A 72,089-nucleotide genomic window follows, 5' to 3' on the forward strand; every position below is an offset into this window, starting at 1 on the left:
CCTCCATTATTTCATGTCAGGAAACACTCCTGGCAGATTGGGGGAATAATGTGAGTGCCGAGAACTGAACCCGGTCAGCCCTAAGCAAGGCAAGAGCCTCTCCTGCTGTGCCATCTTGAGGGCTTCAGCCTCCACTATTTTAAAATTAACTTCTAAAACTTCTAAATTAACTTCTGTAACTTCTAAAAACAAAAACACTTGTGCATGTAATATTGATAATTCGTTGCTTAAATTTCATTTGAGACTATTATAATAAATGCATGATAACTGAAGAATTACTGAAAAGATTCTGTATATGAAGATAACATTATATAGACTATGTGAAAGGGAACACTGCATTTCTATTGTAATTCAGGAACTATATGTAGAAACTGTTTAAAAATTGTTAAATTTTTATTAAATCATCGTGAAATAAAGTTATAAAGTTCTCCATGACTGGGTTTCAGTCATAAAATGTTCCAATACCTATCCCTTCACCAGTGTAGAAACTGTTTTTTTAAATTTAATCATTGTTTTGTTATTTGAGACACACTGGTGGTACCTAGGCTGGTGTGTGTATGAGTGTGTGTGTGTGTGTGCACATGCGTGCATAATGTGTGTATATGTGGCGTGTATCTCTAGGGGCCTTGGGGGGCCATGGGGTATTGGGGATCAAACCCAACCTTCCTGTTTGCAAGCCTGTGTCTAGTCTTTGACCTATTTCTTGGGCAGTAACTATTTTTTCTTTTTGTCCATTTTTTCCCCCCACAGCCAGCAGTGCTCAAGCCATACTCCTGGCTCTGTGGTCTGGAATCACTCTTAGAAGTGCTGGGAGACCAAATGGGGTGCCAGGAATTGACCAAGGGTCAGTCAGATGTAAGGAAAGAGCCTTAATCCCTGTACTGTCTCTCTATTCACTCCCCCAGTCTGTAACTATTTTAATATACAATATACAATGGTACATTAACTATATAACTATAAAGCTAAACTACTGTACTATTTATATGACATCTGATTTAGGCCTCATAATTTCCCTTTCTCCTATTTTAGCAGATGACGATAAACTCAGAAATGCTAAGTTAAATAGGGGACACAAAGAAATGAGCACAACTGAAATTTGCACCCACTGTCTCTATTTTTAAGACTCACTTTGAACAAAACAAAAGTTTAATTTTGGACACATTGATTTTTCTGGACGCTTATGCTCTGAATCATCCTTGCCTGAGTACTTTCAGTATTCTTTTAAGAAGGACAATATTATTTTTATTTTAGCTTTTAGGCAACACCCAGTGATGCCCAGGGTTTACTCCTGGCTCTGTACCCAGGGATTACTCCTGGCAGTACTTAGGAGACCAGACTGGATGCTGGGGATTGAATCCAGGTCAGCTGTGTGAAAGGCAAGCACTCTACCCACTGTAATCCTGGCTCTGCACTTAAGGATCACTCCTGGCAGTGCTTGGAGGAACCATATAGGATGCTGTGGACCGAACCCAGGTCATCTGTGTGCAAGGCAAGCGCTCTACCCATTGTACTATCTCTCTGGCCCAGAGGTCAAAATTATTATTGCAAATGCAACTACCTTCTCAAAAGTCACTTTCCATAAACATAGAAAAACTGCCCCAAGTTACCATGTGCCCTGGCTGACTGGCTGGAGAGAATTAACATCCTGAATTGTTAAGATGAACACTATTTCAAGCAGCCTTTAGGTTCCAGGGATATACGGCCTAGGAAGACAGGGAGGGAAAAAAATGGTGAGGGGCTAGAGCAGTGCAACCTAGCTATCTGCCACCTACAGAGAAGGAATGGTTTGATTACAACTTGAATCTTGTCTGCATTGATTGCCCATAATCAGTGGGTGAGTGTCCCAGATTGCATGGTGACAATTTAGGATTTAAAACCATTAAGACCATTAAAACAGTACATTTGTCATTTGATTCTTGATTACGCAGGTCTGGATTATCCTTGGTGTTTTATTCCAAGTTGTCATGAAACATAACGGAATAAAAGGGGCTTTCAGAATGAAAACTCACATAAACTCAGATTATGTCAAGTGCAAATTTGATGGATGCCCTGTCTCCAGTCCCCCAGCCTCCTTCCCCCATAAAGATGCTACGCTTACCTTCACTGGAAGGCTTAAGATGTGACAATCGCAACAAATCCTTGTGAGACCAGCCATTTCTCTGTTTATACTTCGTAACTGCCAGAGCCAGGGCCATGCCTCCCTTCTCGTTGTACCAGTCTGCAATGGCCTTCCGGAGGGCACGGCCCCACATGCCGCATTTCATGCTTTCCTTCAGATCTTTCTTAAACTGAATGAAAGTGAAAAGATGTGTCGGAATGCGACACACTTCAGACACAGCTTTGAACGCAGCCTGCTTCGTGCTCCTGTCAGAACACTGGGAGCAGATGGCCAGTGCAAAGAGCATCGGCTCTTGCTTTGCGGTTCTACCGTCTTGACTAAATGACTTGATTTCTTGGATCACTTCACACCCTCTGCCATCTTCAATCAGCCGAATTAAAGCCTCGGCATTCTGGAGGCCCAGCTTCTGCTCTTTGATATAGTAAGTTCCACCTTCAGAACCGAAACATAAGAACCGGTGCAGTCGGTTCATATCGGTGACTTGCCATACGAAGCCATCTTCAGAGTTGGCGACCTGCTTCTCATTCAACGGCTGTAGCTGATGTACTGATTCCTCCATTTTTCTGTCTTTCAGGAAACCTACCAAAACACCAAAGTGGTATCAGAGCTAGGCAGATATAGCACATTATTGTTTTGTTAATACATTCTTAATCCATGCTGTTTGAAATCAACACATGTTTTTTGATTTGGGGGTTACCCCCCAGCAGTGCTCAGGAGTCATTATGTGGGTACCACACGGTGACCACCTCAAAGTGTGCTGAGCTCTTCCTCAGGCCTGGATGTGCTTTTTAAAAAATATTTCTCAATCAAAATTTAGAAATTGAGCTTCCATATGACCCAGCAATACCACTGCTGGGACTATAGCCCAAGAGTGCAAAAAAGCACAGTAGAAATGACATCTGCACATGTATGTTCACTGCAGCACTGTTCACAATAGCCAGAATCTGGAAACAACCTGAGTGCCTGAGAACAGATGACTAGTTAAAGAAACTTTGGTACATCTACACAATGGAATACTATGCTGCTGCTAAGAAAGATGAAGTCATGAAATTTACTTATAAGTGGATGGTCATGGAGAGTGTCATGGTAAGTGAAATGAGTCAGAAAGAGAGGAACAGACACAGAATGACTGTACTCATTTGTGGAATACAACATGAGACTGACATCCAAGGACAGTAAACATAAGGGCCAGGAATACTGCCCCATGGTTTGCAGCCTGTCTCATGAGCTGGGGGAGAAGGCAGCCGGAAAAGAGAAGGGATCACCAAGTCAATGATGGTTGAAGGAATTGTTTGTGATGGGAGATGTGGGGGGCTGGAGCGAATGTGGGCTGAAAGTAGATAAAGGACCAAACATGAGTCTTTCAGTATCTATATTGCAAACTATAATGCCCAAAAGTAGAGAGAAAATATGGGGGAAATTGCCATAGAGGGAGAAGGACAGTTGGGAACGGTGGTGGGTGGTATACTGGGGACACTGGTGGTGGAAAATGAGCTCTGGTGGAGGGATGGGTGTTTGATCATTGTATGGCTGAAACTCAAACATGAAAGCTTTGTAACTATATCATGGTGATTCAATAAAAATAAATAAATATATGATTTATGATCATTAAAAAAATCTCCTAAGCTTAGTAAGAGGTATGTAGTCAGAAGCACTAGTCACATCTTTTAGGAATAGCTGCTTTAGAGACTAAAAAAAGCAGGGCAGCAATGGGGTCCTGAGGTCCAGAAAGAGAAGAAGAAAGAGGATCAGGAAAAGCAGCAATAATGTAAAAAAAGATCTTTTTCCTAAATAACTGGAGACATTTGTGGTTGGGCATCCACCATCTGTTCTTTTCTTTCCCCTTCTTTATGATCTTCTTCTGGGTAATAATATCCTCCAGGGAAGACCAGGTGTTTCCCAAGCCCCAAGGGCCTACTCTGCATTCCTCAAAGTTGGTGAACCTCAAACTCGGTGCCAATCAAAATTACTTGAAGTGATTTAGAGTAAAATTAATGGAAGTATTATTTAATATAAAGAATGGTGTGTCCCACCCAATGCTTCTAAAGTTTCTTTCCTAATTCATGGCTTCCTTTATTTATTTTTGGTTTTGGGGGCCCCATCCATCAATGCTCAAGGCTTTGTCCTGGCTCAGTACTCAGTAGTCACTCCTCTGGGGCTCAGGGGACCATATGGATGCTGGGGATGGAACCCAGGTTGGCTCTGTGTGCAAGGCTCTGGCCCCCAAGGAGGCCTTTTAAAAGGCCATTTTAGAAGGGTCAAAATTAAAAACTATCAATGATGTACTGGCCAGACAGTTCAGGAGGTAAGGTGTTTTGCCTTGCATGCTATTGACTTTGGTTCAATCCCCAGCACTGCTTCTCCCTCCCACCCAGCCCAGCCAATGGTCACTTCTGGGCAGGACCAGCCCTTAAGCATCATCAGGTGTGGTCTCCCCACTCGACTCCCCACCAAGGAAACACCTAGAATGCGACTGTGGGCAGTAAGCAGCAGAACTTCAAAGAATGAATAGCTAGGAATGTTGAATGCTTGGAGATGAAGTACACTGAGCCTGTTAAGACGCCCATGAGATTTAGCCAACAGGAAGGAGGTGGAAAGGCCTCTACGGTGGCGAGGCTCACAGAGGGGCTGGATCACAGTGAGGTCAGAAGCCAAGAGACTGCCAGCACTTACGGGCCCTCATAGACCAACAACTCTTTCAGAGCAGTGACGTTTTAGAAAGTATGAGGGTGGGACTGAAGGAAACCAATAAGCACTTGCATGCTGAGGCTGAAATATCTCGGAACGGTGGACACCATCAGGAAGGGGGAGAACTGAGAGAATGAGACTCCTGATGAGGCACAGAATGAGTTCTCAAGCACTGAGGGCGAGTCCAGCTGCCTTTACCCAACCATCCGAGGCTGAGGGTGGAGAAATGGAGGAGATTCCTTTCGGGGGAGGATAGCAGGCAAGGGAATGACGTGTGGCTGGGTCTCTGGAAAGCTCATGGTGCCGGGGAACGGGCATGGAAGAACCGAGAGCACTCACAAACGTGGGGCTCGGGCGGGGAAGATAGTGATTCCAAAGGGGCCGGGACGATGAGTGCCAACACTCCTGAGCATGATCTGGCAGTGCAGGCCGAGCATGGGGCTGCTCCCAGGAGTCATCGCATCCTTGTGGACCTTGTGCAGCTGAGGCGGAAACTCCTGGGGCAACTAAGGGCGCTTCTTTGATTTCTTCTTGTCCCTGTTTCACGGGGGCTTCAATCCAGAACACTTTGAAAAGTCTAAGTGGCGCCTCAATATTTATGCTTTAAGTAAATGCTCAGTAAAAGACAATGTCAAATGTGGCCTCTACACTGCATCTGCCTCTCCAGTTTTGGAAGAGCGTGTTTCAGTGGGGTTATTTGCTAGATTGATGATACCAAAATTGCATTTGATATCAGACTGTTCCACAAGGTCCAAATGTAAAATTTAAAGGCTTCAGTCCAAACCTCACAATCACATCCCCCTGGAACTCTATTGTTCTTGGGAGCAGGATTAACAGCATTCATTTTGGCTTCTTGGGTCACACCTGGTGATGCTCAGGGGTTACGCCTGGATCTGTACTGAGGAACTGGTGCTCGGGGAACCAGATGGGATGCCAAGGGTCGAATTCAGGCCAGCCACATGCAAGGCAAATGCCCTTCCTGCTGTACTATCACTCGGCCCCAATGTAATCCTTGAGAGCAGGAAACAGGCTCAAATGTAATCTTTTTGCTTTCCCTAGAACACCAATTTCAGGAAATCAGCAACACATACTTAAGAAGAAACTAAGAATGAAGGTTGATTTTTGGAATCATTTGTTGCTGGTTCTTCTTTCCTGTAACATTTGTTATGAAAATAAGCTCCAAAACATGCAATTAAAATGTAACTTCAACCTTTAAGGTTAATTCTGTGGTTAGAAAAATTGTATTATATGTGGATAATGGAAGTATTTGTGTGTGTGTGTGGGGGGGGGGCACACCTAGCGATGCTCAGGCCTTACTCCTGGCTCTGCACTCAGGGATCACTCCTGGTGGTGCCTGGAGGACCATATGGGATGCCAAGGATTGATCTGTTGGCTGTATGCAAGACAAATGCCTTGCCTGCTGTACGATTTCTCCAGTCCTAGAAATAAAATGAAGCGTGACAAATGTACAGAGAAAGTAATGAGCACTAGTAAAAAATGTCAGCTACACTGAGGTGTGATTTGAGGTCTAGTCCTGAAGTTTTGGAGTACTGTAAATGTGGATGAGGGGATGATGGGACTAGAGCTCACGGCTGCATACAGGAGACCCAGAGGAAGAAGAAGATAAGACTGAGTCTGGTCACCTGGTGGGCAATTAGCCATCCATGCCCAGTGAGACCCCATATACATACAGACCCAGACACCAAAGATCTGGGGTGCTTCTTAGCTGGTGAATGATCTCACAGAGCTGGAAGGAGGCTGTGCTGGGACCCTGGAGTGTAGGATAACACTGGTTTGTCCTTTCTGCCTTGCTGCAGGGAGCTTAGGCTTACTGAGTTATTCCCATCACAGTGCTCCCCTTCCTGTGTTTATTCGTAACTTCTTTCTTTGTGCTCTGTCGAATTGTAAATATTGTTTTTCTCTTCTCCTTAAGTACTTTGCATAGTTAATTTAGAACAATGTCCTTTTTGTATGGACACAAGAAGACTGTTAAAATGACATGCTTTTGTAACTTGGGAATTAATTGACTCCAGATAATATTTACCTCCGGGGCATCTATTCTCTTGACCTAAGCCTCAGTTGCCCTTACTTCCTAGTACCCCCAAAGCAGGGAAGGACTGGAAGGACCCAGGGCAAGCTGTGAGCTATGTGCTACCCTGGCATTGAAATGGGCCTGGCTAAACTACTATAATGCTTAACTATAAGTTAAGAGCTTGGTCATGGACAAATGCTGTCATGATCCAAAAAGCAGTAACTAGATTCGGACCTTGCTAGGGTTAGGAATGATTAATACCTGAGCACTGTAGTCTGAGTCTGTGGCAAAATGTTCCCAAGAGAGCTGCCCTACAACTCAAAGTATCTCTTACTGTGTCCATACAAAATAACTAATGTTAAGAAGTAGAATTAAGATGTTAAGTTATTGGACTAAGGAGAAGAGGAACACCCCTGAGCCTGATGGGCAGTGAGGAAGGGCTTTCTACCTGACTGCCCCAAGTGTGAGGTTGTTGGAGAGATGAAAGACAAAGCAGGGCAGCAAGATGGAGTGGAGAGAGACTAGCAAGGGGGGCAGAGAAGAACGTATGGGAAGAATGCAGGGGAAGAATGCAGGAGCAGGCACATGGAGAGAGAGCCCAGGCTGTGATATGGAGCACAGAGAGATGAGCAGGAGAGACAGGAGATGGGAGTGAGGGGCAGTGTGAGACTAGAAGGGGAGGCTAAGAGAGACTGGCACAGGCACGTGGAGAGAATGGAATAAATGGCAACTGATCACCAACTGGCCTGGGCCTTGTCTCTTCCTTCATCTTTGACATGGCAGCCCCAGCTGGGGGAGCAGCCCGAGTGCACCCAACTCGGGCCGGGTGGGGTGTGGGAGAGCCGCAGGGCCTTCCCTAGCTGCCCGGAGATTATACTGGAGGGGGAGTCCTTCCTCCGGACCCACCCTGGGGGCCTACTGTCTCATTAGCAGCTTCCAGCCTGGTGTGCCTTAAGTGATGTGTCCCTGCAGAGAGTGACCTAAGGCTGGGAGGAAGTGGGGTGGTGGGGGTCCCTCGTGTCTGGAGTTGGGTCTGAAAGTGAGCAGGGCAGGCGGTTGGGTGAGGTGCCTGGGCAGTCAGTTTCAGGAAGCCGTAAACCCCAGAACCATGTCACTAGAGAAGATGGAATGTGGAAAGACGCCATCCTGCTGACAACTGAGCAGGAGGCCAGGCTCCCCTGAAGCTGATTAACTCAGAGCAAAGCCCCTTTTCTCTGGACAACACCTTGGCGAGGCAAAGGCTCTTACCACACAGGAGCCCCGGCTAAGACCCTCCCTGAGCATCTGGGGTGCCCTCTCTAGAGTGGCCCGCAGGCCTCCTGGGGTACCTACTCTTGCTTCCAGGTTTCCCTCTCTCTGGAGACGGTCCCATTCTCTCTTGAAGTCCCACCCCTCAGAAAAACCTCTTCATTACTGACTGCCTTCTCCGGAAGTTCTTTCTGGTGACACCAGATGAGACTCTGCACCCAGACGAAGCTGGGGCTGACTTTCTGCCAGGTGAAGGGCACCCCTTGCCTCAGATGCAGAGGCTCTAGCCCTCTGCCCTCGGAGAGCCAATGCCCACTCAGGAAATGATGCACCCACGGGAGCCAGAGCATCAGCATCACAAGTGTCATCACAATCTAAAACTTGTGCTTCAAAGGATAGCACAAGTCAAGATGTGTCACAGATTGGGAGAAAAACTGCAAAATCATCCATCGGAATGAGGAACCTATATCTACACTGAATCTAGAACTCGTAAGTCTATATCAAAATAATAGATTGCTCGAGTAAAGTAAAGGCCCTCCCGTTGATCATCGATTTGCTCGAGTGGGCCCAGTAACGTCTCCATTAGAGACTTTGTTGTTACTGTGTTTGGCATATCAAATACGTCACGGGGACAAAATAATAGATAAGCAATTAAAAAGACAGACACATATCCAATCAACTTATAGAAAGGTACTGATCATCATTAATCCTCAGGGAAATTAAAAAATGATGAAAAAGGGGCCCGGGGAAGACAGCACAATGGGAGAGGCATTTGTCTTGAACACAGCCAACAGGGGCTTGATCCCTGGCACCCCTGGTGCCCCAAGCACCACCAGAAATGACCTGAGAACAAAAAGAGAACAAAGCGAGGAGTAAGCACCAAGTACCACCAGGTGTGTGTCCTTTCCACCCCCAGAAACAAAAACAAAAAGTTGATGAGACATCAATTCATATTCACCAGGATGGAAATAATCAAAATGACAATCAGTGATAGCAAACCAGTAGGGCTTTTGCCTTGCATGCAGCCAACATGGCCGACCCGAGTTCGATTCCTCCGCCCCTCTCGGAGAGCCCGGCAAGCTACCGAGAGTATCTCACCCGCATGGCAAAGCCTGGCAAGCTACCCGTGATGTATTCGATATGCCAAACACAGTAACAACAAAGTCTCCAAAGGAGACGTTACTGGGCCCGCTCGAGAAAATCGATGAACAATGGGAGGACAGTGACAGTGACAGTGACAATCAGTGATCCCTGAGAGCAAAGTAAGGAGTGTAAGCACCAAGTACCGCCAGCCAGGTGTGTGCGCCCCCACCCCCCCACCAAAAAAAAATCAAGGAACAAAAAGTTAATGAGACCCTAAGTGCTGGTGAGGAACTGGAGAAATCAGAACCCTCATATACTGCTAAAGGGAAATAGATTTCGGGTTGAATGGCAGCTCTCCAATCTTTTAAGGAACTGTCAGACTGCTTTCCCACATGGTAAGGAATTTCCTTCTGGGTGATGAAAATGTTCTGAAACCAGTGGCGATAATACTCTAAAATATACTAAAAAACCACTGAATAGTGAACATCATGATTTGGGAATTCCACACTAAAAGTCCGCTCTTATAACATGAGACTAAGAAACTGGCAGTGGGTTGCAGGGCTGCTTGCAGGGCTGAGTGCAGATCCTGCATATGGGGGCCCACACGAGGTCCAGGGCATCACTGGGTGTGGTCTCCCAAGACCATAATAGCAAAAATAATGGCTAAATAAAGATGTATTTGGAAAGTTATTTAATAATGTTGTATAACTTTACAGTAAAAAAAAAATTTCTTTTGGCTTTGGGGCCACAACCAGCAGTACTCAGAGAATACTCCAGGCTCTGCTCAGGCATCATCCCAAACATGCTTAGGGGACCATATACGTTGCTTGGGATCAAACCAGAACGATTTGCATAAAGAAAGCCTCTTCATAGCTGTACTATCTCTCCACCCAATTCTACATTTTTGGGGAGTTTGTTTTTAGGTCACACCTAGAGATGCTAAAAATTAATCCTAACTCTGAACTTGGGGATGATTCCTGGTCGGTTTGGGGGCCGATATGGGAGATGCTAGGGATTGAACTTGGGTCAGCCAGGTACAAGACAATTACCCTATTCATTGTGCTCTCTGCCCCCATGACAATTTTACATTTTAATGCAATGTCAAATTTTAATGCAAAATTATCTTTAGAATTCAGTTGCTTTAGAAAGCAATCTAACATATGCACAAAAATAGGACCTTAATTTCTTTTCCCTAATGCCACTGATTTCACTCCATAAAGCTTAAACTTCATTGCTAAACTCCATAGCATCTGAGCTCAGAGTCTGGTTAGCATTTAATTTACCCCTAAATAATTAAGCACTCTCAATCCAGATTAGGAACAAAAAAAAGATAGTTAATTCTTCTTTGGTTTTCTCTGACCTTGTGAGTGCTCTCAATATACTCTAAAGAATACAGATAAAGTTGTATTGAATTTACATAATAAAACTTTGAGAAAGAAACATTACTATATTAAAAGTATGGCCACAATTTGAGATTGACTGTGGACATCTTATACATTGATCACTTTCCTCTTAATTTTGAGTGTAAAATCAGCAAACACTAGCAATGCACAATTTCTTTTTTTCAAATTTCTTTTATAGCTGTTCATTATGATTTATTACACTCAATATTCCAATGCCAATCCTACCACCATTCACTTTCCAACCACCATTATTTCCAATTTTCCCACCTGCTGCCCAATCCTGCCCCAACAGAAGACCCTAAATAATTTATCTTGTATTGCCTGTTGTAAATAATTCGCTAAAGATGATCAAAAAAAATTTCCTTAGAAGTGTGTGAAGATTGTTGTATCTCACCCTGAAGCCATTAAGGTCTTGTATAAGAGACTACTAACATGGCTGGTTAAACCTTGTGTGTTAATATTTTAATGGAAATTGGTTGCCTTCTACTTTACATCCCATCTAATGGCATCACACAATCTGTAACAACACTTCTTTCAGAAAAATCAGAACACTTTTTAAAATCTTTTTCTTTTAAATGAAGCAATAGTTTTATTTAAAGAAATTTACTCAGAGAAATGTGAGAGGGTAGAGAGATATACATGTTTGGAAGAGAGAGGAGGGAGGATAGAGAGGGAGTAAGAGAGGGGAGAGAATGAGAGAGGGAGGGAGAGAAAGACATGGAGGGGGAGAGAGTGAGAGAGAGTGAGAGGGAGGGACAGAGAGGGAGGGAAAGACATGGAGGGGGAGAGAGGGAGAGAGAGTGAGAGAAGAGTGAGAGGGAGGGAGAGAGGAAGATGGGGGAGAGCGAGATAGAGATAGAGAGATAGAGAGAGAGAGAAAGAGAAATCCACATACAGTATCTTCTACAATACTGAAACCCTGTTTCAGCCTCTTGTGCCCTTCTTGAAATGTTTGCCTCTCAGTAGCTGGCAGTCTCCTCACAGTCCCCAGTGAAAAATGCAACCTTGTATCTCAAGAGGTCAAGAAGTATGCAGCCTGTTCTTTCTTAAGTAAACTCAAAGCTGATTTACATCTGTGTGCAACACAGTGTAAAACAAACAATACCGGAAAAACGGGCTGAAAACTCAAGTAACTTTCAGACTGGTGAGAGACCAGGAGAGCTATCTAGTGTGATGCAATAAAAGTGATGAACTGTGGCAAACATGTGTCAGCCTGCAGTGCCCTGAAGCCCTGCCTCTGCCTGGCTGCCACGAGGATGGCCCTGGTGGTGCCAGATCTCCTTTTGCTCCAACATCGCTGAAATCTGGATTTCTGCCCCCAGCAAACATCCTGGGTGAAATGTTAGCATCACTGAAATCAATGCTGAACTCCTGGGCCTCACTTTTTCCATCTGAGTATACCAGACAGGGCGGTCAAGTTTCTATTTTTGTTTGAATCCAACACTTCAATACCAATTTTGGCTTCCACCCCTTAACACGGTGAGGCTTGTTTTCCTACAAAAGCCGCTCTGGCTGTGTGGTTCTGCACTCAGTCACTTAGGGTGGGGTTTTGGGGTTTTGGGCTTTGACTTCACCTGGTTCCGCGCACAATAAATACTCTCCAACCCCCAGGCTCAGAGCGCCTGCCTGAAAAAGTGGCAAAGAGGATCCAGTGTTTTATATTTACTCAAAGCGGTTTTCTTGGGATGCCCAGGGTCCTTCTCTGAACTCGGGGCTTTCCCAGGCAATGCAAAAGCATACTCTTAAAGGCTCTCATCTGCAATTCTGGTTCTGCAGAGCCTGTCCAAACGAGGGCAATTTTGTTATTTAGTCAAGAGCCTCTATTTTCTTTTTTTTGGGGTGGGGGGTAGGGGATTAGGAGTAAGGCAGGGGAGGTTTACCACATCATTTCACCTTACAACCACTGAAAAGGTGAAAGTCGAGTACACAGTATGGTCTTTTACCACCCTGCCTTTCCTTTCTATAGGGACAAAAGGGGATTAGGCAGGATGACGTTAGGAATATGGCTCGGAAGGGGGGAGGAGGAATTAGTGGTCTGGACTGTCACCAAGGTGGCCTTAGGCGGTGCCTAAATAGCCTGGATGACCGAACAACCCAGATGACCCGATCGAATACAACAATCTCAACATTCCACTTTTCATTTAAACATCCCATTTTACATTTAAACTCAACGTAAAATGCCCCCCCCTTTCATTTAAAAAAAAAAGGCATAAAAAGGCAAAACTTTCTGCCTTTCTCTGGACCCCTGCTTCAGGAGAACCCTCCCCATCATCTGGGAGCGCCCCTGCCTCCCTTTCCCTTCCCTTCCATCAAACGTCCAGCCGAGCGCGGGTCCGCTGCTGGAAGCCGAGAACCTGGGCGCCCGCGGCAGCATCCCCGGACCCCGGGGACTCTCTGCCGCTAGTTGTCCCGGTTCCTTGGACGTGTTCCCGCCAGGGAGTCGGTGGTGGCCCCCTCCCCCCATCCCCTCGGCGGGGAGGAAGAGCAGGAAGAGCAGGAGGAGCAGGAGCAGGAGGAGGAGGGCTGCAGGCCCTGTGGATGCCGGCCAGCGGGCAGCGGTCCGCGACGCGGCAGGGCCCAGGCTCCGGGGGGGCCGGGCCCCGGGCCAGCGGGGAGATCCCCGCGGTGATGCTGCTTTCGCAGCCCGGCCAGGCCCAGGCCAGCCCGGCCGGGTTCGAGAGATGGTTCGCTCGGCTCCCCGGCCGCGGGCAAGCGGAAGGGGCGGGGGGGGGGGGACCCCGCGCGTCTACAGGACCGCTCCCACCGCACAAAGGACCGCCCGCCCGCTCGCGCTGCGCCAGACCTGTAGCTCGGCGGCCGATGCCCCGGAACAGCCGTGCGCAACGCCGGGGAGGCGACGACGAAGCGGCGGGGGCGGCGGCGGCGGCGGCGGCGGCTGCTGCTGCGACTCCACCACCCGGGCCTGGCCTCCAGGTCGGGTTCCCAGGACCGCGCCCCGCCCCTTCGGCCCGAGCCCCGCCCCCGCGCCGGCCTCGCTAGGGGCCCGGATGTGGCGCCGCCCCGCCCCTCGCGGTCCCTCCCGAATGCGCTCCGGGTCGCGCGCGCGGCCCAGGAAGAGTTTCGCCGTCTCCCGGGCGGCTAGAGCGTCCGCCCGTGCTCTGTCGCGCTGCAGGTGACGGCGCCCGGAGGCTGTCGGGAAGTAGGCGGGGTGACGTGGGCTTGACGAGCTCCGCGGCGGGTTTGCTCAGCTCGGTGGCCGGCGGCAGCTGCTGCGGGGGGCGGCCGCGGCGCCGGGGGCTGCGGGGCGCTTTGTGGCCGGGGCCATGTCGGGCAATGCTGGGGAGTGGTGCCTCATGGAAAGCGACCCCGGGGTCTTCACCGAGCTCATTAAAGGATTCGGTGAGCGCCCAGGGTCCCCGTCCTGCGCCGGGGGTCACGGGAGGAGGCCGGGGCTGGCCGAGCAGGGGGTCGCGGCAGCGCCCCCATCCGTCGCGCGCCTCGCGACCGTGGAAGGGAGGCGGCTCCGGGCATCTGGAGCCGGGGAGGGGGCCGCGTCGCGTCCCGCCCCTCCGCAGCCCGGGCGGGCACGTTCCGCTTCCAGCACGAGGGCAGGGGTCCTGTCCGCACCCCAGGGCGCGGCGCCTCGGCCTGGCGTCTCTCCCCCCGCCCCCGGCTCCCCGCCGTCCCCTTTCCCACCGCCACTTGGACGCCGAGGCCGGGGAGCCCCAGTGCGGGCGCGCCTGCTGCAGGGTGCGGTGACTTCGGGTCCGGGGACCCGCGATGCTGGCGGTGCGGTGCAGGACCCAGGCCGCTGGGGCCGCTGTGCGGGGCTGCCCCGCGCGCACCTGCGGGAGACCCCCCGGGCGCCCCTGCCCGGCTCGCGGCACGGCGCCGGGGGCGCGTGTCCCGAAGAGCGCGGGGGCCACATGCGCGCCTGGTGCTCGCGCGCCCTCCGGCCGGCCGGCCGCCGCATTCATTTGCTGTTTTCCCCCCTCACTTAGCCACGTCTTTGACTTTGGATCTCTTCCGAGCCCGTGTATTTTGTTTTTCTAGCCAGGTGTGACGTTTCCTAAAGTATTAACGAGCTCTGGCTGTGGTGCGGTAACTGGCGCTCGGGCTCAGTGGATGGGCGCAGTCGCTCCCGTCTTCCCGTGGCCCACTGTCGGGAGTAGCGTGGCGCAAGCAGCCACGCCTGTACCTTTGGCACGTTTTGGTCGGAAGCTGGGGTTTTTTTTTTTTTTTTTGATGCGAATAAACCACATTTTCTAAGGAACCGACAGGCGACAGAGCACAGTATGGTCTGTACGATTGCAGATACGGGCAAGGGAACGATTGCAGTTCGGAAGAGCCTGGGCAAAGTGTGTATAATAAGTAATGGGAAAGCGCCCTGACGGGCCTGGGACAAGGCTTCGCGGGTTGGAGCGCCCCCTTTTCAAGTTGGGTGCCCGGGTTCATTTCCCCAGTGACCGTATTGGACCTGAGTTCCAAGTTGAGAGCGAGTAGCCCCGAACACCGCTGATACTGGCGCCCAAATTGAAAAATACTTTTAAAAAATTACTTAGAGAACAAGGGGGAAAGTGACTAAAACAATGTAATACATTGGTATTTTGATAAACAGATTAGATTGTTACTTTGTATAGTTTGGGTGGTTACGTTGTCACTGTCACAGTCCTCCCGTTGTTCCTCGATTCGTTAGGTAGTCACTGGTTAAAAAAGTTAAAGGTGTCTGGGTGTTGACATGACACGTCCATAATTTCAAAAGTTTTTGTTTCGTCATTGTACAGACTGGATGGGAAAGGAATGGGGGCAATTAAAAGTCATAAAATGAAGGCTGAGGTGATTGGCTTCATCTTTTAAGAATAATGGGTTGGAGAGGAGAGGAGTAAAGAAATAATTTTGCTATGTTTAAAACCGCAGAACCGTTGACTGAATGTAGAAGCTCCATGCTTTCAACTTGCCTGCCAGGTGGTGTGCAAGAGAAGGGCAGGCGTGATGAGCAAGCAAATGGGAGTGGGAGATGGCTGCAGCCTTTCACGAAACTTTCACCTTCCAAACCTCAACTATTACGATATATAAATTTAAGAACTATAGATTACACCAGCCGAATTTAAAGTGTTTCCATTTCATTTGGGCAGAAAAGTTGGCTTTCAAAATGATTAAAAGTTATTCTTGAGAGTGATGTATGAATGCACCGTTTGCACCACCCTCCTGTGAAGAAGCAACAGCTGTTAGTGGATTAGCTCCAGTAGCAGAACTTTGTGAATAGATAAATGGTGGCAGTTGTCTGTTAGCATCCTTCAAAGAGACAGTTTAATCATGTCATCTTTCTTTCTTTCTTTCTTTCTTTCTTTCTTTCTTTCTTTCTTTCTTTCTACATCCACTGTGTGAGTTAAAAAGCCCTTGGAAGATCATTCTTTTAAAAAATGAAAAATTTTTGCAGCTAGGGCGATAGTACATTTAAGGCTCTTGCCTTGCATGACCCCAAACATCCCCAGGATGGCCTCTGGTCCTGGAAACACCAGAAGTAACCACTAAGTGTGGTCCAAGCCATCCCTCCCCTACCACCAAACTGAAATATCTTATTGACGTATGTATGCTGTTGTAAATTTTTTCTGAAAGTGGAAACCACCAATGCAGCAAAAATAGAAATTTTCATGAAATGTAACACCTTGGTAAAGCAGAGTTTTTATTAAATTAAGAATCTGATGGAGAGCTGGAGAGATCACTACCCTTTGCATGGAAGAAGTCTGGGTTCCACTCTCAAAGCTGAGTTATCTCCTGAGCACCACCACAAGTTACTCACACACGGATCTGGGGGTAGCCTTTGAGCACCTTTGGGTATTGTCTCCCAAACAATAACAACAAAAAAATAGATGGAGTTGACCTACATACTTTTTTTGTTATTTTGGTAAATATTTACTACATAAAGCACCAAAACAAATTGTGATAGTCTGATAATAAAATTGAAGCTATTGGGCCAGAGAGATAATTCTGGGGTTAAGACACTTTCTTTGCTTGATGCCAACCTAAGCAGTGAATCCTGAGCACCTGGAGGTGTGGCCCTCCATCCCCCTCACCCCCAAATTAAAGCTGTAAACTTATGTTTTCTATCAAGATGGAGTAATTAATGGGAACTAGATTTAATTTTCCTGTAACAGTGTACCCGGCTTCCTCTTTCAAAGAGATAGGAAAAAGGAGGGCAAGTGAAATAAAAGCAATGTTAATAGAGGAAAGGAAATGATAAAAAAATCAGAATCAAATTACTGAGAGGGAAAAGAGAATAATGAAATCAAACCATTGAGTTTTGGTTTCCCCAAAAATCAGTAAAATGGACAAACCTCTAGTCAACCTGATGAGAGAAAAAGAGATGACAACATATCACTAGTATCAGGAATAGACTATTGCTATAAACTCTACAAATGTTAAAAGGATCATGATCACAATCATCCTGTTATTCGTCAATTTCCTCGAGCAGGCACCAGTAAAGTCTCCTTCGCCCTAGCCCTGAGATTTTTAAAAGTTCATATTCAAGGCTCTTTCAGGGTTAGGAGAATGAGACCCATCATTGTTACTGGTATTTGGCATATTGGGTACACCACGGGGAGTTTGCCAGACTCTGCCGTGTGGGCAGGTTACATTCGGTAGACTGCCAGGTTGTCCAAAGTAAGAATGAGAAAATAAGATGTCGCTTCTGGGAGTTGGGTTTTATAGTCTCTGTTAAAAGGATAATGAATGAAGGAATATTCTAAACAACTTAATTTTCGTATGTACCCCTTTCCTGTAATGACAGAACCAAAGACATTATAGGAAAGGAAAGTTACAGACCTATAGCCATCATCAGCATAGATTTAAAAACAACAAAATTTTAGCAAATCCATTAATGTACTACAAGGACACAGCATCATGACTGAGTGGGGTTTAGTGTAGGAATTAAAGGACTGATTTAATATTCAAGAATCAATGTAATTAACCATATAACACTAAGCAAATAGTTGCATTAAAGATATTAAGATATTGAAAGTATTTGATAAAAGCCAACACATGGTAAGAACTGTAAAATGTTAGACTTTACCCTACTCGCCAGCCAGCACGTTAGCCTAACCCTGTGTTTCAGCTTCTGACAGACAGCTTGGTATTACTCATGGTAGGATAAGCATGAAGATACATGTTCACACTCGGTTTCCGGAAGGCCATGCCCAGGGGAGTGGCTGTGCAGGAAGGTGGGTGCTACACAGTTTGTGTGAGTCTGAGGGAGCTCTGAGCCCAGGAAATCCCAGTCTTACGAAAGGGCTGCTGAGAACCTGCTCATCTTCCACTCTGGGGAGACCATTTTTTTTTTTAAATCTAAATAAGTGTTTCCTCTGCCCCAGAGGGAAACTACCTCTTTATATTCTGTGTATCCTTAAAAAGTGAGACCAGAGCAGATCTGGCCCATCCTCTCAGAAGACAAGCAGATATAGGAGAAATTCACAGGACACTGTCTCCCAGCAAAACCCACTCTCTCTTTCTACGCTGGCAATTACTTGGGTTAATCTGATCTGACAGCAAGACTGGGGTGAGACCTATTCAATATCTTAACATTGATCGTGCAGTGGGTAGAGCGCTTTTCTTATACATAGCTTACCCGGGTTAGATAAATCCCCTGCACCTCATTTGGTTCCCTGAGCCTCCTGAATGATTTCTGAGTACAAAGTCAAGAGTAAGCCTGAGTACCACCCTGTGTGTGAACTTGATGTTTTCATAAAAGTAGCTTCACACTTACTACATTTTCCCCACCAACTTAATGTATGTAAATGCCCTGCAGCTTGTTCTAGTTCTTCTCTACTATGAACAGTATGATAACTTCTTGTATATATTTATATATATATGTATATATATATAAAAAATATCATGGGCCCTAAGTAGATATTTGTTGGACAGCATAAATTGAGGGATGCTATGATATGAATGACCATACTCACATATAGTTGACTTAACCTTTGACTTTGTATCTGTTCCAAAGACTACTATAACTCTCACTTGAAAATAGTTTGAAGTCTTAGAAGATAGCCAGACTTTATCTTTATCTAAATAAAACCACATGAGGGATTTATTTATTTATTTATATCGAATCACTGTGAGCTACAGTTATAAAACTTTCATGTTTGAGTTTCAGTCATGCAATGATTGAACACTCATCCCTCCACCAGTGCACATTCTCCACCACCAATGTTCCCAGTATCCCTTGCACCCCTCCTTTCCCACCCCTCCTCCTGCCTCTATGGCAGATAATTTTCCTCTTTCTCTCTACTTATGGACATTATGGTTTGCAGTACGGATAATGAGAGGTCATCATCTTTGGTCCTTTATCTACTTTCAGCACACATCTCCCATCCCGAGTTATCCCTCCAGTCATCATTGACTTAGTGATCCCTTCTCTATCCCAGCTGCCTTCTCCCCCAGCTCATGAGGCAGGCTTCCAACTTTGAAGCAATTCTCCTGGCCCTTTTCTCTACTGTCTTTGGGTGGTAGTCTCGTATTATGATATTTTTTATTTCACAAATGAGTGCAGTCATTCTGTGTCTGTATATGAGGGTTTTAATTTGGTCTCTGACATATACAGGCTGTAGTGAATTTAAGCAATCTACTTAGTATCTCAAAATCCTCTTTTGTAAAATGTTGGCCTTATAGGGAGTAGAGAGAAGGCTTCTAAGGCACTTTTTACATAAAACACGTCTATATTAATTAGCTGGTTTTTGTGCTTTGCTGATAAAACTAACATTCAGTGAATGCTTAGGTTTGAGAAGCTCTGTATTAACGTCTTCTGCATGGTCTCATTTGTTCCTCACACCAAGCTCCCTTAGTGCAAGGAACAGAGAGGTTAAATGGACAAGGAGATTGGGAATGGAATAGCCTGCCATTCAGGCCTGCCCAGGCAGTTTGGAGCCTAACATGTCAAGCAGGTCACCATTACTCTTTTTTGGTGGAGAGGGGAGTCTGGGGGTCCGGCGTTGCTCAGGGCTGGTTCCTGGCTCTGTGTTTAGGGATCATTCCTGGCAGGGCTCGGGACCCTATGAAATGCCAGGGATTGAACCTAACCTGCTAATGCAAGGCAAATATCCACCCTGCTGTAATATCGCTGGGCTCCAAGGTCACCATTACTTTTGTGTGCATTACTAGAGTCAGGTTGTCACCATTGTTACCATTAATTGTTTTGTTTAACATCTCTGTCCTCCTACCACTAAATGTCAACCCCTCTCTCAACTCCAGGGGGCAACAGTGGCAATAAGAATGTCTTCAGCTGCTGAGAAATGCTCCTTTTCGGAGCAGAGTCTCCCTGGGGAAGAAGACTTTGGGGAGGAGAGTTGAAGAGGGTTGAAAATACAGAATTGGAATTTAGGAAAAGGCCACAGACAGCACCGTGAAAATGTTTAATTTGGGCTTTTTAAGGGCTGAAGAAAAGAATGAGGGTCACGGGCAGAGAGGGGGAGATAGCAGGTGGGTAAAGAGTAGGTGAAGAAAGAGTAGGACCGAGAAGGAGCACTCGTAGGGTGGTGTCTGCGAGGCTTTACAGCTGAAAATGTGGTCGCTATGGAATGATGAGGAAGGTGGAAAGGCAGTAATAGAATTTGGCGGTCTGCTTTGCTAGGTGCTTGGTTTTTGTTTTTTTTTTTCTCTCCCCTCTTGGTTACGTCTGGTAGTGCTCAGGGTTCACTCCTGGCACTGTGCTCGGTCTGGGCTATGCAAGGGAGGCGCCTGCCCACTGTATTGTCTCTCTGGCCCTGAAGTTTGCCAGTTTTACCTCTTAATTTGTCATAAATTAGTGCCCCAAATGTGCATTTCTTTTAGGTGATTATTTAATGTGGAAGGAAAAACAGTTCTATCAATTTCTGAAGAATTAATATTTCTTTTCAGGCTGCCGTGGAGCCCAAGTAGAAGAAATCTGGAGTTTAGAGCCTGAGAATTTTGAAAAACTAAAGTAAGTATAATTTTAGGGGTATGAAAATAATATCTACAGTTGAGCAAACTTGTGTGTGTCTATTTTCCTTGGATTGCTCTAAGACCGAATACATTGTCTCCAAGAAGTGTTTGCCACTCCTGTGAGCTAGTATACTTATTCCAAGTCTAGCCCAGAACCTGAGATTCACAGATAGGTCACTTTCAAGGAATCTAAAACTGTCTGCTAATTCTCTCTCCCCAAAGTATTCCTTGAGGGAGCTGGGCTCGAGGCCAAAGTGTGAGGGAGGTTGCTCCGTAGAGAGTGCTGGTTCTTTCATGCTTGATCCCCAAGACCTTGCACGTGAGATGCTGGAAGACTCCAGGTCATCTGTGCTACAGGGCCTCATCTGGCTGCAGGCCTCATTTGGTTGCAGGGTCCCCTTCACGGCAGGGGCACCAAGCCCTGACCTCTACCCAAGTGCCCAGGTTTGTCATCTGTTCTCAGAGAAGGATGATGCAAAAACAGTTTCTCAAAGAATTACGGGAGGGAAGAGGGATCAAGGGTTTCTCCCAAGAGTGGAGAGAGGCCTGTAAAGTTAGGACAGGGATTACGTGCCCCAGAGCCTGAGGGATAGCACTGGAGGCAAAGGCCCTTGCCTTCATCCTCACCACTGCTTAGACCCCTGAGCACTGCCAGGAGTGATCCTCGAGCACTGCTAGGTGTGGCCCCAAAACAAACAAACAAGTTATCTAGGTCATGTGGAGTGCATAAAGAAGAAAGAAGAGTGTACCCCAAGCGTGATGCGGTGACCCCATGTTCCAGCCTGCCAGTCATCACTCCAGCCTCTCTATGTTGGTTCTCAGTGGGCCCTGTCTTATGGTTTTATTTTTGTTTTTTTTTCTCTTTTGTGTGTGTGTGTGTGTGTGTGTGTGTGTGGTTTAAAGTTTGAACTGGTGTCCTCACTGTAGACTTGGGGGCTGACAACAGGAACTCCTTTTTACATCATATCTTGGTTTTATGACTCTCTGAAATTCATCTGAGCACCCCCCCAATTAATTGCCTGCTTCATGTGTATAGATTTATTTTGCAGTATTCTCTTATAGATCAATATTATTAGAACATGGAAACATGAATGAGGTCAGTGTATATGATTAACATATCCATATAATTATGCACATTTATGTTACTTCAGAACTTGTCTACCCATGATCACATGGTTGCTTAGAGAGATGGCAGTTCAAGTTCTAAAAGTAGCTATCTGGAAGTACTGCCCCCTTTCCCATTCTTCACCCTTAATCACTTGTGTCTGTTCTGCCCTTCAGTTTCTTTACCCCTAAGCACTGACCGTTCATTTTCAAGTGAAGGACTAGAGGAGTGTTCTTTAGTTGGTAGAGCTTTTGGATTCTGGGATTTGGATAGGAATAGGCTTTAAAAGGGAAAATGGGGACTACAGGGTTTGGGTGGTGGTTTCGAATATTTAGTAGTAAGATGGGCTGGAGTGATAGCACAGCGGGTAGGGCGTTCGCCTTACAAGCGGCCAACATGGCCGACCCGAGTTCGATTCCTCCGTCCCTCTCGGAGAGCCCGGCAAGCTACCGAGAGTATTCGATATGCCAGACACAGTAACAACAAAGTCTCCAATGGAGACGTTACTGGGTCCGCTCGAGCAAATCGACGATCAACGGGAGGGCCTTTCTTACCTTACCTAGTAGTAAGAAGGTAGTTTCCTTCCTGCTTTTCCCACAGAAAGTGCAACCACTAGATGGAGTAAGAGGTCAGTTTCTAAAAGTGTGAGCAGGGAAATTTAATAAAAGATCTCATTAAACGGTTTACAAAGATTGTGTGTGTGTGTGTGTGTGTGTATTTGTGTTTTAAAAGACAAGAAAGAAAGAAAAAAAAGACTAGAAAGAAACCAAAAGTGGTGATTTAGTATGACACAGATGCATGTTCCTTTGGAAAGTAGATGACATCATTCACTTCTATTGTTCATGAATTCAGTAATTATATGAAGGTGCTTTTATAGTTCATAATAATATACACTACCAGCCATTTATCACTAAACACCGATGTGAACTTTATATATATTGGAATTCAATCCAGGGCTAATTCCTTTTTATGGTTTTGAAGCATCCTCTTTTCTATTTGTAAATGACTGATAAAAGGTAGAAATGAATAATCTACAGCTTGGAAACTAAGCCACTTATTTATTTAACTGAAGTAATTTTAAATTTTATTAACTTTCTCTTTGCCAGTGTCCTAGTGGCTTAATACCAATAGAAATACTGTTTAAATTTCCCAAGTTTAATTTTATTTGCATTGTATTTGTAAAGTCGCTGGTTAAGAATTGATATACGTACAGTATGTGAAAAGTGAAGTGAGGCTCTGTGGCACTGACTTGTATTTTATTTTGTAGGCCAGTTCATGGATTGATTTTTCTTTTCAAGTGGCAGCCGGGAGAGGAACCAGCAGGCTCTGTGGTTCAGGACTCCAGACTTGACACGATATTTTTTGCCAAGCAGGTATGGTCCTTGGGTGCCCCGAATCTTGAGAGTGATTCCTTTTAACAATGAATTCTTTTCTGCTTTGTGTCTTTGTAGTAAAACCTCAAATACCACCACCTGCTTTGTGTTCTTCATTTTTTTTTCTTTCAGGTTTTCAGTGCAGTGATTTATAGTACACTACTGTTAGTGCAAAGGTTTCATGCATAGGGTGTTCCAGCCCCACACCTGCACCAAGAATGACCTCTTCCGTTCACCATTTTCCCAGGGGTCCTCCCGAACTCCACCCCCATTTATAGTCCTTAAAACTATTGAGTTCCCCAAAGATCTTTTCCCATTTGAATTGTATCTATCAGCATTTGTTATATTAGACAGTAAACTGAGCCATCTAAAAATATTTACAATAGATTTAAAAACTAACTATAAATCTGGGGACAGAGTGATAATACCATGGATAGGACGTTTGCCTTGCATATGACCGACTCAGGTTTGATCCCTGCTATCCCTTATGATCCCTGAGCACCACCAGGAATGATTCCTGAGTGCAGAGCCAAGGCTAACCCCTGATCATGACCAGTTGTGCCCGCCCACAGGACATTTTGGTGGGGATAGGGTGTTAGGGACGAAACCCAGGGACTCGTACATGTGAAGCTGGGGTTTCATCCTTGGCACTAGAAAAAGGAAATAAAAGTAATTAAAAAAAATGAATACCTTTGAGGGGCTGGAGAGATAGCACAGCGGGTAGGGCGTTTGCTTCGCATGCAGCCAAGCCGGGTTCAATTCCCAGCATCCCATATGGTCCCCTGAGCACCAACAGGAGTGATTCCTGAGTGCAGAGCCAGGAGTAATCCCTGTGCATAGCCAGGTGTGACCCAAAAAGCACTTCACTTAATCACTTAACTTCCCATTAGTCATCGATTTGCTCGAGCGGGCGCCAGTAACGTCTCCATTTGTCCCTGTTGCGTGCTAGTGTAGCCCAATGACATCTGTTCGCTCTGGGAACATGAAGAGCCTCAAACCGATCCTTCATGATCTTGACAAAGAAGTCTGACCATCTGGTAGGTGGGCGGCCACGCGGTCTGGATCCCGTGGAATCCAGTCAGTAACAGCTCTAGTCCAGCAGTCGTCTTTAAATCTCATTACGTGACCAGCCCATCTGATTTTTGACAACTTGATAAACGAGACAGCATCCCTGATTCATGATCGTCGACGGAGATCGAAACTCCGGATTCGTTCTCTCATTTGAGTGAAACATGATACTCCAAGCATAGCTCTTTCAATTCCTCTTTGGGAGACCCAAATAGCATTCTCATCCTGTTTGCATAGGGCCCAGGTCTCTGAGGCGTATGTTAATGCAGGAAGAACAGTGAAATCAAAGAGATGTGCCCAGAGCTAAAGGGTCTTCGTCCTCTTAGCTATTTCTTCGACGTTCTTGAAGGCGTTCCAAGCTGCTCTCTTCCTCCTGCACAGCTCAGGTGCCAGGTCATTTGTCATGTTGACTTCTCGACCTAGGTACACATAGCTGTTGCATTCAGAGATAGGCGTTCCGTTGAGAGCGAATGGCGCATCAGGAACAAGGCTGTTTCTCATAAACATTGTCTTTGTAAGATTCAGCTGTAGTCCTACCTTTCCACACTCACGGTCAAAGTCGGCCAGCATTTGTGCCGCTTGGCTGATGTTTGGTGTTATTAAAACAATGTCATCAGCAAAGCGGAGGTGGTGTAATTGCCGACCATCTATCTTCACTCCCATTTCTTCCCATTCCAGTCGTCGCATGATGTTCTCGAGGGTGGCACTGAAGAGTTTTGGTGAAATGGTATCACCCTGCCGAACCCCTCTCTTGACATCAACGATCACTTCTTTGTAGAATGATGAGATCTTGGTAGTGAATCCGCAATACAGCTCACGAAGGATCTTGATGTATTGGACTTGAATGCCCTGATTGGCTAGGGCTTCAATGACCGCTTCCATCTCAACAGAATCAAATGCCTTCTTTAAATCAATGAACGTTAAACGTGACCCAAAAAGCAAAAAAAAAAAAAAAAGAATACCTTTGAAACCCCACCTCAAGTAGCCACGTTCAGAAGTCTGGCTCAGGCCCTGCTCTTCATACCATGCTCTCCCTTGAACATGAATCTCAGTTGCTTGCCTCTGTTTGTCTCTACTTCCTGTGTTCTCTCTTGAACATGTTTCCTCTTTTTCTCCTCTCACATCTTTTTCTTTCCCCTCACATCTTTCTAAATAAATTTCAATAAGAACTATCTTTCTTTACACACACACACACACACACACACACACACACACACACACACATTTGGTTCAAGGGACTGGAGCAATTATACAGCCAGTAGGGCACTTGCCTTGCATTCCGCTGACCAGGATTTGACCTCTGGTACCCCACATGGTCCCTGAGTCCTACCAGGAGTGATCCCTGAGCACAGAGTTCTGGGTGTTGGCCTAAAATCCAAACCTTTTCATATGTGGCTCAAAATCAAAAAAAGGGGGGAAATTTTGTCTCATCCATGATTATCATCCACCAGTTATTTAGCACCTGCATTGTGTTAAGCATTGTTTTGAGTACTAAGGACATAAAGGTGAGAGAAAAAGAAAAATTTCATGTTTCTCCTTATTAATAAGACATGCAATGATCACAACACCAAAAGTAGCCAACATTTACTGTTCTTTTCGTGTGCTTTAGATACTAAATAAGCTATATTAGCATAATTAACTCTTGTAGCAACTCTGAGGTTATCTGTCTTCATTTCACAGATGAAGAAGTTGAGACCTGGAAAATTTGACTTATTTTTTAAAATAAGTCCCAAATCAACTTATTGACTGGGTTCACACAGCTAACAAGTGTTGGATTTAAACTGGCTTAAAATCCAGTTTTGTAATTCTACCTGTGACATTCTTTATGTACTAGCGTTCATTATTTTTGTTGCTATTTTTCCCCCTTTTTGGGGGGCCCACAGTTGGTAAGCACACTCAAACTGACTCCTGATTCTGTGCTCAGGAATCACAGAGTGATCTTGGTGGTTCTCAGGGAACCATAAGTCGGTCACGCCTGGGATCAGTGTGCCAGGATCAATCCCAAGTGATTAACATACCTGACAGGCGTCTGACCCACTGTATTTTCTTTCTGGTCCCTCACAGTATAACTTTAAAGTTAAAGTTGATTTCTCTGCAAGTTATTTCATTTAATGAAAATATAGAAGATTGGTGGGGGCTGGAGCAATAGCACAGTGGGTAGGGTGTTTGCTTTGTATACGGCCAACCCGGGTTCGATTCCCAGCATCCCATATGGTCCCCTGAGCACCGCCAGGGGTAATTCCTGAGTGCAGAGCCAGAAGTAACCCCTGCGTATTGCCAGGTGTGACCCAAAACGCAAGAAGCAATATATATATATGTATATATATATATATAGAGAGAGAGTATTTTATTTCATTTTAGCACACTTAACCATGTTAACTGATTGAAAACTTGGTAAATACTTTTATGTGATCTATAACAGTTTTTGTTTGTTTCATTGGGCTGTATGTACCCTGTGGTGCTCAGTGTTTACTCTTGGCTTGGGGCTTGGGGGTTCTCTTGGTGCTACCTGGGGACTTGTGCTAGGAATTAACCCTGGTCCTCCCATGTGCAAAACATGTGTTTTGGCCCAGAGTCATTTCTCTGGCTTCATTTCCCCTTAAACTTTGGTAGTAGTATGTAGTTGGTCCTCACACAACTATGTGTGTTACTTCTCATCTCACAGATGTGGAAACTAAGTCTAAGAGCATTTAAGAAGTTTGCCCAAGTGGAGTTGCTCTGGTCCGCAGCTGAGCTGAGGTGTAAAACCAGCTAAAATGAAATGACTCTAAAATGAAAATTTTAAGCCACAGTTTGTGATTTTCAGATCTAGGTAGAAAAGAGACAGATAGTTTTTAAAGTCATTTTTTGTTGGTTTGGTCCACACCTGGTTGTGCTCAGGGCTTGCTCCTGGCTCTGAACTCGGATCATTCCTAGCAGGGCTCGGGGGAACCATATATGGCACTAGCGATCAAATCCTGGCCATGCGTAAGGCAAGCACCATACCTGCTATACTATCTAGACAAATTTTGAAGTGTTATAATTGTGTTATGTAGAAAATAAAAATCCCTTATAATTGTCTGCTCCTGAGATAACAACTAGAAGCAATTTATATTGTTCCTTTTTTCCCCCCCGTAATTATGTGTGTCTATTTGTATTTCTTCCACACTGAATTATAAACTTCAGGAGTCAGGGATTTTGTTTCTATGTAGTCTATAGCCAGCAGAAAACAGCAGTGAGGTCCCATTATAGGGGCCCAAGTTATTGGTCTTGAATTCACACTTGGTGGTATTCAGTAACTTCTAAGCTTAGTGCTCAGTGTTTTCATTTTCTTGGATAAGTTTCCAGAAATGGAATTACTATACCATATGGTAGTTCTTATTCAGAAAACATTTTTTGAGGTATCTCTACACTGTTTTCAACAGTAACTTAGTTCACCTTGTCACCAGCCATGCAGGGTGCTTCCCTTTCCGCACAGCCTTTGTAATGCTCCTCATCTTTTTGATGAGAGTCGTTTAAACAATTGTGAGCCTGTAAAAATTTGGTTTTTTGGTCTTGTTTCTTGTTTTGAGGCCACACCTAAGATGCTCAGGCATTAACTCCTGGCTCTGCAGTAAGAAATTACTCCTGGTGGTTATCAGGGGACTATATGGGATGCCGAGGATCAAACCCCAGTTGGCTTTGATCCCCAGCATCCCATGCAAGGGAAGTGCCTACCCACTGTACTATCTCTCCAGCCCCTATAACATTTTTATTAACTTCTCTGTAGCTCTGACTCAATGACTATTGGCTATGGTTTATCTCTGCAGCACTTTGACTTATTTTTGGAGTTCTCTGGGTACCTATCATGTTCTTTTGTATGTTATGAAATTGTTATTTTGTCTAGAAGTTACAAAATTAAATGATTGATTGTAGGATCAGATTAGTAACATGAATGTGTGAACTGGGTTTTATGTGAGAAATGGGGAATTAGGACCGAGACACTTGATGCTTTGAATGCGGGAGGCCCAGGGTTAATCTCTGGTACTTGTTCCTTGACACTGCTGGGAGTGTCAAGTGGACCCCTAAGAAAGACACTGCTAAGAGTATCAAGTGGACCCCTAAGCACAGACAGGAGTAGCTTCTAACACTGCTGGGTGTGGCCCAAAAAATTCAAAAGAAAAATAAAATAAAGGGAGTGGAAAGTCTGGATGAACTGAGAAATAGATTCTCTCTCAAAGGATTTTAAACCAGATTCTTAAGGCTCTAGCTCTATTTTGACTACGTGCTTCATCTTTGTTTCTATTGCCCAGATTCTTTGGCTTTAGTATATAGGTATCAGTGTATATAGCAGGACTCTAAGGACAAATTAACAATTTGACTGATTGAGGCATGTGAATTGCAGGACATTTTGCGACATAAACTGAAGTTGAAATTCTCCAAAATAGTGGTGTGTAAGGTGATTTTATTTGAATTTCATGAGAACAATTACATCTTGCCTGTCAGATTTTTACTATGATGTCTGGTACACACTGGGTACTCGGTAAATATTTGAATGAGTAAATACATGGTCCTACAGTTTTATGGATTTTTTTATGTGTTCTGCTGTATAACCACTTGGTGGCACTAAACTCATTTTTAAGCCTGAAGTAATGATGAATATGATGACGTTGACTATATATTTTTTAATGTGGTGCCAGATATCAAGGCCAGGATATCACATATATGTGGTAGGGCTTCACACATGCCAAACATGTGTTGTAGCACTGAACTACCACTCCTTTGAACTTGCCAAAACAAAAGGTGGTTTTATACCCAGGCATAATTAGTATTCTTTATACGTACACAAAACGAGTCATAGAAAATGCAAGCTGTTATTAATATCAAAAGAGAAATGATAACCAGAATTTCTTTTTTTTCTTTGGGGGGAGGGCTTGACCTCCCTGTGGTGCCTCCGGGCTACTCCTGACTCCTTCTCAGGAATCCTCCCAGTGGTACTTAGGGAACCATATGATACTAGGGATTGAACTGGGATCAGCCACATGCAGTCCTCTTAGCTTCAGAAATCCAACCCCTAGGATTTCTTTTCTCTTTCTTTTTTTTTTCCAAAGTTTGTTTGGATAAACATTATGTGACACAAAAAGCATACACAGAAGGACCTGAATCCTTAGGTCAGAGGAATGTTTGATAGTACTCTCTGCTATATCCTCACATCCAGCCTTTATTGGGTATACATTATCTTTTAAATATCATGATTTTGTTTTTGTTTTGGGGCCACACCTTGCCGTGCTCACATCTTAATCCTGCTTCATGCACAGAGATCACTCCTAAAAGGTCTTAGGGGAGCCTAAGGGTTGCTGGGAATTGGACCCAGATCGGTGCAAGGCAAGTGCCCTACCCACTGTACTGTTTCTGACCCCTCAAAGTAGATTTGGATAGAATTCAAATACATTTTCTGTGTATTTGTTTTGGTGAAGAGTAGCACTGTAGCACTGTCCTCCCATTTGTTCATTGATTTGCTCGAGTGGGCACCAGTAACGCCTCCACTGTGAGACTTGTTACTGTTTTTGGCATATCGAATACGCTGCGGGGAGCTTGCCAGGCTCTGCCGTGCGGGCGGGATACTCTCGGTAGCTTGCTGGGCTCTCCAAGAGGAACGGAGGAATTGAACCCGGGTCGGCCGCGTACAAGGCAAATGCCCTACCTGCTGTGCTATTGCTCCAGCCCTTATTGGAATCTGTGAAGAGTATATGAAAAAATATATTTGGGGGATTATTGTCACTAGCTAGAGGCTACTTCTGAATGAAAGAAATTAATAATGTCTGTATTTGTGTTTTATAGGTAATTAATAATGCTTGTGCCACTCAAGCAATAGTGAGTGTGTTATTGAACTGTACCCATCAAGATGTACATTTAGGAGAAACATTGTCAGAGTTTAAAGAATTTTCACAAAGTTTTGACGCAGCTGTGAGTACAATCTCATTATTTTTAAATAATATAAGATTCAGTAATTACACCCAATTTGTGACAGTACTTATTTTAATGGACTGCTTTTAAAAATTATTTCAGATGAAAGGTTTGGCACTGAGCAATTCAGATGTGATTCGGCAAGTACACAACAGTTTTGCCAGGTAAAGAGTCTTTGTGTTGAATGAGTACTGTTTCCTTCTTTGCTTGTTTGTCTCTTACTATTTTCTTCTTCACTTTAGACAGCAAATGTTTGAATTTGATGCAAAGACAACAGCGAAAGAAGAAGATGCCTTTCACTTTGTCAGTTATGTCCCAGTTAATGGACGACTGTATGAATTAGATGGATTAAGAGAAGGACCGATTGATTTGGGTAATCTGGTTTCTGTTCATGGCATTTTACTTTTGGGGGGTGGGGAGTACAGGATGGAAATGTAGCTTAGTGATGGAGGTTTTATCATATGAGACACCCTGTGTTTGATCCCCAGCACCACAGTGAGGGAAAATAAAGGTGGGATCTTTGGGATCATTGTTAGCATAATGGTTCTTAAATTTTGTAGAACATTGGGGCTGGAGTGATAGTACAGTGGGTAGGGCGTTTGCCTTGCATGTGGCCGACCAGGGTTCGATTCCCAGCATCCCATATGGTCCCTTGAGCACCGCTGGGAGTGAGTCCTGAGTACAAATCCAGGAGTAACCCCTGTGCATCGCTGGGTGTGATCCAAAAAAGCAAAAAAAAAAAATTTGTAGGACATTTACTAAAATTTAGCATGCTGTTATGAAGACCTTAAGCTCTTCAGTATTTTGTAAAATTGAATAACAAAAGAAAGATCATGTTCAGTACGTTAGTTCATCTGGGACCTTTAATTTTCTTCTAAAAGAAAGTTTTTTAAACTGATATATTTCCTAACATTTTATTTTCCTTTTGACTTTATAAAATTTCTTTTAGTGAATTTGTTACTCTCCTCATTTTTAACTTAGTGATACTAGTGATTTTTATTATCTTGAATTAAAATATTCATTGGAAATTGGGTAGTCACATCAACTTTAATTTGGTGTCCAACAATCTGCAGAAGCACTTTCCTTCAAAGTTTTTAAGTTGTGCATTAATGTGCTATCCTTTGAGCCACAGGTAGATTGATGCTGATTATCTGTTCTAACAGAGTTGAGCAAAAATGACAAATCCAATAAAAAAAATGCTCTTTGCTCAGTGCTTGCGGGTTGCTCCTGTGCAGTGCTCTAGGGCCTGTGTGGTGCTGCAGACTGAACTCTGGCCTCCCACTACAGAGCACTTACCTTCTTGAGCCATCTTCCAGGCTCCAGGGTTGCGAGTTTTAATGTATGTTTTTTTTCAGCCATTTGTATAGAACCTGCAATAATAGGTCAGTTCACGTTGCATGGTTTTCTTTCCTTACCCTTTACTAAGAGATTTTTTTTAAATGAAGTTTAACATGCTGAAAGAGTGGATACTGTCCCAATGTTGCGTATTTTGACTAAATTTTTGAAATAATGTTTATTTTAGCTAAATGCTTTAAAAACTTCTTTCTAGGCGCTTGCAATCAGGATGACTGGATCGGCGCGGTGAGGCCTGTAATAGAGAAAAGGATACAGAAGTGAGTAAAGGGCTAATGCCATTGACATGGCATTCTGTTATTTTTAAAATAGCACTATAGCACTGTCCTCCTGTTGTTCATTGATTTGATTGAGTGGGCACCAGTAACATCTCCATTGTTGTTGTTACTGGTTTTGGCATATCAAATACGCCATGGGGAGCTTGTCAGGCTCTATTGTGATTTTTTTTTATAATATTTTTAAAGAAAACATGCAGAAATTGATAAACATTTAATATATTTTATCTTATTTACAATGGAACTTGGTGAGTAGGCAGAAAGCCAATAGATTTTCCAGGAAAAGATATCAAAAGTTTTTTTTTTTAATTTTTATTTTATTCATTTATTTTTTTATTAGTGCAACATCATGAGGTACAGTTATAGACTTACAAATTTTTGTGCTTGGGTTTCTCTATTATGATTTTTTTAAAGTAAAGTATTTTTAAAATACTTTTTCTTTCTTTTTTTTTTTTTTTTTTTTTTTTTTTTTTTTCTTTTTGGATCACACCTGGCCATGCACAAGGGTTACTCCTGGCTCTGCACTCAGAAATTACCCCTGGCGGTGCTCAGCGGACCATATGGGATGCTGGGAATCAAACCCTGGTCGGCTGCGTGCAAGGCAAACGCCCTATCTGCTGTGCTATCTCTCCAGCCCCTGAAATACATTTTTTAAAAATATTTAAAAATTTTTTGTAGTGGTGATTGAACATATACCATTGATTAAATTAATTTGTTCAGGAATGTGTTTCAGAAAATTCTTAAATTTTGCATTAGTAACATGGCAGCCTGTCTCTTAAAGAAGTTAAACATAAAAAGCTTCTGTGAAGTAAAAGCTTTTATAAATAATTTTGTTTAGCTTTTTTTTCTCCCCTTGTTTTCTGGGCCACGCCTGGCAGTGCTGAGTGTGGAGGGGTCATTTCTGACATTGCTGGGGGACCGTGTGGTGCTGAGAGTCAAACCCAGGCTCCTGCATTCTGAGTGCTCTGCAGCCCTTTGATCTGGCTCCCTGGCCCTGAGCATGTGTGTTTTCTTTTTTTAAAAAGAATTGTAATCGAACTTTATTATTTTGAGATAATTACATACTCAAATTTAATTATAATTCCCTTTATTCTGTAATGGTAACATGCAGAACTTTAGTATCAGATTAGAGTCAGGATTTTGACATTGATACAGTCAGGACACAGGGCAATTCTGTCACACACAGTTCCTATGTTATAGTCCTCTCATAGCCATTACCTTTCCTTCTGCTGTTCCCATCATTCTTGACCACTGATTTGTACAGTCTTTGTCAAATAAACAGTGCTATGTAGGTGGAACCATACAGTACAGGACCTTTTTGGACTAGCTGTTTTACTTAACATAGTTCTCTGGAGACTTGTAAATGTTAAGTGGTTTAGTAGTTCATTCTTTTTCTTTAATGGGTAGTATTACATGATGTAGCTGTACCAGGTTTTTTCCCTGGATTTTCTCTGTTCTGGGACTGTTACAGATAGAAGTACAGATGAATATTTGTGTACATGGCTTTATGTGAACTTAAGTTTCATTTTCTCTAGGCTAAATACTAAGATATTTAACCTAATACCTCGCTAGGTATATAACCCATTGTTGGGTTCTATGGTAAATGCATGTTTCATTTTGTAAAGAAATTGTCAGGCTCCTTTTGTTTTGTTTTGTTTGGGGGGCACACCCAGCAGTGCTCAGGGGTTACTCTTGGCTCTGCACTCAGGAATTACTGCTGCGGTGATCAGGGGACCATCTGAGAAACCAGGGATCTAAACTGGGTCAGTTGTGTGCAAGGCAAGCATCATATCTGCTGTACTATAGCTGTGACCCCAGAAATTGTCAGCCTCTTGACCAGGTGAAACCGTTTTACATTCCAGCCACCAATGAGATATGCTGATAGCGTATATCATTGTAGCTTTTGACTTTATTTTTGCATTTTTAGGCTCTTAATGTTGAAAATATATTCATGCCTTTTGTCTATTATTTTTCCCTTTTGCCTGTCTTGTAAGTGGATTATTTGGTTTTGTCTATCCCAACTCCAGATAGTACCATCCCGGGAGGGATCACTACAATTGGTCTTCTTTGATATTGTTATTCGGTGTAATTGCTGCCAGCAGGGCAATAGTTATGTCTTCATAAAATGCATTTTTATATAAACTGTTTAAAATGTGTCAGCTAAAAATAGAAGGTTGAGTTGAATGCACACGTGGCTTCACATGTGTGCATTCCTGTGTCAGATCCTTAGCACCACTAGTGAAGATCCATGGTGAGTCATGGCTTGGGAAAAAGTATAAGATGAGGATATAGTTAAGCTACTGAGAGTATCTCGCCAGCTTGGCAAAGCCTGGCAAGCTGCCCGTGACAGATTCAATATGCCAAACACAGTAACAAGTCTCACGATGGAAACATTACTGGGCCCGCTTGAGCAAATCGATGAACAACAGGAGGACAGTGCAGTGCTGCTGCCATTAAGAAACTAGCATAGTTACTTGACACCTGTGGATTCTTAGCTTATTTTTATTAGATACTAAGTAATGTACTTCTCATAAAGATGTGAGAGTTGATGAAAACATTTCAAATCAGAAGCTAGAGAGATAGTACAGTGAGAAGGGTGCTTGCCTTGCATGAGGCCCCACTGGGTTTGATCCTTGGCATCTCATGTAATTACCAGATCATTGTTAGGAGTGATCCCCTGAGCACAGAGCCAGGACTAATCCCTTAGCATAGCCGACTCTGACCCCAAAACCAAAAAAAAAAAGACAAAGAAAAAGGAGAAAAAAAAAGGTTATTTCAAATGTTTAAGAGTTACTCATGTTGTTTTACAGCAAAAATATTTATGATAGTTGTAGGTTTTCATGTTGCTGTAATTGTATTGTTTTTCGTATATAAATGATTTTCTACACTGTCAGTTTTTATTATTAGCCCTCTGATAGAGGAGTGGGAATAAAGGAATATCACAATCAATTATCTTTACGGCTAATATTTATAATTCTTCATAGCATTATAAACTTCCCAATTTTTTTTTAGGTACAGTGAAGGTGAAATTCGATTCAACTTAATGGCTATTGTGTCTGACAGAAAAATGATATATGAACAGAAGATCGCAGAGTTGCAGAGGCAGCTCGCAGAGGTTTGTGGCTGTGGTTTCTCCTTCCTTTTTGGACAATACCTGATGGCATTTGAGTGGCTGCCGCTTCGTGGTGCTGGGGGTAGGATATAGTGCTAGGCAATGAACATGTCTCATGCATGTGTAGCATCTCCCTGATCTGTGACTGTTTTCAAATCAGAAGGTCAAATCAGAAATTTAAGTTATTTTCTCAGGGAACATCTTTACTAGCTTTCCTCTGCCCCCCCCCCTTTTTTTAAATATGTATTTAAATATGCAATTAGAGGCCGCCCCAAAAGCCTCTATCCCTCTCGGAGAGCCTGGCAAGCTACCGAGAGTCTTCCGCCTGCACCGCAGAGCCTCGCAAGCTATCCATTGTGTATTCTCTATGCCCAAACAAGTAATTACAATGGGTCTCATTCCCCTGACCCTGGAGGCGTCACCAATATGGCAGCATTGAGAAGGATGAGAAAGGAGAGGCTGATAAAATCTCAAGGCCGAACTAGGCTCCCACAGCAAAGGAAGACAAAAATGATCATCTGTATTTTCAATGCACGTACGCTAGCATCAGATGCATCCATCGAGAACCTGATGGTACAAGCGCGAAAGATCAAGTACGACATCATTGATCTCACCGAGACAAGAAGGCACCAATCTCATCACGCCGTTTTTGACACTGGAGAAGAATTGTTCCTCAGAACATGCAATAAAAAAGGTGTCGGAGGCATCGGTGTCCTTGTCAACATGAACTTGGCCATGAGCATTGATTTATTTGAATGCCTAACAACCCGAATTGGATGTTTACATTTGAATAGATGTAGCTCACTGCGTAGTTTCTATCTTCCTTGTCTACGCACCAACATCCAATTATGATGAAGGAGAAATTGAGAAGTTCTACATGGAGCTGGAGAAGTTCTATAAAGAAGACCACACCTTCTACAAGATCATTGTGGGTGATTTTAATGCCAAGATAGGACCGAGAAGATCAGCTGAAGAACTCCACATCGGAACCCATGGCCTAGAATGGAATGAACAGGGTGAGAGACTGTCTGAGTTCATCATGTCAGCCAAGACCATTCATGGTAACTCAAGGTTCCAGAAGGCTGAATCTAAACGTTGGACATGGGAGTCTCCCGGTGGACGGTTCCACAACGAAATAGACCACATCATATTCAGTTGACGGTTTTGCCTGACCGATATCGCTGTTGTCCCAAAATTCCAAACAGGATCAGACCACTGTCTCCTTTGTGCAAAATTCTGCTTCACAGAGCAGGGAGAAAGGGCTGCAAAGTTTAAGAAGAGAACTCACAGAACGACCACCAACTGGGAGATCTTTGGCACTATTGCTGCAACATGGGAAGATGCCATTGTTGACAACATTGACGAAGAATACGATCGACTGGTTCAGCACCTCCATGATTGTGCGAGGAACACCAAGAGAGAGATAGCCACAAAAAAACGCCTGTCTTCGAAAACTCTTGAGTTTATTCACCAACGTGGTTTGGCGCATGCCTCAGGCAACTGCAAGCGAACGTATTCGTAAAGCCTGCCTGTCCTTCGCCAACTACAAGACCAAGATGACTGCCCTCTGACATCCTGATGGATCTATCACATCTTCCAGAAGGGCAATGGAAAAGATTATCTATGACTTCTACTCGAATCTCTTCGATAGCCATGTCCACCTGCCAACATACCAAATTCCACAGGATGGATGTGTCCTTCCCAATGTTCTCCGTTTCGAAATCCGACACGCCATTTCGTCAGTAAAGAAACAACAGCACCCGTCCCAGACAAGGTCAGACCTGAACACCTGAAGAACCTGCCGTCAGCACTCATCAATACGCTGGCTCGGCTCTTCACACGCTACCTGTCTGAATGCAAGGTTCCGTCCCAATGGAAAACCAGCAGGACTGTACTACTGTACAAGAAGGGAGACATCCACAACATTGGCAACTATCGCCCGATCTGCTTATTGTCTGTCATCTACAAGTTGTTCACTCGAGTCATCCTGAATAGGATTGGCAGAACACTAGATGAAGGACAAGCATGCGAACAAGCCGGATTCCGAAAAGGATTCAGCACCATCGACCATATCCACATGATAACCAAGCTCATTGAGGTTTCTCGGGAGTTCAAGATGCCACTCTGTCTAACGTTCATTGATTTAAAGAAGGCATTTGATTCTGTTGAGATGGAAGCGGTCGTTGAAGCCCTAGCCAATCAGGGCATTCAAACTCAATACATCAGGATCCTTCCGTGAGCTCTATTACGGATTCACTACCAGGATCTCACCATTCTACAAAGAAGTAATCATCCATGTCAAGAGAGGGGTTTGGCAGGGTGATACCATTTCACCAAAACTCTTCAGTGCCACCCTTGAGAACATCATGCGATGACTGGAATGGGAAGGAATGGGAATGAAGATAGATAGTCGGCAATTACACCACCTCCGCTTTGCTGATGACATTGTTTTAATAACACCGAACATCAGCCAAGCGGCACAAATGCTGGCCGACTTTGACCGTGAGTGTGGAAAGGTAGGACTACAGCTGAATCTTACAAAGACAATGTTTATGAGAAACAGCCTTGTTCCTGATGCGCCATTCGCTCTCAACGGAACGCCTATCTCTGAATGCAACAGCTATGTGTACCTAGGTCGAGAAGTCAACATGACAAATGACCTGGCACCTGAGCTGTGCAGGAGGAAGAGAGCAGCTTGGAACGCCTTCAAGAACGTCGAAGAAATAGCTAAGAGGACGAAGACCCTTCAGCTCTGGGCACATCTCTTTGATTCCACTGTTCTTCCTGCATTAACATATGCCTCAGAGACCTGGGCCCTATGCAAACAGGATGAGAAAGCTATTTGGGTCTCCCAAAGAGGAATTGAAAGAGCTATGCTTGGAGTATCATGTTTCACTCAAATGAGAGAACGAATCCGGAGTTTCGATCTCCGTCGATGATCAAGAATCAGGGACGCTGTCTCGTTTATCAAGTTGTCAAAAATCAGTTGGGCTGGTCACAAATGAGATTTAGAGACGACTGCTGGACTAGAGCCATTACCGACTGGATTCCACGGGATGTCAAAAGACCGTATGGCCGCCCACCTACCAGATGGTCAGACTTCTTCATCAAGATCATGAACAATCGGTTTGATGCTCTTCGTGTTCCTAGAACGAACAGACGCCACTGGGCTACACTAGCACGCGACAGGGACAAATGGATACGTTACTGGCGCCCCCTCGAGCAAATTGACAATTAATGGGAAGTCCAGTGATCAAGTGATATATTTTAAGTGAAAGTTAAGAGAATATACTCAGAATTAGTTGACTGTTTTTAGCTCCTAACTCTGCCACCTAGTGAATATATAACATATCTGCTGGTCTGTTTTCTTGTGCCTCCAGTTTCTTCATGTAAAATTAGAATAGAAGTCCTTATTAGGTAGTTATAAGGATTAAGTGAAGTTAGATCTGCAAACCACTTACAACAGTGACTGACACATAACATATGTTATTACCATGAGTTTTTTACTCTAAATTTATTATATAATTAGGCAAGTTAGAATTTATCAGAATTAATTTGATATTTTTAGGTTTACATGCACTGCCTGGTCCTTATGGTTCATTATCTTCCTGTAGTAAATGTGATTGGAGAACATAATTAGTAATAAAAAGATTATTTCCTTCTGACCTCATTTTGCTGACTATATATTTAAGCAAATTTGTTCTGTAGCTGAATAGGAATTATATCAAAATAGTATATAGAACAGATTAATTTTAGGTAAAAATTCTTACACATTTTTGTATGACGTATAAGTGTGGAGAGTACTGTTTAGGGCATTTATCTTTTTTTTTTGGCATTTTCGCCATACGTGGTGGTGCTCAGGTGCTCCTGGCAGAGCTTGGGAGATTATGCAGTGCCTGGGACTGAATCCAGGCCTCCTTTTGTGCAGAACACGGACCACTGAATTATCTTATTGATCCAGACTTTTATCTTTTTTATTTTTTGTTGTTATTGTTTGAGTCACACCTAGGAATGCTCAGGACTTATTCCTGGCTCTTGGCTTTGTGTTCAGATATCATTCCTACCTGGGCTCAGGGGACATGGGGTGCCAGGGATCAAACCAGGTTGGCTGCATGCAAGGTGAGCACCTTCACCACTGTCTATCATTCCAGTGCCTTGACTTTTATCTTTTAATGTTGTAGCTGTTATAACACAAATATTCAGAATAAAAATTTGAAACTAGTATTTTTGTATTGTTTTAAAATGTCCTGGACTTAATCATTAGGGTGTGCCACTTTTTCTTTTTCCCAAGGAGGAGCCCATGGATACGGATCAGGGTAATAATATGTTAAGTGCTATTCAATCAGAGGTTGCCAAAAACCAGATGCTTATTGAAGAAGAAGTACAGAAACTGAAAAGATACAAGGTATGATTTATGAATTTGTTTACTTAATAACTTTTCCTTTATCATTTACTCCATCAGAAGCGATAGCACAGCGGTAGGGCGTTTGCCTTGCACGTAGCCAACATGGCCGACCCGAGTTCAATTCCTCCGCCCCTCTCGGAGAGCCCGGCAAGCTACCGAGAGTATCTAGCTCGCACGGCAGAGTCTGGCAAGCTCCCCATGACGTATTCGATATGCCAAACACAGTAACAACAAAGTCTCCAATGGAGACGTTACTGGGCCCGCTCGAGCAAATTGATGATCAACGGGAGGGCCTTTACTTTTTAGAATAATGAATTAATTCTGTCATTCACAGAGGTAATTAGTGAGATTTTTCTTTTTTTCATTTTTCAAAGCATTAATATGTACATATTTTTTTTCCATGGGTCGGTGGAGACACACTAACAGTGCTTAGGGCTTACTCCTGGCTCTGCACTTAGAGATCACTTCTGGCAGGGCTCCAGGGACCATATGGGGTGCTAGGGATCAAACTTGAGTCTGCTGCATGCAAGACCAGCTGCCATAATATGTACAGATTTCTATCTTATTTGGTGCTTTGTTGGCCAATAGGAATCACTTTGTACTATCTCCTAAGTACTTTTGCCTGGATCCTCTTCATCTTTCTCGATTTTCATTTCTCTCCCCTTCCCTCAATTGTTGCTGTATGTTAGGGCTCACACATATGGTTGCTCTGCGTCTAGGTCACCCACACTTGTTGTACCCTTGCCTGTGGTGAATGGGAAGTTGTATATTGGATCACAATATACTCAAGGTAGCACAGGAGTGCAGCATAGAGGGTCATTCCTGCACATCGGGGAATCGGATTGTACTTGGTAGAGATGTGGGGTGGTTAGGACTCAGCGTACTACCTCATGCTGGAAGACAAACCCGCTGTCATTGAGTCACATTCCTCGACCCCGGTGTGCGTCATCTCATCACTGGTAGCTTCCCTGCTTTCCGCTGGGACAGGATGTTTCAGACTCATGTGCATTTCCTGCTTCAGACTTAGTGGCCATGTATGCACAGACTTTTTTGTATTTGTTTTTTGGTTACACCCAGCAGTCGTCAGGGCTTACTCCTAACTCTCTTTGGCCCTCACACTAGTTTTTAAGAAGTTAAAAAAAAATTCTATGCTGCATAGAAGTATTAAATTTACTTTGGGAGAAGTAAATTAAGTTTAACCTCAGTCAGGTAGAATATTTAATAGATCAATGGCAGTAACAAACTACACTTGTGTAACTTGGGAGTGTATGCTATGTTTAAATGGGGGATTCTCAAACATTTTCTACTTCCAACCTTTTTTTTTCCTGGAAATTTTTACACAACTCCTGGTATATAAAATACATAAACCAGACAGTTCACTGATAATAAATCATTGGTGGACAGAACTGGATGCTGGTGAAGGGATCACTGTTGAACCTACCTGAAACCCATTTATGAGTAACTTTGTAATTTCATGGAGAATAAATTAAAAAAATAAGTAAATAAGACAAACATTGTTTTAAGACAACATTTTTGTAATCTCCCTCTCCCACCTCTTATAGTTATGTGATCCCGTAGTGGATTGTGGCCCAGTTTAAGAAATCAGACAGTATCAGCGTAGTTTCCCAAGGAAGCAGGTTGCCTTCTAGTCTATATATACTTTTTGCAAAGAAATAATTCAGAGAGGAGTTACTCTTTAAGCCTGTTTTCTTCCTTCACCAACTATCCTGCATGCTTGTCTCTTTCTTGTCTGTTTTCACTCTGGAAAAACCTGTGTTTTCTATTTTTTTTTTTTTTTTGGGCGATGTACAGCGATTACTCCTGGCTCTGCACTCAGGAATTACTCCTTGGCGGTGCTCAGGGGACCATATAGGATGCTGGGAATCGAACCCCAGTCAGCTGTGTGCAAGGCAAACGCCCTACCCGCTGTACTATAGCTCCAGCCCACCTGTGTTCTCTAATGCATATCTTTCCCTAACACCCTTCACATCTTTCTAAATAAGTTTCAATAAAAACTATCTTGCTTTGCCATAATAATAATTCAGAGAGTATTCTTGGTAACAAAATAAGGTTGATATCAATAACTTGGGCAGTTTTGACTCTTGGAGAACATTAGTTTATCATGTGGACCACTGCTGTAAGTATATTTTTGTAACTGAAGTTTTCCTCCATAATCTCCAACTTTAAAAAGCCTGAGTAGGAAGTCATGCCCAAGAATTTCTCTGCACATGCTTTGTTGTAATAATCCTTACTCTCAGTAGAACTAGGATGACTATTTCTAATATTTTTTCTATAGGGAATGGGAAATTTTCTTCTATTCAAGTCTAATGTAGAATTAAGAGAATCGGAAATGTATTGAAGATGCAATGTAGTGTGGTTTAATAGTTATTTTATTTTTAGATTGAAAATATCAGAAGGAAGCATAATTACCTGCCTTTCATTATGGAATTGTTAAAGACCTTAGCGGAACACCAGCAGTTAATACCACTAGTGGAAAAGGTAAGTATTTCACTGGTGAATCTTAAATTAGACTCAGGCTACCCAAAACGAAAATTATTTTTGTTTGAGTAGAGGTTAAAAGTTGTTGAAACATTTTTACTTTAAAATTTTTGCTTTTGTCATTTTTCTAAATCATTAGTTCCTCATTGTATTATAAAGTAAATATAAGAATTTCCTCCCTGCTTTAGTCTTTCACAATATTTAGATTATAGAAATCAGATTGCCCTGTTAGAACAAAATTTAAAAGAAAATAAAATTTATTCTTTGGCGGAGAAAAATATCTGATGTCAGTAATTGAAAAATAGATTTTTTTTCATTTTTAGCAAAAAATTAATATATAGAATTTGGACATTAAAGTAGGAGAAAGGGTAGCCTAAGCTAAAAATAAATTTTGTTTTTTTTTATACAAATAAGCCATTGTCCTTTCTACGAAGGGAGAAATAGCATAGGTTTGTAAAAATTAATGCTACATTTTTAACTACATGCGAAAATGTTGAATAAATAAGATAAAATTAATTTGTTTTAAGTTTATACTGCAAGTCATTATTTTTGAGAGTGATAAACATGGAATGCTCTTCAGAATCTGCGTTTACTTTGGCCCTTCACTAGACACTATGATATATGGGAATAAATTTCTACAAGTGGCTTTAATGCAGCTGATCTACATACCTTATCTTGAGGACCCACTTTGGACATACTAGTAGGCAAATTTCTCCATCATTTATTTAAAAACTAGATTACCTGTTGTTTAATTTTCCTATTGATTTTAGAGTTTATGAAACAAAGATACATTTCCACTCATTCATTTTATATACATCATCATCTATTCTAACCAAATGTGAAATAATGAATTAAGATTTCTGAGCCAAGAGCTTGAAGGTCAACCCCCACATTCCCAAATGGATGCTTATTTCGAACTGATTGCAAAAGTCATTGCAGAAGATTCTTTCTCAGGCAGGTTTTCCTAGTGATGTTTTTCAGGGTAATAGAGTTATATAAGTACCAGGTGGGAAATGTAAATTTTTGAAATTTAAATTAACGGGACTCAGATTCTTAAAATTTCAGTGCTAACAGACTGTCTAGATGTTGTATGCTTTATCTGAAATACATTATTTATTGCCCTATCGCTGGAGCGATAGCACAGCGGGTAGGGCGTTCGCCTTACAAGCGGCCAACATGGCCGACCCGAGTTCGATTCCTCCGCCCCTCTCGGAGAGCCCGGCAAGCTACCGAGAGTATTCGATATGCCAGACACAGTAGCAACAAAGTCTCCAATGGAGACGTTACTGGGCCCGCTCGAGCAAATCGACGATCAACGGGAGGGCCTTTACCTTTACCTTTACATTATTTATTAAAAATCTTAGCGATCTATTAAAACTAAATGTTATATCAGATTTAAGTATAGAGACATTAGAGAAATGTTAAGTTCTTTTGCATTAAAATTGGTCAGAATATAGTTTTATGAAAATTAAGAAAACCATTCTTGTTTGATTTTTTTAATGACGGTATAACCCCAAGTTTTTAAAAAGTGTAGTTATAGTAAGTAGCTTTCAGCTCTTGCAATTGCCTGTGATTCCTCAGTTCAGCTTGTGTAACACTGGGTGGCAGTATGCGCACATCTAGATTTGGGAGAGACCCTGTAAGCCTTTGTCTTATTAAAGGGGCAGCTGTTGACTTTTCAGCTTCTGCCTATTTCTCCAGACTGCTCTTTGATTCATGATAATCATAAGCAGTACAGAGAACTTTTTTTGGCTTGCATATCTCATAGCTGTTATTCACCAAGATTCTGAGAGGATTGCAGGCTCACTTTTTAAACACAATTTTTGAAATATTTTAATTATTCATAAAACACTTATTTAGCTGCACTTATTATATTCCTGGCACTTCGTTTTAGAGCCTATGGATACATGTAAATAAGACACATTCCTTCTTTCTTAAGCAACTCTTGATTTAGTGAGGGAAAGGAATAAAGAATTGCAGTACTGTGCTAAACTGTTTTCTTCTTGCAAGAACCAGGATAAAGTCATACTAAAAATTCTCAAGGATGACAGAGAAGCTCCTGAATGACTTTATAGCCACTTAACAATTCATATCTAAACACTTTAAAATCTTCGGTTACGATTAAATGCTTGATCTCTGCTGATAAATCAGCTTCTTTTGCACAGTGTATTTTTTTGTTCATCTTATTTGAAAAAAATAATCATACTGAATTCCACTTTCTGATGATAAACGTAAATCTTAAAAAACATACTTAGATTCAGATTATATTTTATAATTATAATGCAAATATTTTAATGACGATGGTTATATGCTCAAGAAGAATTAGGCCTTGAATTCAGAAGTGGGTATTCAGCTTTCCTGCAGAGGAATGTAGACTAGGGAACAAAGCCTGAAGGGGGAGGTGTGACCCAGCAGGGCAGCCTCGGGCTGGCTGCACCCCGCTCTGCAGTGAAGCACCAGAACTGCCTAGGACCAACTTCTCAGAAACCGAGGAAGCTACTGACTGCTTGCCTGGAAGTTTCTAAGCTATATCTTTACATTTTACACCATAATAAAGTGAAGACTGTTTAACTCAAAGGTAATAGCCCTAATAAATTAGGTTAAGATCTTTGTAGTATTTTAATTATGAGGCTTCTGCCTTAGCTGATGAGTTCCTTGACTATACATTACCTTAAAACAGCTCAGGAAGTTAACTAAAAATATATGGTTAGGAAACTGTTTGTGGGGACCAGAGAGATAGTATAGGGTCATGCCTCTGGCCCAGGTTTAATCCCTGGCATTGCCTATGGTCCCTGAGCCCCACCAGGAGTGACCTCTGAACTCGGAGCCCAAAAGAAAAACAAAAACAAAAAAAAGGGAAAGGAAAGGAAAATTTTTAAATACGGAATCTTTAAATATAAAGTAAAATCAGCAAGATTGGTTTTGTTTGTGAAATTTTAATTTGTTCATGTATATTAAAATTTTTCAAAATTTATTTTATTATATATAATTCTGAATCACTGCCCATCCTATTTTGAATAATCAATAATAATGTACCACAATGTAAAATCATATTCAGTTGCTGTGGAAAGTACAAATCTATAAGTGAAGTGTATACTTTTATTTAGTAAAAATTATGCCAAACTTTTGTATTTTCATAATTTGGAAATGAAAGTTCTTAATGTAAGCAATCATTTGCACCTAAAATTATAAATTAGGCTTACTAACTAAAAATATTCAAGCAGGCTTTTTTTTAAAAAAATTGAATCACCATGAGCTACAGTTACAAAACTTCCATGTTTGAGTTTCATTCATACAATGATCGAACACCCATCCCTCCACCAGTGTACATTTTCCACCAGCAATATTCCCAGTATCCCTCCCACCACCTCCCGTCCCACCCTTCCCCCTGCCTCTATGGCAGACAGTTTTTCTCTTACTCTCTCTCTGCTTACAGGCATTTAGGTTTGCAATACAGATAATGAGAGGCCATCATGTTTGGTTCTTTATCTACTTTCAGCACACATCTCCCATCCCGAGTGATTCTTGCAACCATTACTGAACTTAGTGATCCCTCCTCTATCCCAGCTACATGCAGGCTTTTTAAAATATAACTTATTTAATTTTAAATATAATATAATAACACTATTTTGTCATATATTTTACAATAATTATATCATTATTCATTCAGAAACCAGGTTGTAATTGTTCTAATTACCCTTATTCTAATCATGAACATTAAAAAATTATATTACAGCAGATATAGTATTTATTACTTTATGATTCCAGTGGCATGGTTGAAAGAGCAACATTATATTCTAGTGTTTAAAATGTTTTAAAAAGTGTTAGCTGAGGAGCAGCAGAATTGGCATCATCTGAGAGTATGTTAGAAATCTAGAACTTTGGAAGTTTTCTAAATTAGTCTTGAATTTACAAAGTCCCAGGTCATTGGTTTGTATATTGAGAAGCACTGCTGTAGGATACATGTAGTTCGACCTTTTTATTATTTTTTTTCTCTTTGGGTCACACCCAGTGATACTCAGGGGATTACTTCTGGCTCTGCACTCAGGAATTATTCCTGATGGTGCTTGGGAGACCATTAGGATGCTGTGAATTGAACCCAGGTCAGCCGTGTGCAAGGCAAATGCCCTACCGCTGTGCTATTGCTCCAGCCCCTAGTTTGACCTCTTTTGAGGTTGTGTTATAAACTAGCTATAAAGCTGGTCAAGTTTGATATCTGTGAACTTTGATGGCTGTATCTACAGAAAAAAAAATGTAGGTACTGTGCTCAGTGTTTATAGTTAAGAAGATCAAATGATACAAAGTATGAAAACATGTTTTAGGTTGCATAATAATTAAGGCTTTTCAACATTGGATTCTTTTTTTTTTTTCCCTTTTTGGGTCACACCTGGTGATGCACAGGGACCATTCCTGGCTCTGTATTCAGGAATTACTCCTGGCAGTGCTCAGGGGCCCATATGAGATGTTGGGATTCGAACCCGGGTCGGCTGCGTGCAAGGCAAACACCCTGCCCTCTGTACTATCACTCCAACTCCAACATTGGATTCTTTAGTGATAATATGTTAAATTCATGTAAACTATTATTTTAAATTCATTTATTCAAATATATGGGCTGGAGCGATAGCACAGTGGGTAGGGCATTTGCCTTGCAAGTGGCCAACATAGCCAACCCGAGTTCAGTTCCTCCGCTCCTCTCAGAGAGTCCAGCAAGCTACCGAGAGTATCTCACCCGCACGGCAATGCCTGGCAAGCTACCCATGACGTATTCGATATGCCAAATACAGTAACAACTGTCACAATGGAGATGTTACTGGGCCCGCTTGAGGAAATCATTGAACAACAGGAGGACAGTGACAGTGACATTCAAATATGTAGGAACTAAATAACGGAATTTTTCTTATTCAACTTGAGTAATGGTCACAGATGTAAATGTATTGTTTTGAAATACTTATAAATGACTAGGTCCTTATGAGATGAGTAATTATGTATTTTTTTTAATAATTATAATTCCGATAATGCATCTCAGCTTCAAATAAGAACCACAAACCAAACATGATGTTTTCCTCACTGAGGTCAAGCATAGATGTGTAATTGCAGGGTGGTTAGTTGTAAGTCTCATGTTATAAGATAATGCCCTATGAGCAGTGCATTCCAAGCTTTTTAGTTTAAGAGTATCCTCTTAGATAATTTATTTTAGCATTTTACAGCATGCTATCTTCTTTTTCTAGGCAAAAGAGAAGCAAAATGCAAAGAAAGCCCAGGAAACAAAATGAAGATGCTTTGGAATATGTGCACATTTCTGCTTCTGCACTTAATTTCATGGAAACCATTAAGTATAAAGAACTTAGAGTAACATCCTAATTGACTGCACGTTTGGCAATGGTACCAGTCTGTCTTGTCTTTGCTGCATGGATTCATAAACCTTTCCCCACCTGCATCATGTGCATGGAGAACCTAGTAAATAAAAGTGATGTTAGAGTGCTTGCCGAAACTCCATTACTTAACCCTGGACCTGAGACTCCTGATGTTTTTTTTGGGATTATAACTACTGTAATGAACCTAAAAAATGCACAAATGATGTTTTTCCTTGTAATTGTAATAATCTTTCAATCTTTAAGCTCAATCAAGTGCTTAAAATTTATAAATGTTAAATCTTGACTAAACTGGATCTCTTGTTTCATCATTAATGAAAAAAGTATTTCTTCTTTTGATACCTAAATATTTTGAGAAATGTAAAACTAATTCTGTCTCCCATACCAGTCATTTACAAAAATCAGATCATTTTGAAAGGACAAGTGGACCCATGTGGTTTCTGTTGATTTTCATCGCTGCCAAAAGGAAAAGTCATAAACATTTCAATTTCAGCATACTTTAGGCATTTGGGCTTGTTATGATTTATAGAATAATTTTAAAGTAATTACATTATGTTTGAAAGCAAAATTACTGGTTATTAGCAAATGATAATTTTGAAGTTTTTGATATAATTCTCAGTTTGAGCAACTTTCTCTCAATCTATTAAACTGAATCTACAGTAAAAATTAGAGGTGCCACAATAGAGATTTCATACTCTAAAAAGAGACCAGTGGTAGTGGCCAAGGATCCTGTACCCATTTCAGCTGACTTGTATAGCCTTGTAGTTTCCATGAACCGTGTGCTGATAGCCCACAATGGAGCTCCCAACCTTCTTTTCCAAGAAAAACTTAGAGACAGCGGGTAGGGCGTTCGCCTTACACGCGGCCAACATGGCCGGCCCGAGTTCGATTCCTCCGCCCCTCTCGGAGAGCCTGGCAAGCTACCGAGAGTATTCGATATGCCAGACACAGTAACAACAAAGTCTCCAATGGAGACGTTACTGGGCCCGCTCGAGCAAATCGACGATCAACGGGAGGGCCTTTACCTTTACCTTTACTAGAAAAAAAAAAAATTTAAGAAGTTCCTCCCAGTGTTTGGAGCCCGTGGCTCCAGTGTTTTCCCAGTGATCCCGGTGGAGCTGGGGGCATTATCTGCTACTGGGGAGTGATGCTCAAGGACCTACCTCTTGAGCTGTCCCTGCCCCAGTAAAGAATCACTGAAATTGACCTGTGACCCTTTAACCTTCTGTTATGGAAAAGTTATTGTGTATTTCTTCCTTTCCCTCTGTGGATGTGTTGAATAATTGGAGATCACATGTTGTGCTAAGGTTTAGTGTGACTTTCACTGGGTGTGGCACTCCATGGGTTGTGGTGCTGTGCTTGCACCTGTGCTTGGTTGGGGGTGGGGGGGCAGGGGCTACACTCTTAGTTAAGGACTGGTCCACATTCTGGTGGTGTGGGCCAGGCTTACACTCCTTAAACTTCCAGGGCTTGCACGCCTAACCACACTTGTCATTGAAAGGCACTTTTTTTTCCCCTAAAGTCTTGGGTTTTTTTTTTTTTTTTTTTTGTAGTGGTGATGGTGGGTGGAAAGGCACACCCAGCAGTGCTTGGGGGACTATATATAGTGCCTGGAATTGAACTCCAGTTGGCTTTGTGCAAAGCAGTGTGCCCTACACTGTACTGTATCTCTCCAGCTCCTGAAAGACACTTTTGTTTGTTTTTGGGCAAACTCAGCAATACTCAGGGGTTACTCCTGGCTCTGCACTCAGGAATCACTTCTGGCAGTGCTTGAGGGGGGCCCAAATGGGATGCCTGGGATAGAGCCTGGATCTGCTGCATGCAAGGCAAGTGCCCTGCTTCCTGTACTGTCATTCTAGCTGTGACAGATACTTTTTAAAATGAGAGTTACAGTATCAAGATATTTGAAAAAAAGTTGCAAGAAACTTGTAATAGGTATAAGATTTTTTTTTCTTTCTGTTTTAGAATACTTGCTTTACCTGCCACCTCTTTGCTGATTGCAAGTGTATGGTGGCCCTTGGTGATCATTCTGCCATTGCATTCAGAGATATGACTTGCTAGCTGTAAGTCATAAAGTTGGAAGTGTAAAGAGTAACTCAGATACACACACAACACACACACACACACACACACACACGTCAGTGATATGTTGAAAGTTTTTTCTTTTTAAAAAAGGGGACATACTTAAAAGAAATTATTTGCTCATTTCACTTTTGTCCTTTTCAGAAATCTCAGCCACTGATCAGGTAGATGGAGGCCCATCTGTTTCATGCCTTTTAAAATAGCCAGCCAGTTCGAAGGGCTATACTTCTGTTACTGTAAACAAGAAAAGCTTGCCAACAGCTGCAGTACTGGGTAGATTCAGCTCATATGTTTAGTTCCCAAGACAGCTGCCCTTTTTCTGGTTGAGAGCAGTCAGCTTGACTGCTGCTAGAATGAACAAATATTTGTTTTGAGATCATGAACCACGGGGACTTGCTCCCCTATCATTTAGACTATGATACTATGGCATTACATGCAGATAATTCCTTACTTAATCCTTCTCGTTGCCTAGAACGTTTCAAAATACATTCAGAAATTTTTTTTTCAGTAGAAGGATATTTTGGAATTCCTATAGGACCCCCCCTCCCATCCCCGTAGAATTTCTAAAGGAAGAAAAATAATAATACACTCATAACTCTACTACCAAGAGAATTGCATTATTGTTTTAGTGTATTCAGCAATTTAGTATGTAATTTTAAAAAGATCCTAATCTTTTATGCGTGTACATATGCTTTTGTCTTTGTATGGCCTCTCCACCTGTTAAAACAGATCTATGTGGTCTATACCATTTTATTTATTTTTTAATTTTAATTTTTTATTGGTGAATCACTATGAGGTACAGTTACAGACTTACAAACTTTCGTGCTTGCATTTCAGTCATGCAATGATCGAGTACCCATCCTTCCACCAGTGCCTGTTCTCCACCACCAGTGATCCCAGTATCCTTCCCACCACCCCCTATACCATTTTTATTTTTATTTTTTTAAAGGCTTAATTTTTATTTATTTTATTGCTTTTTTGGGGGGTCACACCCGGCGATGCACAGGGGTTACTCCTGGCTCTGCACTCAGGAATTACCCCTGGCAGTGCTCAGGGGACCATATGGGATGCTGGGAATTGAACCCGGGTCAGCTGCCTGCAAGGCAAACACCCTACCCGCTGTGCCATTGCTCCAGCCTCCCCCCGCCCATACCATTTTTAAAGTAGATGAATTGATCACTCTTTGTATCATTAGTGACTCACTGCAGGACTGGAGTGATAGCACAGCAGGTAGGGCATTTGCCTGGCACACGGCCTACCCGGGTTTGATTCCTCCGTCCCTCTCGGAGAGCCTGGCAAGCTACCGAGAGTATCCCGCCCACATGGTGAAGCCTGGCAAGCTCCCCGTGGCGTATTCGATATGCCAAAAACAATAACAAGAAGTCTCACAATGGAGACGTTACTGGTGCCTGCTTGAGCAAATTGATAAACAACGGGAGGACAGTGCTACCTACAGTGACTCACTGCAGACCACTCAGATTTTAAAAGGAATGGAAAGTAGCACTGAGAATTTTGAAACTACTTAGCTCCTTCCAAAGTCATTGGGAGACCAGCCCTAATTGTTGCCAGCTTGTGATTATACCTTAAAACAGTGTCACTCAACTGAGGGCCATATGGACCTTGTGGGCCCCCAGTATATTCCAAGGCAACCACAGGTGAAAATAGAAAAAGTGGTGGTAGTGATGGGGTGGGGATGGGGGGGCATTGGAAAAAGATCCAGAAATGGCCTAGAATGTGGAATTGGCCCCTCAGTGGCTCAGTCTGCCACTCAAAACAGCTCTAACAGCAGGCAGATCTTCCATTCACTTTTCTGCAAGGGAATCTGGGAATAAACTTTTAGCTTTCCAGTTCTGAAGTGTAGAAGACAGCTAGGAGGTGGGAGAGAAGGGAAAGGATGCTGAGTGCAAATCCACTCTTTTATACATTAGTGCGTTCTTCTCCACTAAAACAATTTTCCTTTTTACCTAGTCAGTTCATTTTTATTTTAGAAAAGACAGAGGGGAAAAAACTTTAATTCCATTGCCCAAAGGTAATCATTGTTAGTGTTCTGCTGTGTATCTCCAGAGAATGTACACTCACAAATTTAAATGAAAAAGATTTTTTATGAAAATACTAGTAAATATTTTCTTGCATTTTAAATACCAACATGTTTGTGTTAATATTTTAAAAAATGGTTGCTTAGTGTTCTGTTACATAAATATGCTTTAATGTGATTAACAGGCCCCCCAATATAAGGAATAAAACAGAAGTATAAAAGGCTAACTTGGGGGGCAGAGCTATAGTACAGTAGGTAGGGCGTTTGCCTTGCATGCAGCCGACCCGAGTTCAATCCCTGGTGTCCTATATAGTCCCCTGAGCACCTCCAGGACTAGTTTGTGAGTGCAGAACCAAGAGTAACTCCTGAGCGTCACCAGGTGTATCTGTTTCCCCCACACCCCCAAAAAAGTGAAAAGCAAACTGGATGGTATGATTTGTAGGGAGAAATTTAATTTTTAAGAAAGTTACGTGACTTTCTAAATCAGTCGTATATGCATATTCTTTCATCTGTTAACCTATGGTTAAAACCAAGTAGAAATCAATAGGATAAAGATTTCCCACATATAGCATATAATGTCTTGAGAACTTGGGTAATTTATTTAATATATGAGTTGTTTCACATGCTGGCAATATATAGTGGTGAAAACTCTGCCTTCATGGTGAGACAGACAGTACACAAGTGTATAATACCTATTTTTAAGTAGTAAGAAACAAGAAATAAGGCAGGGCAAAGGATGAGGAGAGCTGCGCTTTGATAGGATGCTAGTTCGTTTTAAGCAGAGACCTGTATGAAGAGAATTTTCTTTATGATCCTGATTCAGCACTATGAAACTGGATTGCATGCAGACTAAAATAATTCAGAGTATTTTCAATAAGGCTGATGAAACTTGACTTGGAGTGACAACATGAAAAACAGTTAATTAAAAATTATATAGAGCGGTGACAACATAAAAACAGTCAAATTAAAAATCGTAAGTCAAGTACCCTGACTTACATGATTTATAGATTATCTAAATATTTTACATGATATATTTTGACCCTTCCTTGTGCTAATGATTTATAGTATTGACTAAACCATAAAACCAGGGAATAAAATGTACTTTAAAAATCAATTTGATACACCTCATGACTAAACTAAACGTCAAAATGAGAACAGTTGGGTAGAGTGAAAGCTCAGAGGGCTGGACCTCTCGCTGTGCATGCTGGAGACCCAGCTTCAAGCCACAACATCATATATCTGGCTCCCTGAGCAACACTGAGAGCAGCCCCAATGTCCAGAGCAAGGAGTGAGCCCCTGAGCACTGCTGGGGTGGCCATAGTGCAAACAAAGATCATCGGAAAATAAAGTGATGCGGTATTTAACATATTTCACTTAACATAGTACCCTCAAGGTTCATTCACGTTTTTGCAAATGGCAAGATTACATTCTTTTTTGGTTTTGTTTGGGGGACTGTATTGTGCTGGAGCATTAATCTGGGCATCTCGAGTGCCAAGTACAGTCCTCTGAGCAATCTCCCCAGTCTAAGAGTTCAGTATTTTTCATGGCCAACTAGTATTCTGGTGTAGTATTCACATTTTCATCACTGATCAATGGTCATGGATTGTTTTCATACATTTTCATCATGATCAATGGACACGGGTTGTTTCCATGTCTTGAAATGAAAGATTGAAAGAAAGAAATGAAAGTAAATGAAGAACATACGGATATGAATATGTTTAAGATTTAGTGTTTTGTTTCCTTCAGGTAAATAGCTGGGAATAAAATTTCTGGATCACATTTCTAGTTTTAACTATTTTGAGGAAGCTCCTTGCTTTTCTTTTCATAGTGGCTATGCTGAGTCTTATAACGTTTTGAAAGAATTTATCACATAAAAAAGTATAGAGTAAGATGTTTCCTACTTACTGTAGGAAGTAAGTTGAAATTGAACAAACATGCATTCTCTATTTATATCCTTATATGTGTGATCTATTTGAATAATAATTTATTGTACAGTCTAAGACATACCTGCAATGTCTTCTGAGCTATAATATAATTGGTTATGGGATACTCCCCATTGATGGCCATTCTGGCATCTCAAATATGTTATTTTAACTTTCTTCTTCATTTTCCTTTTCCCTTTCAGTGAAACCATGTATATAACCTGGCTGTTCAAAGTGTGCTTTGTAGACCAGCAATTTGTGATCTTGTTAGAACAATAGAGACCCTGCCTCAGACCCATTTAACCAGAATCTGCATCTTAGCAAGATGCCCAGTTGATTTGTAGCATATAAAAATTTAACACAGTCTCATATGTTAGATATGTATGGAAATAAATATTTACTTCATATGAATATTGTGCTTCCCTCCTCTCCCCTTACTTAAGAAATGAGTTTTGGGATTATAGTTTTGACAGCTCCATGGTTCGCCAAAGTGAAGTAACGGCTGAGCTAAACCCAGTCTGATAGCACAGCGGTAGGGCGTTTGCCTTGCAAGCCGCTGGCCCGGCTGAGCCGGGTTCGATTCCTCTGCCCCTCTTGGAAAGCCCAGCAAGCTACCCCTGACATATTCGATGAATATTCGATATGCCAAACACAGTAACAACAAGTCTCATGGAGACATTACTGGGCCTGCTCGAGCAAATTGATGAACAACAGGAGGACAGTGCTACAGTGCTACAGTTTTGACAGCAAGATGTAATTGATTTAAAAAAATTATTAAGAATAAACTGCAAAATCATTCACAATCTTAATAGCACTATCCTGTATTTTGTCCTATTCTAATCCTTGTAAGAAATGAAGTAAAACTTAATTATTTCTGTTTTTAGGATGAGAACCCTAAAACACTTGGTAAATAACTTGGCCACTTTCACATAGCTGGTAAGTGGGGTGTGGGGTTGGGGAATAGAATTCAAATGCAAATTAACTGGCTCCAGAGCTTAAACTACTTTTTCTTCCCCTCCTTCCAATTCTCTTTGTTTCTTTCCAACCCTTCTTCCCTCTCAACAATCATATCCAGCCTCTTCATAATTTGAGGCGAAAATTTCATTAATAGACAAAATCATACAGTGGAGATGTTTACATGAGAAAACACTGTCTGGGTTTATTATAAGCCTTGTAGGAGACATTGATGATCTTTACTGAGTTATTAAGGAATGCACAGTGCAGATGGTAACCAGGAGCTCTGGGACCCACTGCTGTCTAGGGTCATTATAATGATTTTGATTAGAGGTTAACAACCTCTCTGGGTCAGACCTCCCAGGCTGTGTCTCCTGGTGTGATTGTCAAGGTCCAAGATTTGCCCTTTCAGTTTACGATTTGAGGCATTTAGAGAATACACTTACAGAAGGTGATAATGATAAGGGCATTGGATAGCTGAGAAAACTTAATAAAACTTTCAGGAGACTTGTGTGCCAATTTATTAGGCAGTTATAATTGCCAAAGCAGACCAGATATCTCCATTGATCTATCAATACATTCCCCTTAGCAAGGAAATCAAATTAAGACCAGAGGTTGGTTGACTAGAGAATTGCCACAAAGAAAATGATTTGTTTTTGTTTTTAGAAATGCTGATTGTGATAGCTTGTGCCTTACCCCGTAAGACTCCAACCAGATTACCTGGTACATGCCACCCCTCAAAAATACTACTGTCTCTTTCTCCTACGCATTGCTAGGGACATGGTGATAGCATTTTAAACTTCCTAATCATTTTTCTGGTTGACATTTTTCTTCTGTTTACAAATGTTTTAAAATATGTTAAAAGTTTGTGTATATATATATATATATATATATATATATTTCAATTTTATCCAAATCTGGCTATTTAATGGTTCTTGGAGAGGCTCCTTAATTTAAATTGTCTCCAAATAAAAGGGATTAAAATATTTTTTAATTAAAAAGGCACGTGATTTACAAAGTTATGCATAGTAGAGTTTCAGGCACACAATGCTCCAACACCAATCCCACCATCAGTGTAACTTCCCCTACCAATGTTTCTAGTTCCCTCCCAGCCAGCCTCCCTGTTTATTTTTTCTCCCCCTCTCTGGCCCTTTATTTCTTAAAAAATTTAATATGAACAAATATTTGGGGGGAGTTAGAGGGGATGAGCAGAACTTTAGCAAAAGTGACATCAACCCCATTCTGTAGCAAATGGCAGGCATATTTTTAAGTTTGGGTTTTTTAGTTTGGGTCTTCTGCTTTCAGTGTGTTGGCTCAGTGGTTTGGGTATATACCTATTGCACACTTCTACACTACAGATGTTTCTGAGACCCCGTCCCCATCCTTTTCACCTCCACTTGCCTCTTTACTTTCTCCTTTGATTCCTTTTCTGTAATAGGATTATTTCTTATAAGCTGTATAATTTCTGTATATGAGGAATCAGTGTTGCTGTTCTAACGCCAATATGATCTTAATAGTGTATGCCTGAAACAGTAATCTAATTGACATTTTTGGAATCCCCCAAGCTTACTGTAGTATAATTTTTTCTTTCAGTGTACATGGAATTGTTATTGGAGTAGTTGTGTGGCTATTGGGGGGATGTTGCTGCTTCTTAAGATTTTAGGTTGCAGTTTGCTTGGATTAGCATCTGCAATAAAAGGAGATATATAAGTAGCCTCATCATATCTCCCACAAGTAACTTGGTCACTCTAGCGACCACCAATCCAAGGGCTGTATGTTTTGCCAAATTTTCTTGAAACTGTTAAATAAATTCACAATTAAAGAAATTGAACTCTACACATAGTTTCCTTGGCAACCTGTTACCTTGGTGCTTGGGAGCTTGAATTTAGGCCACTTGGGATTGTAGTCAATGTCATGCTATAAACTATTGTGTGAACATGGCCTATATTTGAGGTCTGTGGAAATGTCCTCAAATCCTTTGTTAGAAGTTTCAAGTAACTCTTGTCAAGCAAACAGATGGCTTTCCTATCTGCTTATACAACTGACCCTTAATGCACAAATAACGCTCTAGTAAAGCTTCACTGTGTTAGATGCTTTATCTTTCTCATGGGATCTAAATGTAGAACTCAGATGGAGAAGATCCTCTCTCCCTCTTTTCTGTCTTTTCCTTCTTTTCTTACCTGATATTTCTTAAGCTTTAGTTTTTGTATTTTGGGGGATCCATTCCCCCCACACTTACAAACTTATAAGCTGCCTTATAAACTTACAAATCTCATTTATATTAATATCTTGAATTTTTTCCTTTCAACCTCTAAGATAGTATAAAGACTATAAATAGAATAAGCCATGCATTCTAGCAGAATTTCCACCTAGACCACAAATTATTTGTATATACATTCATAATAGCTTCTTTCCCAGTGTTTCTGCAAAACAAAAGGGACAAGCTCCTTAGTGGATATATATATTTTAATTTCATGTTTTGGTTTTTTTTTTGTGGGGAGAGAGAGAGGTTCCTCTCTGTGGTGCTGGAACCAGGTCCTGCAGTGCTGAGGGTGGAACACACTAGGCTCACACTCCAGTCCTTGGGACTAGGCTCACACTAGTCCAGGCCTAGCCTGATGATCATTCTAGGCCTTGTGATAAAATTAAAAACTGAAAAAATTTTGACTAATATACCTTATCATCTGTAAATGTTAGGACAGATACCCTACTATAAATACCATGTGATAGTATTATTGAAGAAGCGAGACTGAAGATAGGCTTGAGTATTTACTGATTCATAATGTAAAAGTATTAAAGATTGACTTTCTGGCCCAATGCTGTGTTAGGGACACACACCTTGTATGTGTGAGTTCCTGAGTTCGATTCTGCCACCAGTGTAAAAAAACAAATATGATTTTGCTCTTTAGAGTTAGACTGGGTTTTTGTTTTGATTTGTTTTGGGGCTACATCCAGCAGTGCTCAGGGGTTATACCTGGCTCTGCATTCAGGAATCACTCCTGGTGGGCTCAGGAGACCACATGGGATATCTGAGATCAAACCCAGGTCAGCCACGTGAAAGGCAAGTGCCCCACCTCCTGTAAATTTTTTTTAATTTTTTTAATGTTGGAGTACTGCTATTTATTCAGCCATTGATTAAGTTGATTGAATTGGGAATGAACTCCACATTACTTTTTTTTTTTAGTTGAATTACGGTGAGATGCAATTACAAAACTTTCATGTTCGAGATTCATTCATTCAACGATCGAACACCCATCCCTCCACCAGTGCACACTTTCCACCACCAGTGTCCCCAGTATAAACCCGCCCCGCCTCCTCCACCCCCCCACCCCCCCTCACCCACCACCATCACCATCCCAGTCCTTACCTGTCTCTATGGCAGGCAATTTCCCCAATACTCTCTACTTTTGGGCATTATGTTTTGCTTGAATTTTCCCACCACCATTCAATCCTGCCTGTCAGGGGCAGATGCTAGATCATTTATTTTCCATTGCTCATTTTAAATATCCTGGGTGCCACGTCCACGTGCTTCTGGTATCTTAGATTGTAAATGGTTGGGTTCCAGAGACATTTCTGTAGAGCACTAATCCATTCTGGGATTCAGTTGCATGTCTCTGGACCAGGGCTATTGGTGTACTAAGATGGCACCTGGAGGCACATTGTGGAGGTGACAGTCAGGCCGACGAGTAGGCGGGGAGCAGGGGAGGGACAGCCAGATGCCTCTGCCACCATGTGGCATGGAGATTTAGTCCTGGAACCCGCATACCTTGGCCTTGCTTGTGGAAGCTCTTGGTCTCCAGGATTCCATCTGGAGTAGGCAGGAAGACTGCACCTGCTCTATTTGGGGTGCAAATTGGCTCGGTATGGGGCCCGGACAGATCTCTGGCTCTGTGGTGTCTTTTGGGACTTGCTACTGTGTCTCTGGCTTTTGACTCTTTCAAGATTTATTTATGGGTCTCTGAAGGCCAGTAATAGAGTTTACCGGGTGGCACTGGAGTTGGTTCATGGTGATGACTGCCAGTGCTTCCATATGTATTGGGAAGTGGGAGAGGAAGCCCACCCCAACTCCATGAAAGCCTGGAGATTTCAGTCACAAAGTCTGCATACCAGAATTTTCAACAGATTATATCTTGGTGAGATCCATCCTGAGACGATGGAGTCAGGCCGAGGGCATGGTGGCAAATTTTGATTGTGGAAGCAAGTGGCTACTAGGGCCTCTCCTTGGACAGGAACAGACCAACCTGCCCCCGTCTGATTTTCCCATCTATTCAGCCATGCACGGGTCCTAGATTAACTGTGGCTTTTGATCTCTTTCAAGATTTACCTATGGGTTTCTGAAATAAGGCCAGTAAGTGAGCTTATATAGTTTAGCCGGAGGTGGTTTGTGGGCATGGCTCCCACATATCTAACTTTTGACTCTTTAATTTCTTGGTAAACTTGGTCCCAAGTTGTTGGGGTCTGGCCAAAGGCACAGAGGCAATTTTGGGGTGTTAGGAAGCCTGAAGACACCATCAAGCTTCTGATGCACTCACCCCGCAGGTACAAGTCGACCTGCTGGCAGCACCATACCCCCTCCTGCTGTACTATTTCTCTGTCCCTAGACTGGATTTTAACTTTGTGGAATTCTAAGGTTCACTGATGACAATTTTCTCAAAGAGGAAGAATAACATTATTATTCTGACTAGTACATTAGACAAAACAGTCTAAATTAAGATTGGTTTGTCTCACATGTGATAAAAATGTTTATATAGTTTGAACAAATGTTTATGAAAATCCACCTTCCACTTGAGACACCAACATACTAATGCATTTTGTGGTCATAATGCAAGTCTTCTTGTTAACATTTTTCTTTTTTCAAAGTAAGTAGTAGCTGCTGCTGGGAATGCCGACTGGTTCATCCCTTCTGAAAAACAGTATGGACGATTATCAAAAAAATTAGAAATTGAGCACCCATTTGACCCAGCAATACCACTCCTGAGATTATATGCCAGAGAGGCAAAAAAGTACAGTTGAAATGACATCTGCACGTCTATGTTCATTGCTGTACTGTTCACAATAGCCAAAATTTGGAAAAAACCTGAGTGCCCGAGAAAAGATGACTGGTTAAAGAAATTTTGGTACAGCTACACAATGGAATACTATACAGCTGTTAGAAAAGATGAAGTCATGAAATTTACATACCTAAATTATGTAAATGGTTCTACCTTGAAAGTACCATCCTAAGTGAAATGAGACAGAAAGAAAGAGACAGACATAGAAAGACAGCACTCGTCTGGGGAATTTAAAGTAACAGAATGGGAGTCGAACACCCAAGTATAGTTGAGATAAGTACCAGGAGGTCTGCTCCACGGCTTGGAAGCCGGCAGCACATGCTGGGGGAAAACGCAGCTCAGATAGAGAAGGGAAGACCAAGTAAAGGATGTTTGGAGGAATCGCTTGGGATGCGAAATGCGTGCTGAAAGTAGACTATAGACCAAACACGATGGCTACTCAGTACCTCTATTGCAAACTACAACACCCTAAAGGAAAGAGAGAGCAAAAGGGAATACCCTGCCACAGAGGCAGGGTGGGAGGGCTACTGAGATCATTGGTGGTGGAGAATGAGCACTGGTGGAGGATGGGTACTCGATTATTGTATAACTGAAACCTCAGCACGAAAGTTTGTAAGTCTACAACTGTACCTCATGGTATTTCACTAATAAAACAAACAAAGAAACAAACAAAAAAAAAACCAAAGTAAGTAGTAGCTAATTTTGTTAGGAAGAAGCAAGGAGAATAATAATGATGTGAGTTGGTTTAGGTTAACACTGATAATAAGGGGGCTGGAGCAATAGCACAGCGGGTAGAGCTTTGCACGCAGCCAACCTAGGTTCGTTTCCCAGCATCCCATATGGTCCCCTGAGCACCGCCAGGAGTAACTCCTGAGTCCATGAACCAGGAGTAACTCCTGTGCATCTCCGGGTATGACCCAAAAAGAAACAAAACATAAATAGAAACTGCAACTTCTTCCTAAAATAATTTCTTTTAGAAACATGTGAGGAGAGAGAAAGAAGTACGTGTTCAAGTGAGAACACAGGCTCCTCCAGAGTGAATTAGGTAAGCAAAGGAACATAGAGACAAGGAAGCAAGATATGTCTTCAAGGAAAAACTCGAACTTGAAGAACAAGCTTAAAAGAGTTTTAATTGAAGTAATACAGCATTATAAATTTCAGATGTGCATCATTAAAAATCAGCATCAGCATATAATACATGATGTTTATCACTAAAACATTCTTCAACTTTATTCTTCACCAATCAATTGAATTTATCTGACTTACGAACCTCCCTTCTCTTTAAACGTGAAGAAGATGCAGGAGATGTGAAACATGTTCTTCAGCAGCAGTTGTCAGAATCCTGGGGCACTGGCCACCAGTCATCAGCTGGATGAAGGAGGGCTAAGTAAAAACTATTCCAGCCTTAGTCCCTCATGTACCTTGACACTTTCTGACCCAGTGCTGGCCTGAACAAATTTCTCTTCCACTTTGTACATGATTCTGGACACCTAGGTCTAGCACTACTCCCCCTGAAAAGATTCAAGTCCTTCTTTGCCAGTACGTGTTGACTCTGGACCCCTCTGATCGCCCCATTCATGGCCCTTAACTCCTTACCCCCACCTGTGTTTCTTCATTTTCTGGTCTTTCTGTAACCAGGCAAAGCAGAAAATTCATCAAGAAGTTAACTTGGCAGAAAATAACCATTAATGCAATTGCAATTTTTCAGTTCCAATTTTATCCACATTTGGGACCCAGTGAAATATTTCTTAGGAACTTTAGAATTAGGGAAATGACATTGTGCACTAGATGCCATTCCCTCTTGTCTATTCAAGAAAAACATTCCATAAATGTCTTTCTACATTGTCTTTTTCCCCAACTTTTTATGGATTTATTCCAACTAGTTTACAAAAATAAGGTTGTTGATTCTACTTAATCACTGGGGAATGTGATCATGTGATCTGTGTAAATTATTTTTGAAATTCCCTTTGTGGTTTATGTGGAACATTGATGTGATTTTGTTTTTTTATTTTTTTTATTTATTTATTGAATCACTGTGGGAAAGGTTACAAAGCTTTCAGGTTTATGTCTCAGTCATGCAAATATCAAACACATTTCCCTTTACCAATACTTATTTTTTACCATGAAGAACCCCAATAAAACCCCACCCCCCCACCCCTCCCCGTCCCTGTGAGGCAGATGAATTCTAGTTAACACTCTATCTGCTTTGATTAGATTCATTGTTTCAATAAAAGATTCACCACTATTATTTAGAGTTTACCCCCCCCCCCCAAATCAGACATGCTGAAAAAGCATTGTGAAGTGATTTGCTTTCTACGGCTGGGTTCAAGAATTAAATGTTGGTTTTGGATTTCTGCTCTTTTACCTATTGACCCTGGAAGTATTTCTACTGAAAGTCAGATAGTTAAGAAATTGGTTTCTGTGTTCCGGAGTCGTGGCCGTGCTGGAGAGCCGCTCGCGGGGGGCAACCGGTGACCTCGGTAGGGCGTGAAGGGCGGAGTGAAACGCCCCCCTTCCCATGAGGTTTTAGTCGCCCCCACACTCCCGGCTCATACCTGCTGTCCACAAGGCTCCCATGTGGCCGCCATCTTTCTTTCCAGAGAGGAGAGGGCGAATGGGGCAACACCCTTTCCCCTCCGGCAGACTTGATGGCCTGGATCAATGCATAGTCCGTTCACTTTTCTGCTCCAAGCTGCTGGGTTCTGCATTAAGTCCTTGTGCTTCTGGGGCCGTGGCCGTGCTGGAGAGCCGCTCGCGGGGGGCAACTGGTGACCTCGGTAGGGTGTGAAGGACGGACCGGAACGCCCCCCTTCCCATGAGGTTTTAGTCGCCCCCACACCCCCGGCTCATACCTGCTGTCCACAAGGCTCCCATGCGGCCGCCATCCTTCTTTCCAGAGAAGAGAGGGCGAATGGGGCAACACCCTTTCCCCTCCGGCAGACTTGATGGCCTGGATTAACGCATAGTCCTTTCACTTTTCTGCTCCAAGCTGCCGGGTTCTGCATTAAGTCCTTGTGCTTCTGGGACTGTGGCCATGCTGGGGAGCCGCTCGTGGGGGGCAACTGGTGACCTCGGTAGGGTGTGAAGGACGGACCAGAACGCCCCTCTTCCCATGAGGTTTTAGTCGCCCCCACACCCCCGGCTCATACCTGCTGTCCACAAGGCTCCCATGTGGCCGCCATCTTTCTTTCCAGAGGGAGGAGGGCGGAAGGGAGCAACACCCTTTCCCCTCTGGGCAGAAATGATTGCCTGGATTAACGCATAGTCCTTTCACTTTTCTGCTCCAAGCTGCTGGGTTCTGCATTAAGCCCTTGTGCTTCTGGGGCTGTGGCCGTGCTGGAGAGCCGCTCGTGGGGGGCAACTGGTGACCTCGGTAGGGCGTGAATGACGGACCGGAACGCCCCCCTTCCCATGAGGTTTTAGTCGCCCCCACACCCCCGGCTCATACCTGCTGTCCACATGGCTCCCATGCGGCCGCCATCCTTCTTTCCAGAGAAGAGAGGGCGAATGGGGCAACACCCTTTCCCCTCCGGCAGACTTGATGGCCTGGATTAACGCATAGTCCTTTCACTTTTCTGCTCCAAGCTGCTGGGTTCTGCATTAAGTCCTTGTGCTTCTGGGGCTGTGGCCGTGCTGGAGAGCCGCTCGTGGGGGGCAACTGTTGACCTCGGTAGGGCGTGAAGGACGGGCCGGAATGCCCCCCTTCTCGTGAAGTTTTAGTCGCCCCCCACACCCCCGGCTCATACCTGCTGTCCACAAGGCTCCCATGCGGCCGCCGTCCTTCTTTCCAAAGAAGAGAGGGCGAATGGGGCAACACCCTTTCCCCTCTGGGCAGAAATGATGGCCTGGGTTAACTCATCGTCCGTTCACTTTTCTGCTCTAAGCTGCTGGTTTCTGCATTAAGTCCTTGTGTTTCTGGGGCTGTGGCCATGCTCCAAACTTAACTCTGATTTTCAGGGAGAAAGATTGGGTGGTTTACTTCTCATTGATCACTTTGTATATGGAGAGATGTCGCGCGGCCGCATAAGCGGCCGCACGGTTTTGAGAAAAAGTCCTCGTTCCCGCATACTCGAGCTGTGTTTGTAGAGGCTTCTGGTCACCAGGGTTCCATCTGGGGGAGGCGGGATGCGGCGCCTACTCCATCTGGAACTTGCCGGTGCTCTCGGCTCTTTTTGGAACCTGTTTTTTCTTTTTTCTTTTCCTCCGGGATCCCGCACCCTCTATGTGTTCCTTCTCTTATTCTGAATGCTTCAAAGATGGCGCTGGGGGGCGGGCTGTGGGCGTGACTTCCGGAATCAGAGGTTACCTGGGAGGTGTAGTCCGGCAGATTTGAGAAAAAGTCCTCGTTCCTGCATACTCGAGCTGTGTTTGTAGAGGCTTCTGGTCACCAGGGTTCCATCTGGGGGAGGCGGGATGCGGCGCCTACTCCATCTGGAACTTGCCGGTGCTCTCGGCTCTTTCTGGAACCTGTTTTTTCTTTTTTCTTTTCCTCCGGGATCCCGCACCCTCCATGTGTTCCTTCTCTTATTCTGAACGCTTCAAAGATGGCGCTGGGGGGCGGGCTGTGGGCGTGACTTCCGGAATCAGAGGTTACCTGGAAGGTGTAGTCCGGCAGATTTGAGAAAAAGTCCTCGTTCCCGCATACTCGAGCTGTGTTTGTAGAGGCTTCTGGTCACCAGGGTTCCATCTGGGGGAGGCGGGATGTGGTGCCTACTCCATCTGGAACTTGCCGGTGCTCTCGGCTCTTTTTGGAACCTGTTTTTTCTTTTTTCTTTTCCTCCGGGATCCCGCACCCTCCATGTGCTCCTTCTCTTATTCTGAACGCTTCAAAGATGGCCCATTGATGTGATTTTGGAGGTGATCACAAGGTGACAATCACAGAGTAAGAGCAGTTGAGCAGAAAGAAAGGAAAGAAAGGAAAGAAAGTCTGCTTTGCTGATAAAAGGCCGAACACTGGACTTTGTTGCATGAGTAAAATAGAATACATAATTTTATTTACTTTTGAAATAATTTTATTTAGAGATATGTGAGAAGAGAAAGAGGGATGGGGGAGGAAGGGAGGCAGGCAAGGAGGGAGGGGAGAGAGAGAGAGAGAGAGAGAGAGAGAGAGAGAGAGAGAGAGAGAGAGAGAGAGAGAGAGAAGAGAGAGGGAGGGAGTGCGAGAGGGAGGGAGAGAGTCTTGAACATGGGCTTCCCCAGAGGGGAGCAAGCTGAGAGTCCACAGCTCAGGTGAAATGTGGGTAGCTTAGGCTCTGTGCTCAAGAATGACTCCTGGAGGGCTGAGAGGCCCAAATGGGTGCCAGAGATCAAATGTGATCTACCTACTGCACTGTCTTACCAGTCTCTCTGAATACCTAATTTCAGATTTTTGTAATTGTTTTAGATTTTTGTAATTGCTTTAATTTCCAGTAGCTGAATGCCATCTGGGCTGGAGTGATAGCACAGCGGGTAGGGCGTTTGCCTTGCACACAGCCAACATGGCTGACCAGAGTTCGATTCCTCCGCCCCTCTCGGAGAGCCCGGCAAGTTACCGAGAGTATCTCGCCCGCACGGCAAAGCCTGGCAAGCTACCCGTGATGTATTCGATATGCCAAACACAGTAACAACAAAGTTTCCAATGGAGATGTTACTGGACCCGCTAGACAAAATCGATGAACAACAGGAGGACAGTGACAGTGACAGAATGCCATCTATTAATAGGTAGATTTCATAAATCATCCTAATATAGTGCTAATTAATGTGGGAAAGGCTGCATTTTGGTCACCAGGCCAATAGCTCCTAAGTCAGTCTCCAGACTCTTGTACAATGATCACGATCACAATCATCCTGTTGTTCGTTGATTGCCTCGAGCAGGCACCAGTAATGTCTCCTTCGTCCTAGCCCTGAGATTTAAAAAGTGCCATATTCAAGGCTCTTTCAGGGTTATGAGAATGAGACCCATCATTGTTACTGATATTTGGCATATTGGGTACACCACAGGGAGTTTGCTAGACTCTGCTGTGTGAGCAGGTTACATTCGGTAGCCTGCCAGGTTGTCCAAAGTAAGAAAGAGATAATAAGATGTCGCTTCTGGGAGCTGGGTTTTATAGTTTCTGGGTCTTGGTTGTTGATGGGATTGCACGGCACTGGAGGTCAGTTGGTGGGTGTGACCCCTGCCTACTGGAGGATGGAGGATCTGGGTGGAGGATGCTCAGCCCCGATCTGAGCAGGCTTGGAGATCTCAGCCCCGGGACCCGCATGCCTTTGTTCCTCTGCCGGTACCTTCATGCGTGTGGAGAGTGGTCTCAGCATGGTTGTGGCTGGTTCTGGAGGTCTTCGGCTGCCAGAGCTCTGCTCTGGGCAGGGAGGGAAACTCAACCTGGCCCCCTCCAAGGGGCCCCGGCGAGGACAGCCAGGTGTGGGGGCAGGAAACTCTTGTACATGGTATTTTAATAGTCAAATGGTGACATTGTAGAGCAGGGAGCATCATTTCCCCCATCCTCTTCTATCATTTCTTCCCTCCCTTGTGCATCAAAGAGGAGCTAATGCCCGTCCACTCTCTGCCCATCTGGGCCTTTCTGGAGACGCGTGTCTATCATGATTGAGTTAAGACTTGGTTCTCTGGGGCTGGAGTGATAGCACAGCCGGTAGGGCGTTTGCCTTGCACACGGTCGACCCGGGTTCAATTCCCAGCATCCCATATGGTCCCCTGAGCACCGCCAGGAGTAACCCCTGTGCCTCGCCAGGTGTGACCCAAAAAGCAAAAAAAAAAAAAGACTTGGTTCTTTCTGACTCATGGCTTTCAGCTTACCTATCTTTCCCACAATGTCCTCAGACCTCTGTGTGATCCTCTCCTGCCCCCGCACGAGAATGAGCCAGCTTCAGAACCATGTTGACTTATCTCCCCTGGAATCTGGAAGCAAATTTACTTACAACAGTCGGCTCATGTTTGTATTCAGGAAGAATCTAGATTTCGCACAAGCCACCGGGAGAATGATCCATCAAATGTTCTGCTGCTCTTGCTGCTGCCTCCTCCAGCTCCCTCCCAGTCACACGTCCTCCCTGAGCGAAGCTGCCTTCCCTCAGTGCTCTCCCACACACGTCATGAACAGGTAGCAAGGCTTTAGTTCTGTTAGAATGACTTATGTGGAAAAGATTCTATGACTAAAGGAAAATTACATTGCTTTTCCTCTTATGATGCTCTCTTTTGTCAGATGTCTCTATTCTCAGATTCGAGCCAGACATCTATAGGGATGACGTCCAAGTTCTGGTTTTGCTCCCAAGGTCCTGCTCTACCACATACTGAAAAACTTCCACATGTTCTTTTGTAATCACAAAGTGATCACTCACCCAAAATAAGACTAAGAGCTTCTCTCCTGACTTACCTGTTCCCTTATTGGTAACAAGATACCAACATTTGCATGTGGCAGTCATCTCTGAGATGCTCTATCTTCTCCTCCTACATGCTAGGGCTGTCTTGGGAGCTAGGTCAGCTTTGGAATGTCTCATCACCACCTTCTTTGCATGGCCAGGACACTACCATATTATGGGTAGGGCCATCTTTAAAACGTCCTGATTCCCCTAGATTTTTCATTTCATTTCATCATCCTGTTAATCGTCGATTGCCTCGAGCAGGCCCCAGTAACGTCTCTTTCATCCTAGCCCTGAGATTATATTCAGGGCTCTTTAGGAGAATGAGACCCATCATGTTACTGGTATTTGGCATATTTGGTAGGCCACGGGGAGTTTGCCAGACTCTGCCCTGTGGGCAGGCTACATTCGACAGCCTGCAAGTTTGTCCAAAGTAGGAATGAGATAATAAGATGTCGCGCGGCCGCGAATGCGGCCGCGCGGTTCCGGGATCTGGATTTTATAGTCTCTGAGTCTTGGCCACTGATGGGATTACACGGCGCCAGGGGGCCAGGTGGTGGGTGTGACCCCCCCCCAGATCCCGGATGAGAGCAGTGCAGTCTCTGCCCCCGCGCCTCGGTGTTCCTTCCCGGAGTCCCTTGGAGGGGAGCGGGTTGAGCTTTCCTCCCCGCCCCTGCCAGGGCTACGGCAGCCGGAGACCTCCAGGACCAGCCACCACCATGCTGAGACCACTCTCCGCACACCTGAAGGTACTGGCAGAGGGACAAAGCCACGCGGGTTCCGGGGCCGAGACCTCCAAGCCTACTCGAATTGGAGTCGAGCATCTTCCACCCAGATCCTCCAAATTCCAGTAGGCGGGGGTCACACCCACCACCTGGCCCCCTGGCGCCGTGTAATCCCATCAGCGGCCAAGACTCAGAGACTATAACATCCAGATCCCGGACGAGAGCAGTGCAGTCTCTGCCCCCGCGCCTCGGTGTTCCTTCCCGGAGTCCCTTGGAGGGGAGCGGGTTGAGCTTTCCTCCCCGCCCCTGCCAGGGCTACGGCAGCCGGAGACCTCCAGGACCAGCCACCACCATGCTGAGACCATTCCCCTAGATATTGTTTAAATTTAAATACCAATCTGACTTAAAAGTAAAGTAAACTCACAGAGCCTAATTTGCACGTTAACATTTTAAATACAATTATATTGGAGTTTGTGAACACAAATTTGATTTGATTTGATTAGGTTTTGGGGTCATGCCTGGCAGTGCTCAGGGTTTTACTCCTGGCTCTGTATTCAGGAATCAGGCTCAGGGGACCATATGGGATGCCAGGGATTGAACCTGATTCTGCTGTGTGCAAGGCAAGTGCCCTACCTCTCCAGCTCCTACAAGTGTGAATTTTTAATTCACTTTTTTTCCCTGGTAAAATGTGATAGAAAAGAAAGAAGAGGGAACTTCAGTTGGGATATAAGTAATTACAAAATGGAATGTGCTGCTGAAAGTAAACTTTTTGTTTTAATACCTCAGTTTCACTGTGGCCCTAAATTGAATGTGCGTGAACACTGCGGCCTTAAAAAAGAAAATTTTCAAAAATTTTTAGCTACCCTACCCATACTCATAGGAAAAATGTTGCTTTTCAAAATTATTACTGTGTTTCTCCCCTTTGATTTGCTTTATTTCCTCTCCAAGCTTTTCCAGCCATATTTTTCTTTTAGGAATATTGCAATACCTCCTAAATGAACCATACACACTATTCATATTACATGTCACATCTCAGTGCTAAAGAGATAATGCAGTGGGTAAAACACTTGCCATGCACATACTCGATCCGGGTTCAGTTCTTCAGGCACTTCCAGGAGTAATTCCTGAGTGCAAAGCCAGGAGTAACCCCTGTGTATCACCAGGCAGTGCCCCCAAATAAAACAAAAATATGTCACATCTCAAAGGTTTGGCTGGAGCCCACTGTTTTGTTTGTTTGTTTGTTTGTTTTTGCTTTTTGGGTCACACCCAGGAATGCTCATGGGTTACTCCTGGCTTTGCATTCAGGAATTACTCCTGGAGGTGCTCAGGAGACCATATGGGATGCTGGGGATCAAACTGGGTCGGCCATGTGTAAAGCAAAAGCCCTACCCGCTGTGCTGTCACGCCAGCCCCTCCCCCCACTGTTTTGTTCTGCCTTTTGGGGCTACCCTCTATTGTGCTTTGAGGGCAGTGCAGTGTATGGAATGAACATTAAACTTGGCTTGCACAGTCTGTACTCCAGCCCTTTCAGTCATCTGTTTAACTCACAGAGCAACCCCTTTTTTTTGGCTTTAAAAATACTTAATATCCTGTGGTTTACAAAGTTGTTTATAATACAGTTGTTTCAGGCATTCAATGTGCCAACATCAGTCCCACCAGTGTGACCTTCCCTCCACCAGTATCCACAGTCACTCCCCAACCCCCCTGCCAAGTCTGCCCCCTTAGAAGGCACAAAATAATTTATTTTAATTTCTTATTACACAAAAGGAGCTGGAGCGATAGCACAGTGGGTAGGGCGTTCGCCTTACAAGCGGCCAACATGGCCGACCCCAGTTCAATTCCTCCGCCCCTCTCGGAGAGCCTGGCAAGCTACCGAGAGTATTCGATATGCCAGACACAGTAACAACAAAGTCTCCAATGGAGACGTTACTGGGCCCGCTGGAGCAAATCGACGATCAACGGGAGGGCCTTTACCTTTACCTTATTACACAAAAATGGCAAGTGGAATTATCAAAAAAAAATGGTTCCATGAAAGAAAATTTGTGAAAATTGTTCTATCTCAAAGTAGGGTTATTAAAGTCATTGTCTGAGGATTTGCTGCGCTATTTGTTTGAGTTGAATCTTCTGTGTTGTTATGTTTGCTTACTGAGCTTAGTGGGCTCCTGTGTGACTTTCCCATCTGATTTGCTATGCTCCTGCTGGGCTGTCAGGATTATGGAGCCCACTTTAAACTATTTCTTACCCGGACTTCTCTTTTTTCTCATTCACTTCATTTTCAGTTAATTTATCCTTGAGGCAAATGCTCTACAATTTGATGAGTGGAGCTGAACACCTTTACCTGTGCCTAAGATTCACCAGGCTACCCCCAAAGTCCCAGTGTCTTCTCATACCAAAATGACACCCCCCTCCTCTCCTTCAGACAAGACCCTAGTAATTTTCAGTGGGTTCCAGAGCTTCATTATTTCTTTTTGGGGCAGTCTATTTACTTTGTTTATGGTCAGCAGGTGAGTGAAACCATTCATTCACTCCCTGACTTAGTTCAGTAGCAAAACCACATCCTGCTTCCTCCTTTTTGAATCCACCATGTCACCTTTTGAAATGCAGAGTTGTAGCCTTCTCCCCTATTTCTTCTGCCCCCACCCCCACTGCTTCTCAGCCAAGTGAGATTTATTAGCTAGACCACTCCATCCTCCAAGTCCTTCCTTCCCCTAGACTGGACCTAAGTCTAAGCTGGATTCCCTCAGAGAAGAGCTTTGCAGAAATTCTGGTCTTGTTGGCAGCATGCACTTTGAGCATTTCTCTTTATCTTTCTTTTTAAAAAAGGTTTATTTTATTTTTTATAAAGTTGTTCACTATGTTTTATTACATTAAACATTTCAATACCAATTCCACCATCATTACACCTTCCCACAGCCATTATTTCTAGTTTTCCCAACCGCCACCCCAGCCTGCCCCAAGAGCAGGCCCTAAATGATTTATTTGGTATTGCTTGTGATGATTAACTTGTTAAAAATGATCCAAAAAATTTCTTTAGATGAAAGTGTTTAAAGATTGTTATATCTCACCCTGGAGCCACTAAGCCCTTGTAGAAGAGATAACTAACATGTTGTTACAGGTTCAGCCTTGTGTGTTAATATTTTCTTAATTGAGACTGGTTGAGTGTTTTTTCATGCATCTCTTCCTTCTGTTCCACAAACCCAGAAGCCCGCAGGGGTCACTCCCACTGCTGGCTGGGCACCCCCTGATGCCCCTTTGGCTGCCAGGGACAGACCCCAGGCCTCCTCTTGGGGAAGCACCAACTCCTGCTCCTCTGCTTCTGGAACATTGGCAGAATGCCCCTTAGCGCCCCGGGAGGCCCTGGAAGTGAAAGAATCCATATTAGGGCATCAAATTTTTGTGTACTTTAGCTAACTTGCAACATTGCTTTCTGTAAAACTTCTTGGCTGCTTTGCACCTGGGGGAGAGGGGACTTGGAAAGTGAACAGGGCATAACTTCTTTCTAAACCAAGTGTGACAGGATTCAGGTGTATTTACTGTTCCTGAAATGTATTGTCTCAGTAAAGCACCCTGCAGATTTGGGTAAAGGATAACTCAGGATGCGGGTGGTTGGGGGAAATTGCCCTTTCCTGGAATGTATTGTCTCACTAAAGCACCCTGCAGACTTGGGTAACTCAAAACGAGGATGGTCAAGGGAGATTACCTAAGGCTTAATGATTCCAGCTATAACCTTGCTTGTGCTGACAATTGATGTACGTAAATGCTGATCTTTGAATCTATAGGCTAAGGAGTGAGGTACTTTTAAATGGATTGGTTAAGAAAGTATATGTTGTTACAAATCTATTGGCTATGAAATGTGCGGGCTTTGCTGTAACGGCCAGTGAAGGCCTATATAAGATCCCCTCTGAGGAAGTTCGGGGCTCTCTCAGCCACTGCCCATTTTGGGGTATGCTGCGAAGCCCCAGCATGCTGGTCTAAATAAACCCCGTTTTTACTCCTGCAGGAATTGTGTCTATCTGGTCTCTCCGCGCCTCCCAGGGCTAGGGAACTCCCGATCCCAACAGAAGGAGGGCAGTGCCAAAGGGACCCCGCCCCGCAGGGCGGAGAGGGTGCAGCCCGCTCTGCCTTCCCACAGCGTCTGAGGCCATGCCAGGCTATGTCCCTGCCACAACATGCACGTGTCCCTGTGCTCTTAGGGATCCCTGGAGCTTTCTGTGCCTTGGGGGTGAATCAGAAAGTCTTGGAGCAGATGGGGGCTGCAGGGAGCAACAGCTGAGCCAGCTACTCTGTGCGTTGTGTCATGGGTAGTGGGCGACCCCGCTGGGCCGAAGCTTGTGGCCCTTCATGCGTTTTCTATTGTATCAGAGTGTGTCAGGGTCTTGTTCTCAAAAGCAGAGACCAGGGCCAGGGAGCAGGAAAGTCCTGGGGGAGACACAACCTCTGCCATCCCAGATCTCCATATGGTGCCCCCTGAGTGCCCCACCCCCCAACACCCTGGTCTGTCCCCAAACAACGAACAGAATCTGGTTCTCTACTCAGTTTACTTTGTTTTACTAAGAGATACTCTTTTATTTATTTTTTTAATTTAATCACCCTGAGCGACAGTTATAAAACTATCATGTTTGAGTTTCAGTCATGTAAAGATCGAACATCCTCCACCAGTGCACATTCTCCACCACCAATGTCCCCAGTATTACTGCCCCTCCTTTCCAGCCCTCCCCCTGCCTCTATGGCAGACAATTTCTCCCATAATTCTAAGATATACTCTTAATACTATCTTTTCCTCTTGGATGAGGCTGTGCTTCTTAATGTACTCAGGGCTGACTCATGCCTTTGTGCTCCAGAATCACTCCTGTGGGAGCTCAGGGGATCCTCTGTGGTGCTGGGAATGTGACTGGGGTCAACTGCAGGCAAGGCAAGCACCCTCCCCGCTGTGCTGTCTGTCCAGGTTCTTAATATTTTCTTAGCTGCAGTGATACTCCCGTAAGCAGA

The 72,089-nt window shown here is 43.4% G+C and overlaps 2 protein-coding genes across 3 annotated transcripts in view; one reads left to right on the forward strand and one right to left on the reverse strand.

Annotated features, from left to right (window-relative positions):
• The window catches only part of RO60 (Ro60, Y RNA binding protein), a 14,181-nt gene extending 11,483 nt beyond the window's left edge, over nt 1-2,698 (reverse strand). Inside the window, exon 1 of the mRNA XM_056110605.1 lies at nt 2,099-2,698. Coding sequence (XP_055966580.1) covers nt 2,099-2,678 — 580 coding nt within the window. The 5' untranslated portion in view covers nt 2,679-2,698. The remainder of the gene's footprint in view (nt 1-2,098) is intronic.
• Nucleotides 2,699-13,718: 11,020 nt separating this feature from the next.
• Nucleotides 13,719-47,277, forward strand: UCHL5 (ubiquitin C-terminal hydrolase L5). Of its 2 annotated transcripts, none has more exons than XM_056110608.1 (11): nt 13,719-13,933; nt 20,429-20,492; nt 22,867-22,972; nt 29,840-29,965; nt 30,068-30,129; nt 30,208-30,338; nt 31,515-31,578; nt 34,606-34,708; nt 38,997-39,110; nt 41,511-41,609; nt 46,838-47,277. In XM_056110608.1, exons 1-11 carry the CDS (start codon nt 13,858-13,860, stop codon nt 46,880-46,882), a joined length of 990 nt encoding a protein of 329 aa, XP_055966583.1. In that variant the 5' UTR covers nt 13,719-13,857; the 3' UTR covers nt 46,883-47,277. The 2 variants fall into 2 exon arrangements, with proteins under 2 accessions (XP_055966583.1, XP_055966584.1); XM_056110609.1 differs by having other exon boundaries at nt 39,000-39,110.
• Nucleotides 47,278-72,089: the final 24,812 nt, after the last annotated feature.

The sequence above is a fragment of the Sorex fumeus genome, unplaced genomic scaffold (genome assembly GCF_029834395.1).
Source record: "Sorex fumeus unplaced genomic scaffold, SorFum_2.1 ptg000010l, whole genome shotgun sequence".
Lineage (NCBI taxonomy): Eukaryota > Metazoa > Chordata > Mammalia > Eulipotyphla > Soricidae > Sorex > Sorex fumeus.

Coding starts and splice junctions, on each gene's coding strand:
- UCHL5 (XM_056110608.1), top strand. CDS start 13,858: ATGTCGGGCAATGCTGGGGAGTGGTGCCTCATGGAAAGCGACCCCGGG. Junction 22,973..29,839: donor CGATATTTTTTGCCAAGCAG/GTATGGTCCTTG, acceptor TGTGTTTTATAG/GTAATTAATAATGCTTGTGC. Junction 41,610..46,837: donor TAATACCACTAGTGGAAAAG/GTAAGTATTTCA, acceptor TTCTTTTTCTAG/GCAAAAGAGAAGCAAAATGC.